At 37.9% G+C, this 72089-nt stretch overlaps 1 protein-coding gene across 4 annotated transcripts; it reads left to right on the top strand.

The window, feature by feature from the left end:
- Positions 1 to 17926: 17926 nt before the first annotated feature.
- Positions 17927 to 66948, top strand: CXXC4 (CXXC finger protein 4). Of its 4 annotated transcripts, XR_009616249.3 has the most exons (5): positions 37134 to 37461; positions 37584 to 37659; positions 40154 to 41490; positions 59687 to 64717; positions 66487 to 66948. XR_009616249.3 is itself a non-coding variant. In XM_060654512.3 (4 exons), the coding sequence occupies exons 3-4, from the start codon at positions 40411 to 40413 to the stop codon at positions 59729 to 59731; spliced, it is 1125 nt and encodes a 374-aa protein (XP_060510495.3). In that variant the 5' UTR covers positions 37134 to 37461; positions 37584 to 37659; positions 40154 to 40410; the 3' UTR covers positions 59732 to 66948. The 4 variants fall into 4 exon arrangements, 3 of the variants coding, with proteins under 3 accessions (XP_060510497.3, XP_060510495.3, XP_060510496.3); XM_060654512.3 differs by having other exon boundaries at positions 59687 to 66948; XM_060654514.3 differs by lacking the exons at positions 37134 to 37461; positions 37584 to 37659 and adding an exon at positions 17927 to 18078 and having other exon boundaries at positions 59687 to 66948.
- Positions 66949 to 72089: the final 5141 nt, after the last annotated feature.

Raw genomic sequence — 72089 nt, 5'->3', positions numbered from 1 at the left:
TTCTAGTCTTTGTCACTTTTGGTCTTTCTGTCTCACTCATAGAGTCCCCTTTAATATTTCTTGAAAGGCTGGTTTGATTGTCACATTTCCTTTGGTTTTTATTTGTTGGGGAAACTCTTTATCTCTCCTTCTGTTCTGAATGACAGCCTTGCTGGATAGAGTATTCTTGCCTGCATATTTTTCCCATGCATCATGTTGACTATATCATGCCACTCTCTTCTTGTTTTTCAAGTTTCTGTGGAAAGATCTGCTGCTGACCTCATTTGTCTTCCTTTGTAAATTAGGGACTTTTGTCTTGCTGCTTTTAGGATTTTTAATCTCTATATTTTACAAATTTAAATACAATGTGTCTTGATGTTGGCCTGGATTTGGATGTCTGTTTCCTCCTCCAGATAAAGGAAGTTGTCAGCTATAATTTCCTCAAATAAATCCTCTCCCCTTTTTTCCCTCTCTTCTTCTGGGACTCCTATGATACGAATATTATTATGCTTTTTGGAGTTGCTAAATTCTCTAAGTCTACATTCATGATACAATATTTTTCTTTTGCTCTTCTTTTCAGCCTCACTATTTTCCATAGTTTTATCTTCTATATCACTCATTTATTCCTCTGTTTCTTCCATACTGTGGTCATTACATCCTGTAGGTTGCCCATCTCAGGTGTACCATTTTTTAAATTTCAGCTTGACTAGTTTTTAGGTTTTTTATCTCTGTAGAGTGTGGGGTGGGGGGGGCAGGGCTTGATGAAAGCAACTTAGGTTGCCACTGTTGGCACTGTGCTGCTTACTTAAGTTTGTTTATGCTGGAGATAAATGACACCCTCAGGATACATTGTCCTTGGAGAGGCATTGCCACCTCTCCCAGATGCATTCCAAGAAGGGGGGGAACCATCTCTTCCAGTGTGTCCCAGGGAATCCTCAGATTGCACTGTCTGTTCCCGGGCTATTCATAGGATCACTGCAGTGTCCTCAAGGATCCACACCAGCCATGCTGCAGGCCTCTAAAGCTCCAGTCTTTGAGAGTCACTAGTTGTAAAACCTCACAAAAATCAGCCCCTCTCATTTTCCTAGTCAATGGCTTTGGGGAAGTGTTTTTCTTGTGCAATCCCCTGTGTGCTCCTATCTCTCTGTCTGTATGTCTGTCTGTCTGCGACCAGGGCTTCCACTCCTCCAAAGCATCCATGATCTGCTTCTCCCCCAAATCAATTCTCCATACCTTCTATCTTCCACGATGTGGCCTCTTCTCTTCCTTTAGTTGTACAGTTTGTTCTGTCAGTCCTCAGATCGATTTTTCGGGTGTTCAGGTGATTTGATAGTTATCTAGCTGAGTTTGAGGGAGTAGGCAAGCCTAGGATCCTCCTGCTATTCTATCATCTTAGCTCCTCTTCAAGCCCCTTCTAATTCTAGTTCTCTTGCTGTTTCCACCACATCTGCATTTACTGCCTCCACTGAAGTCTTGACCCCCACCCCCAAAACCACACATGAAGGTTGGAATCAACTTTTTCCAAATTCCTGTTTATTACGGTTTTTTGTCTACTTCCCATGAATTACAAAGTCTTAATGACCTCTTAATGGCATAGAATAGTGGATCCTTTCCAAAGGTTTTTAATTTGTTTTGCACAGATCCATCAGAGGAATCACCATCAATGGCACCTATGCCATTATGAACTGTATTTTTTCAATAAGAAGACTTGAAATTTGAAATTACTGTTTAATTCCTGGGCTATAGGATGGATATGTTAGCAGACAAAAACAACATGAATCTTGTACATCTCCATCAGAGCTCTTGGGTGAGCAGGTGCATTGTCAACGAACAGTAATATTTTGAAATGAGTCTTTTTGTCTAAACAGTAGTTCTCTCAAACGTGGGCTTTAAATAGCAAACCATATCGTAAACAGATGTGTTGTCATCCAGACATTGTTGTTCCATTTACAGAGCACAGAAAGAGTAGATTTAGCATAATTCTTACGGGTCCAAGAATTTTCATAATGGCAAATGAGCATAAATGAGCATAAATGTACATAAATTATCAATGAGCATAAAGTCACCAGCTGCATTAGCCACTAGCAAGACAGTCAAGCTGTCCTTTGAAGCTTTAAAGCCAGGGATTGACTTCTCCTCTCTAACTATGAAAGTCTTAGATGACATCTTCTTCTACTAGGAGTCGGTTTTGTCTGCATTGAAAATCTGTTATTTAATGTATCCGCCTCCGTTAATGATCTTGCTAGATCTTCTGGAGAACTTGCTGCAGCTTCTACATCAGCACTTGCTGCTTCACCTTGCACTTTTATGTTACGGAGACAACTTCTTTCCGTAAACCTCATGAACCAGCCTCTGCTAGCTTCTGACTTCTCGTCTGCAACCTCCTCACTTCTTTCAGCCTTCATAGAAGTGAAGAGAGTTAGTGTCTTGCTCAGGATTAGGCTTTGGTTTAAGGGAATGTCGTGACTGATTTGATCTTCTATTCAGACCACTGAAACTTTCTCCATATCCACAGTAACTCTTTCACTTTCTTATCCTTCTTGTGTTCATTGGCATAGCACTTTTAATTTCCTCCAAGAACTTTTCTTTGCCTTCTCTAACTTATTTGGTCGTTTGGTACAAGAGACCTAGCTTTCAACTTGTCTTAGCTTTGACATACCTTCCTCACTAAGCTTAATCATTTTTAGTTTTTGACTTAAGGTGAGAGACCTGTAACTCTTTCTTTCACTTGAGCACTTAGAGGCCATTGTATGGCCTAATTTTATTGGTTGGCCTAATTTTATTTGTTTATTTATTTATTTATTTGTGTGTGTGTGTGTGTGTGTGTGTGTGTGTGAGAGAGAGAGAGAGAGAGAGAGAGAGAGAGAAAGGGAAAGAGAGAGAGAGGGAGAGATTGTAAGCGGGGAAAGGGCAGAGAGAGGGGGACACAGAATCTGAAGCAGGCTCCAGGCGCCGAGCTGTCAGCACAGAGCCTAATGCAGGGCCCAAACCCATGAACCGTGAGATCATGACCTGAGCCGAAGTTGGATGCTTAACCCACTGAACCACTCAGTCGCCCCTGGCCTAATTTTAATGTTGTTGTGCCTCAGGAAATAGAGAGGCCCAAGGAGAGGAAAAGAGATGGGGGAATAGCTAGTCTGTGTAGCTGTCAGAATACACTCAACATTTTATTAAGTTTGCTGTCTATCTGGGTGCAATTTGTGGCACCCAAAAAGATGATAGCAACATTGAAGATCACTGAATACTGGTCACCAAAACAAATATAAATGATGGAAGAGTTTGAAATATTGTGAGAAGTGCAAAAATGTGACACGGAGACACAAAGTGAGCAAATGCTGTGGGAAAAAATTGCACCAATAGACTTGCTTGATGCAAGGTTGCCACAAACTTTCAATTTGTAAAATATGCAATATCTGTGAAGCACATTAAAGCAGAGCTAAGTAGGGGTGTATGGGTGGCTCAGTCAGTTAAGCGTCTGACAGCTCAGAGCCTGGAGCCTGTTTCAGACTGTGTCTCCCTCTCTGTTCCTCCCCCGCTTGCACTCTGTCTCTTTCTCTGTCTCTCTTTCAAAAATAAATAAACATTAAAATTTTTTTAAAAGATAAAGCAGAGCTCAATAAAACAAGGTATGTCTGTATAATTTGAGTAATAAATGTCTATGATGTGATACATTTAGGATAACAATTAACTATCATTTAAGGACAATAAAAGGAGAGTACCCAGGACGCTGAAACAGTAAGATCTGGTGCTTAAAGTTAGATCATTTCTGTGTTTACTACAGCGTGAATGGAATGTGCATATGCATGGCCTTTAACAAAGTAACAGGATGAAAGATCACTTCCAAAACAGGTTTGTTACAAATGATGCAATTTCAGTCAAAGTCCAAAATGTCTAAAAACTCCCTGCTGACACCTCGTGACTCCACACTCAAGTGCCATAGTACAGCCTGTAAGGCCATAAGCATCAGGCCATGCTGAGCAATGTTATAAGATTTGCTGGGAACACAGCTTTCTGAGAGAGGTCTGAAGATGTAAGCACAAAATCTCTGCTCCACTAGAGAGCACTAATGACCAAACTTATTGCTGAAACTTTGGCAGAGATAATTTCACTTTTTATAAGTCTCCACAGTGCAACTTAACCATTTCAACGAACTCTCCTGAAGGAACAGAAATTCTAACATATATGTGATTAAAATAACATCTTTAATAGAGAAGAGCTTCAGCGTTCTGCATCACATCATAGTATCTGACAAGAATATGGAAGTAGATTGCAAAAGCATTAATGTCATCCCTCCCTCTTTTTTTTTTATTTTTAAGCTCCAACAGAGGACCATAGGACTTCAAAATTGCAGTGTCAACACCGAGAGAGGGCAAGTGATAAATATACCTGTGTGGAATGTGGAGTCATTTCACTCTTGAAAACGCTGATGTGATATTGGCCAATTATGTTATGCTCTCCCCTTTACCAAATAGCAAATGTGTGTTTTCTGTGGTTCATAGTCAATCTTAAAGCACTCCCTTAGTTTTTAAATACAAAAAAAGAAAAGAAAAAAGAAAAAAGAAAAAAAATCCTGAAAGCAATACCCAGATTATTATGTCATTATAGAACTACAGACCACTGGGTACAAGTGATGCTGGTGGGCATTAAACATATTACATTTCAGCAACACAAAACTCAAATCGCAATTTAAAAATTTCTTTTTAACTAAAATGATGTTTTACCCTTATTTGCATTTATTTTATGCTAAATTTATTCACAGGATGTAAGTTTCTTTAGTTTCTTTAGTTTTTTTCAGGGATATCTTCTTCTGTGCAACCTGCTCCTGTGATTTGGAAACAATTTGTTCTTTTTCATAAGATCACCTCAATGTTTCAGGGCAAGATCATTTACGGGTTCATCTGCCAACGATGTCTGTAAGGAGCCAGTGCATCTTGGTAGTTTTGTTCACCTGCAAATGCTCAATGATCAGAGACTCTATAACCCATCAAGTTCAATATTACTCTAAATTTGTAAGCATGTGCAGCAAAATCACTCTTTTGGAGCCACTGACTCTGTGTCCACTCCCTGTTTTGTGTGGGCACACATACCAACTCCACCATTATAATGATGGACTAGCTTCTTTAAAGTGATATTTTTCAGACACTACGTGGCTTTTCAGATATGCGTACCCTCAGTGGCCTAGGCAGTTTCACAAATGTTCTTAAAGTGAACACAAGGATTTGAACCATGTGATTTGCATGCTTTTGGGGGGGGGTTCGGAGTCAAGTGAATAGCAAAGTATTATCAGAGATTACCTTAGGCCACTTGTAGGAAGAGCAAAATGAAGTATTTTTGAAGAATATACTTTTATTTCATCATGGGAAACCTTGAGAAAGAGTGTTCTGTTGAGAAGTCTTCTATAGAAATGTATTTGGTTGCTGCACAGAGTCAAAATCAACAGATAATAATTGGAGTTAAAACCTATAGATTGAATGAGTTTTGGATATAGAATTTCTCAGACTTGGTTGTATTTCTACTCAGGATCTCGGTTGTGTTCTTCTTCCCTCTCCTCCATGTCTCACACATATTTCATAGTTGGCTCCACACTTCCTCCTCAAATCTGTTCTCTCTTCTATATTTCCATTTTCATTGAGATGATGCATCAATCCATTCAATCTATTCAATCCATTCAGCTAAAAACTTGTGTCATCACGCTCTCCCCATCCAACTGGCCAAGTCCTAGTGATTCTGCTTCATAAACCCTCAAACCTTTCCTCTCATTTCTAGCCTCCCTATATTACCATTAGTTAGGTCCTCACTTCTCTCACTTGAATTTAGAAATTATTAGTCAATTTATCTCTCTGCTTCCAGTCTCTTCCTTTCCAAATTTACACTCCCTATTAGTATAAGTGTTTCTTCTCACAGCGGGGTGTAAGTCATTCTCTACTTAAATCGTCAAAATCTTGTGTGGCTCCTTGCTGCCTGTGAGAGTGCTCTTTATATTTTTTAACGTTATAATATGTTGTAATAAGCGCTAGAGCTGACGTATGGAAGCTATGTCAGTGTTGCAAAGATAGGTGAGATCAACTTCAATCTGTTATGATGCAAAATCTCCCGTGTCTGCTCTACTGCTTACAGGAGAAATCACGCCCTCAGAACAAGGGAGATTTTACAAAGGAGTGGGTACTTAATTAAGCTGAGAGTAGAACACAAGCTTTGGAGTCAAACAGTCATAAATTCAAATTTCTGACGTATCATGTACAAGATGTATATTTGGGCCAGTCATTATACCTGTCTAAGTCCAGCTTTTCACTTATAAAATGGAAATAATTATGCTAATATTACAGAGTTTCTGTGATGATTCATTAAAACAATTGATGTAATGCCCTGAATACAGTGCCTAATGCATAGTAGGTGTTCATAAATGTTTTGCTTGTCCCTCTAAGACATGAAGGAATGCAAGAGAATGCCTTACGATGAAAAGTGATTTCAAGCAGGAAAAAGCACACAAAATGGATTGTCCAAGTGAAAAAATATGGCCCATTTGAGAAATTTCAAGTGACTAAGGAGCTCAAAAGGGGAAAAAAAGCAGAAGATGGGAGTCAAGAAGAAAGCAATGGTTTGTTTATGGAGGGCCTTATGTTCTATTTTATCTTTTGTCCTTTTCCCTCTATTGATATCTTCAAGCCTTTTCAGCTTTCTTGTCATTTTCATTCCCTTCATAATTAAGCCTAGAAACTTAGGAGACCATATTCTCTGTTTCTACTTCCTCAAGCTAACTTCAATCTAGTGTCTAGCTCCAGGACCCACTGACATCATCATCATCAACACCACTGACAATTTAATAGCCACATCAAGTGGACCCTTGTCAGCCCACAGTCTCCCTGAACTCTGAAGGATTTTACTTTATTACTCACCTTCTAGAAGGTCACTTCTTTCTTAGTTTCAGTTACTTTTCTTGTTTTTATCTCTCTGGACCTTCTTTTCTTTTTTTTTCTTTTTGAATTTTTAAAAAATATTTGTTTGTTTGTTTTGAGAGAGGGAGAGAAAGAGCTCAAGCAGGGAAGGGGTGGGGGTGGGGGAAGAGAATTCTAAGCAGGTTCCACACACCAGTGCAGAGTCCAATATGGGGCTCAAATTCTTGAACTGTGAGATCACGGCCTGAGCTGAAGTCAAGAGTTGGATGCTTAACTGACTGAGCCACACAGGTGCCCCTGGACCTTCCTTTTTTATCTCTTTCAAAAGATCTTAATTCTCTGTTGTCTGCTAAACATGAGATTCTGTCCTTGGGTCTTTCCTTTTTTCTTTCTGGCTCTCTTTTATAAAACTCATCCTCAAAGTAATTTCAGGTATCCACTAAGTACTTAAGATTCTCAAATCTCATATGTACCTGCATCTCTCTACTTATAATTTCCATGTCCCCAGTAGGCAACTTTCTGTAAGAGCCCAGACTATGTCAATCTTGTTCATTTCTCTGAATTCTTTTCTAATTGTGGTAGATTGCGTTTCTATTCTAAATTCTTTGCTTCTTGATGTACTCACACCCTTCACCATGTGACTTTATAGTCCCTCCTTTAAAAACAGCATACTTTCCCCAACACATTTATATTAGACTTAGCAAAGTGACTTGTGTTGTTGGCCAATATGGGCAGAAGTAACAGTTTATCAGTTCAAATCTAGTCATAAGAGGTGTCATGTGTTCCTACGCTCCTCTTTCAGGAAGCTTTCAGACTCTGACAAGAAATGTTTCCGCTGAGAATCCAACGCCCCCCACCCAGTCTCAGACCCAGAATGAATCTGGTGAAGCAGAGCTATCCCAGCAACCGTACAGGCAAAGTGAGGCAGAACAGCTCCAGCCAACCAACAGTCTTGTGAATGAGATAACAAACGAGAACGAGCATTTTTTAAGCTGTTGAATTTCAGAGCGATTTGTTATGCAGTATCTTTGTAACTATAGCTAAGAGAGATACTAACTAAAGTTCAACCCTTGTGATTGGAAGCTAGACAAAGAATATAGGAACAAATGCAGTTACATTTATAGATTTGATGCTGTGATGTTGAGGGAGTTTTTGCCTGATTACTTCCAGTTCCTCCATGGAGACTGAAGAGACATAATTACTTGAGAAGTGGACCAGGTATAGGAGAAAGAGTAGGAAGAAATTGAAATTATAAAAGTCCTGGGGCACCTAGGTGGCTCAGTCAGTTGAGCATCTGACTCTTGATTTCAGCTCAGGTCACAATCCCAGGGTTGTGGGATCAAGCCCCGCATTGGGCTCTGCACTGAGCATGGAGTCTGCTTAAGATTCTCTCTCTCTCTCTCTCTCTCTCTCTCTCTCTCTCTCTCTCTCTCTCCCCCTATCTCCCCCACTCATCCTCTATATCCCCCCTCTCTCTTTTTCTCTAAAATAAAAAAAATAAATAAAAATAAAAGTCTTGAAACATGGGGAAGTGAGGTATGGAAAAATAGTTGGCTTTTCAGGCAGTCTAGAATATTTATTCATAAGTTTATTACCCATATGAATTTTTACTTTTTTGACCCATGTTTATGTTGTCTACTTACTTTTCTAAATGTGAATCTTATAATTTTCTTTTGTATTTGTATTTGTGTAAGTTTTTCATATGTAAACATACTATGCTTTGGCATGTTCCTTATAAGTATTTTTCCACTTGAGAGGTCACCTTATACTTTTGTTCATAACCTTTGGCATAGAAAACACTTTATTTATATAGCATAGAGAATATTTTATTTAAGCAGTTAATTCCATCCCTCTCTTCCTGTGTTTTACTTTCCATGCTTCCATGGGAGCTTCTATAGGAAGTTTGGGAAAGTAAAGATTTTTTTTTAGCACTAGAGAATTTTAGAACTAGAAGCCACCATTTTCACATGATGAATTTCATTGAGAAAGATGAGGTTTAGAAAGGTGAGAAGACTAAGTCAACAAGTGGTATAGCCTAGGGGAGAGAGCAGTACTCCCTGACTCTGGGGCAGTTTATGATATTAACTGATGGTCCCAGTTCCATCTCTTTTGATAATATCTGATATTCCAAATCTAGGGAGCCTCAAATTTCACTCATGATTTGTATAGCAAAGACATCGTGAGAACAGAAAGATACCTTTTCTTAATGGATGGTAGGAAGGATGAGATTTGGGGGGGCAATGCCATTCACCTGATGCTACTGCACTACAGTTCCTATCTATGACACCTGCCCCTTATTATTACTTTCTGTGTCTCTGCAACAGGGTCTCATGGATTCTTTTTAACTGAACCTCTAATTGTACCAAAGATATTAGGCATTTATTTAAACATGAGATAGCGTTCAAATATCATTAAATGTTTAAAGCATAGCAATAAGAGTGGGATTATCTACTGAGAACCTGATTGTGATATTGTTGGCTGGATTAATGAAATTCTATGCCATTTGTAGTTTTGGAAAGAGGCTCCCCTATATAATAGTACATCCCTTCAGTTGTTAGTACAGAGAGGGGGAAAAAAAGGGAAAATAATTTTTGATAGTTTAAGCATGAAGAAACTAACACAAAGAGATTAGAACATGGTCCTAGAAGAAAGGAGACACTTTTGTCTGTTTACGTGGATTTCAAAATAAGAGTTGCTCCTCAAAATCTTTCCTTGATGAAAATTATTCAGATATTAAGTAAACTTTCAAATATACTGGTCATTTTGCAATAAGATCTTTAAGAGAACTGCTGAATCAGATGTTACAAAGAAAACTTTTGCACTCTTACTCAAATATGCATGTCAAAAACAGGGGATCATCCTAACTGTCCTCCATTGTTACATTTCAAAAATTCACCCAATGCTAGTCAGAAAATTTACAGCTGTTAATCCAGGCAGATATAACTTTCTACACATGATGATATAAATGTCGAAACCTCTTTCCCACTAACAAGAGCACAATAGCACTTTTACAAATAGCTAAAAACATTTTCAGCTGGCGGAAGTTCTTACCAAGTTAGGAAATCTTCACTAGTCCTAATATTTACCCTGTGATAATGATTATGCATCTCTCAGCCATCCGTATCTGTATCTTAAGAATGCCCAATATCATTCCTGGGGATTCTCACTTACATTCTTATTAAAATTTTCCTTGTCAGAGAATTTTCCTTTCAGGAAATATAGCCTGTCTTGATCTTTGCTAATTAACACAATGACTTGTGTGTGGATACCTGTATGTTTGTATGCACATGTGGATCCATGTGTACTTAAACACCTTTGGCCGAGGTGAGCTTTGTTCTCTAAATCTGAGTAGCTTTTTTTCTTAGTTGTGTTTCGTTTTGTGAAAACAAGAGTCTTCAGCTAATGAGAAACGTATCTTAGAAAGGAGCAAGGAGACCCTACCTGAGAAGTTTTTTTTTCTTTTTTTCTGATTTTTCCTCACAAGCATCTATTTTTACTTTCTATCCCTGATACTGAATAGAGCAGCTTGAATGCTATACAGTGTAATTATGTAGCCAGAGTCAGAGGTGATGGGTACAGGAGTATAACTATATGCTATAGATTGAGTTCTACTAGGTAACGTGTCAAACAGTGAGGTTATGATTAGCTTAACAGCATATCTGTGTCTATGCGATATTTCTCAGTTGAAATATCAATGACATTTTGCATAAACCAATTTGTTATTGGGCTGGATTTACGGGAAAATCCACAGGACGTTTACATCCTTGATCACTGCCAACACTATGCAAGTAATACCCCTCAGTCAATGTGATAATCCAAAATGCCCCCACATATTTTTGGATGCTCAAAAGGGGTTCAAGTAACACCCAGGTTGTTAAAGATTTCATAAAGATGTTATAGATACATTTAATAAATTTTTCCTAAGTGAGTTCTTGTTTCATCATTAGATCTTCTAGTGACTCATCTCATAGTAAAATGTTATTTTAATACCTAAAGTGTAGGACAGCTTTTGTTGTAACATTTCAAAAAGCACTATATTAAAATGGGGTTTGGGGCCTTTTCTTAGTGCTGGCTCCACCTTGAATTTGCTCTCCGCTGCCACAAACTTTGGGTAAATATTTAGAGAGATTTCTTTGAAAGAGAATTCTTTGCCCCTCTTGTGTTTTTGCTTAGAGGTTCTCTGCTTCTTACATTCTGTCCACTGCTCTTCAACTCATGGTTTAAGTACCTAATCTCCAACAGGTGAGAGACTCTGGCTTCAGTTGAATCACCTTTTACCTCAAGAAGTGATGAAAGATTGTGAGCAATGTTCCTAAACACCTGGATTAGCAGACTTGCGAGACAGAATGGAAAATACAATCCAAGAATAAAGCTAGAAGGTCAAAGGAAATAAAAATAAAGAGAAAAATTTTGCCAATTAGAGAATATGTTATAAAATAGAGGGTAGAGGAGAATTTGAAATACTGGCACTATATAACAGAAAGATCATCTGGGAAAAAAAGTTTTTTGTACAGCACCAAGGAGGGCCCACAGGCATCCCCAGCTGAGGAAGTCAGCTCCTGATGCAGGAACAGGGGGGTGAAATGATACTGATTGACTCCATGCTGAGGCTTGTGCATTAGTTTAGATCTGACCTGGTTCCTTGAATACATCGTGGTTTCTGTTTTGTTTTGCTGCTGTCTTGACACTGAAAGTGTGGCTCAGTATATAAAGTACATAAACTTGCTCTATCCACTTCTGCTTTTTCATATGGACAATGGGCTACACTTTGATGACTTAAGAAATACAGTGAGCCTGGAATTTTACAAGGAGGTAAATTCATCTGATGAGATATCACATAGTCCACACGAGATAGTGTTCTTTAGTTACTTCAGCAGAACAAAGGTGGATTTCTTTCAAAAGAAATAACTTTTAGAAAAAATGTGAATATAGCATTTATATATGCATATGGGCACACAAATCCAAGAATATGAAGAAAATGATTAGAATGATTTATAGCCTATCTTCTCCATACCAAGCACTTTGCCAGAGATAGAATCTTCAGTTCTGTAAAGATTACAGCGCCCTAGAACACAGTCACACAAGCACACTTTACAAATGAGGGAAGTTGAGAGAGTTTGAGTGCTTGGATATCACATGGAGTATTTTGTATAGCCAGGATTCCAACTTAGTCTATGATTTCGAAGTTTATAGGTTTTAATATTTTCTTCAGTGCATGTGGATTAGATTAAGACAGGAGCAAAGTTGGCATTATTATTTTTATGGGAGCGATTTATCCCAGCTAAAGACAAATGTTGATAGTATTGTTTTTATGTATTTCACAAAATTAGGAAAAGAAGACTGGCTGAGAAATTGTGAAGACTTTAATTCTATAGATACCAGCCATGAACTCCTTAAATTAATGACCTGTGTTGATAATATTAGAACTCTCAGAAAGTAGATGAAGGCATAAGTGGACTACTGTGGACTTCATTAAAGAAATAAAGAAGTGATTAGTGAAGAAAAGTAATAGGAATTTCACAAGTAATCATGTAATTTTGAGTTTGAATTGGTCTGTGACAGGGACATTTATTTCAGTAACTTTACGTACGGTTAAAAATAAAATTTGGAAACCACTAGAATGTTCCCTTGTATGGAAAGTTGAACAAATTGTGATACATGAAAACCCTGGGAAATTACATAGTCATTCAAAAGAGAGCGTTTGATGTATGTCAATTGTCTGGGACAGAATCCATGATTATAGTGAGGGAGAAAAGCAAGATGCAGAGATGAATACATAATAGGATCTGTTACTCAGGTTGGATTCTCCAGGAAGCAGAATCTCAGATGGAATTTACACTTTAGGCTATTTATTAAGGAGTGGTTTAGAATCAACGCCTGTGGAAGGGAAGGGAAAAGGAAGATTGGGCAGAAGGTGAACCTGGACAGTGAAACAGGCCTCAAGAAAATCTAAGCTGACCTCGCAGGACGGTCTGAAATTAAAACGGGCCATCAGAATGTCCCTGCACTGGGACAGAATGGCCAGTAAGTTATACTCTGTCACTTGGGCTCAGGAAATGGTGTGACCTTGAGTGAGGCACCTCTCTGCCCCTGAGGTAATCCCTTAAGGAACTGAGGGCTGAGGCCATGGCTGACAGTACTCCCAGCTTCTAGCCCTTGGTTGAAGGGGGATCTGGGGGATGCCTCTATCTATCACAATACCTGAAACAAATCATGCCCAAACTCAAAAGGTGTAAGCATGTTTGTAAATGATTATACGTGCAAAGAGAAAAGTAGAATATAAACCTTGATAACAGGGAAAGGGATTGAACTGGGGGTAGTGCAAGTAATCAAACTAAAAAAAGGTAAAAACATTGATAACAAAAAAGAAGATACAATATCTTATTTAGGTAAATTAAAAATATATGTAGTGATGGGCACCTGGGTGGCTCAGTCAGTTAATTGTCTTACTTTTGATTTCAGCTCAGGTCATGATCTCACAGTTCATGAGATTGTGCCCCCACGCCGGGTTCTGTGTTAAGAGCTCTCTCTCTCTCAAAAATAAATAAACGTGTGTGTGTGTGTGTGTGTGTGTGTGTGTGTGTGTGTGTGTGTTTATGTGTAGTGCTTAGAGAGAAGTATTAAAGGATAGATATCTAATAGTATTTATCTCTGGGTTGTAACATTACCTTTCTATTATGCTTTTCTATGCTATTTAGGTAAAAATAAACAGTTGTGCAGATAATTTGAAAAATTATCAAGCTATTTGAAAACTAATAGCTAATTATGATCATTAGATATACTTAAAATAAAGCCTTTAGTTTTCAGAAAATATATTTCAAAAAAGTTAGGTCACCTAGCAAGATGCTCTAAAAGATAAAATGGTTTTGGAAGAATTGGAGTTACAAAACCAGTCACAGTTAAACTTAAAAAATTAAGTCTTTATGTACAACATGCATTTTTCAAATATTCCTTGAGTGCTTTCAACAAGTCAAGATCTGTTCTAGGATGTTGATTTACGTCTAAAAAGGAAGCCAACAAAAATTCCTGCCTTCATGGATCTCATGTTGTATAAAGAAAAGAGAAAAATAGCAATAAAAACAATAAATGAGTAAATTCTACGGTAGGTTAGAAGTTGTGGAAGACCAGTTCCCAGGGAAACAGAGACTATCAGTTTCTTCAATTTGCATTCAGGGGTGTTTTGGAGAGTGCTCTTGGGAAGAACAGCTAGGAGAGAAATTGACACAAGTAGCCGAAAGTAACCTACTGGCAACCATAGCTTAAAGATGAAGGAACACTCACTGAACCTTTTTTTTTTTTTTGGAAGCATTCTCCCTCTGGGAACATGCCCACTAAGCTGGTAAAATCTATAGTTGAGGTACCTTCAGACTATATCTTGATTTAGGGCAGGAGAATTAACACAGTGCTAATTTAAGACTGTGAAAGTATACTATTGTCCATTTGAAGCGAATACAAATGGTTTCTTGGCCTCTTTTCTGAAGATTTGGAAAAGAACATTCTTGCCAGATCACATACTATATACCATGTGCTTGACATGTTAACCAACTTGGGCAAAGATGCCACATCTAGCAAAGCGACTGCATTTGAGATTTCTTCTAGACAGGCTTTTCAATAAGAAGTCCACCATGAACCTAAGATCTATCTGGGTCTTGTAGAGACCCATTTTGTGAGATAAGTGGAGATATAATGTGGGTCACTAATCCTGAATCCATTATGTCTTTAGTAATGCCAATAATCTCTGCTTATTCTCCCCCGGTTTCAATATAAATACATCCAAGACCATTGTGAGAGCAAGTTTCAGACTTTGCCTTTCCCACTATGATGATTTTTAACCTTCAAGCCAAGCAGCCAGTGTGGGTTTTTTTTTTTTTTTCAAAAGCTAAGTATATCTATTTCAGTTAAGTATTCAGAGGCAAAATGAGTCTAAAAACCCAGTAGTCCTTGTGAACTCACTGTGAGCCACATTGGGACCTGACTCCATTGATTAAGTCCCCTCAATTTTGCCCCAAACAGGAGGACCACAATGGTGCTTTGGTCCTCTGGGTAGCTTAAGCAACTTGGACCCTCTATGAAGATATCTTGGAAGGTTTAGGCTCTTACCCCTTGCTCTAGTGTAAAATTACCCAAATAAGTGGCACTGACAATTGGGGATGGACTGGGGGGGTGGGGGGGTGGGGGGGGGTTGATACTGTGTACCCTTGCTGTGGTGTTGCAAGTTCTGTCCTTTGAGGTACAAGTCTCTCCTGTAACCAACAATTTCTAGATCTGAAAACTGGTTCATGTATGGAATCTGGGTAAAAGATTGACTTTTTTTTTTTAATTAGGGTAACCGCCTTCAGCCTCCTGATCATCCATCCTTTATTTTGGCTGTACATATTGAGCAGTACCTTTGTTGGCTGCCGGCATATCGTACTCGGAGAACCATGTCTGTAGATTTCTGCAGGTCCTCTCCTGGCCCCCAGTCTGATGTGGCCGTTCATTATAATAATCGTCCCGTTGAGTTTCTGACAGCTCAGCACTGCCACCTTGCCTCTATTAACTAGAGATCCCATGAGTTCCATCGCTGTCAGTGAGCCCAGTTATCAACAGCATCTCCTACTGTCATCCCTGGCCTCTAGAGGACAGCCACCACTGAACATCTATCTCAGCAGTGCCCACGCTTCTCTCACTAGCACATTCCTTGTTCTTTTGGTTAAGTGGAATTTTCTCCCATGAATCATAGTGATCTAGTAGGTTTTCTGACCTATTTAGTATAACCACTCAGGCATGCCTACTTCTGTAAACCCTTTGATCCCTCTACAGCTGTAAGCTACAGCAGTTCTAACACTCCTACCTGCACAGTGTAACCCATCACTTACTTTCTCCAAGCTTCTGGGAGCCCTCCCACCACCTTGTTTGCCCCTCTCCCAGGGACTTTGCATGTATTTTAAATCCTGTAACCTAGGAGAGTGCTGTCACATCAATAAACTCTTTTTTATCCAGCATCCTCTGAATGCAATCCCACATGGACCCTCCGGGATCCAGCCAGTAGATATTGGCTAGCTTTTCCTTCAGCACACCATCCTGTTGCTGTGTTAGCAGACTCAGCACTTCCTCGAATGGGTTAGGTTGTGATTTCCCCATAGTTATTGGCTTAGTGATGGGAGAGAGTCAGGGGAGAAGTAGGGGCATATCCTGAGAAGAGCACATTTGATCTGGCAAGGAAGACAGCTCAAACAAATTAGGCTAGACTGTTAGTTAATAGGAGCACTGTATCGTTTTAATAGTCTCAAAAGGTTTAGGGATTTCTGGAGATTAGAAAATTCTACATACCAGATATTCACATCCCAGGTTCCAGAGTTCTACTTCTTCTGAATCTGGGACCTGATCTTGGCATCATAGACCTCCTGGAGCTGAAGAATGTGCTTTCTAAGAAGCTTTACTCTTCTTTAATTAGATACTGAATCTTCAGCTTTCACTCACCTATGGCCACAGGAGACCCTCTGAGTTTTATACTGTTACTCATATAAGTGATAATCACCCTCAGATTTTCCTGGCCTCCAACGTATCAATGACCTCCAGAAATAACCATCAAATTCCAAAGTCCTTAAAATTATTATTTTCGAAATTCTGAAACTAATGAGAAATTTTACCTGCCAGTGAATTCCATTTAATATCTATCTTTTCCCAGTTATGTACCACTGAACATTTTAATAATTTCACCATAACCAGATGCCTGGACCTACAATGTTTAATCTACTTCTACCGAGGAAGTTTTTACTACAGCTCACTTGCTGGTGATCTAGTTCTAAACAGCTCACTTTAGACTTTGCCCCCTTGAATAATTCCAGTACAATTGTCATAGGTCAAATTTTATGAGACTCTGATATTTGTGTGCAGAGAAATATTGGGTAGAAGTCGCAGAAACAACCACTGTGAGGGATGAGGGAAGGACTGAGCAGAAGGGGAAGCAGAACTGTGATTCAGTTGCTGTAAAGGACTCAGCTGATCCTACAGGGAGTTGTAGAATTTGGCTGACCCTTCACAGTTATGCTATGTGATGCATGGGATACAGACCATTAGGTCTCTTGAACTAACCAGTCAAGTTCAGTGGGCTGACTCCCAGGAGGGACATAACCTTAACTGAAGCCATTCTCTTAGTGAAGAGTAATTGTTGGAGAGAAATTCAGCTTAGGATCACAGTCATCACTGCACTCACTAGGGGAATGAAGGTAAAAGGTAGGCAATGTAGCACATTTCAATAGAAAAGTTGATACATTTTATAGGGGAAAAATAGAGCAATTATGAAAAAAAATCAGTAACAGATAACTGGGAAATAACATGGAGATTAAATAGCATCTTTTCTAAAATTTTTTTTAACATTTTATTTGTTATTGAGAGACAGAGAGTGAGAAGGAAAGGGGCAGAAAGAGGGGGAGACACAAAATCCGAAGCAGTCTCCAGGCTCTGAGCTGTCTGTACAGAGCTAGACATGGGGCCCGAACTCACAAACCGTGAGATCATGACCTGAGCCATTGTCGGACGCTTAACTGACTGAGCCATCCAGACGCCTCTAAATAGCATCCTTCTAAATAACACATCAGTCAAAGAAATCTCAAGGGGACATTAAAAATATTTTGAACTAAATGAAAATGAAAACTAATTATCAAAATTTGTGGGATGTAGCAAAAGCAGTGCTTAGAGGGAAATTTGTAGCATTAAATGCATATATAAGAAAAGAAGAAATACTGAAAACTCATAACCTAAGTTTCCACCTCAGAAAACTGAGAAAATAAGAGGAAATTCATCCCACAGTAAAAGAAATACAGGTATGCCTCATTTTATTGTGCTTCACTTAATGGTGCTTCACAGATACTGCAGTTGTTTTACAAATTGAAGGTTTGTGGCAACTCTGAGTCAAGCAAGTTTATTGGTGCCATTTTTCCAACAGCACTAACTCACTTCATGTCTGTGTCACATTTTGGTATTTCTCACAATATTTCAGACTTACTATATTTGTTATGGTGATTTGTTTTAAATGTTTTATTTATCTTATGTTTTTGAGAAAGAACATGAGCAGGGGAGGAGCAGAGAGAGAGGGGGACGGAGGATTCCAAGCAGGCTCTGCACTGACAGCAGCAAGCCCGATGCAGGGCTCGAACTCAAGAACCATGAGATCATGACCTGAGCTGAAGTCAGATGCTCAACAGACTAAGCCACCCAGGTATGCCGAAGTGATTTTTGATCAGTGATATTTGGTGTTAACTATTGTCATTGTTTTGAGGCACCACAGACATCACCAATTTATGACAGCAAACTTAATAAATTTTAAGTATATTCTGACTGTTTTACAGACCAGCCTTTCCCTTGTCTCTTTCCTTCTTATCAGGTCTCCCTGTTACTTGAGGTATAGTAATATTAAAATTAGGCCAATTAAGGACCTACAATGGCCCCTACCTGTTCAACTTAAAGAGTCAATCAACACAGCAAACTTTGCTGTTGTCTTATTTTGAGGAACTGCCACAGCTACCCCAACCTTTAGCCACCATCACCCTGATCTGTCAGCAGCCAACAACATAGAAGCAAGACCCTCCACCAGCAAAAATATTATGACTTGCTGAAAGCTCAGATAATGGTTAGCATTTTTTAGCAATGAAATATTTTATAATTAAGGAATTATGTTGTTTTTTAGACAATGCTATTACACTCTTAATAGACTATAATGTAGTATAAACATAATCTTCATATTCAGTGGGAAACAAAAAATTCATTTGACTTGCTATATTTTAATATAATTCTATGTTAAAATGTAACTGGGGAACTATATTTAATAAAGCAATATTGGCTTTATTGTGGTGGTCTGGAATGACCCTCTATATTTCCAATGTATGCCGGTAATAAGAATTAATGCAAAAGTCAACAAAATTGAAAACAGGAGATCAATAGAGAAAATCAATAAAACCAAAATCTGGTTTTTTTTTGAAAAGATAAGTAAAATTGATATGCCTCCAGTTAGGCTGGGAGAAAAAGAAAGGACACAAAACTAATATCAGAAATGAAAGAGGGAGCATTACCACAGATCCTATGGACATTAAAAGGATAATAAAAAAACACTGTGAACAATTATATGCTTATTTCTAAATACTTGTTAAAATACAAAGGAGTTTCAAGTACATTTTTTTGCAGGATTCTTAATTCCATCATCTTCACCAAGTTTGGCCATGCTCACTATGCTAATCATCCTTTCTGTATCAATCTAAACACACATTCCCTCTATTCTGCTCCTGAGCAGCTAAAAATCCACTGCAAGTCACTCATTTTAGCCTCAAGTATCAATATTGCTATTAACAATTTACTCTTCTCTAGCTTACTTAATTGAAGTCAACGCATACTCACTGAGTTAATGTTTCAAAATATTTACCACTGATTGTATGCACTGCATCTGTCTTCACTCCCTCATTTTTAATAGATGGTTACTGCCTTAATGGAAAAATAGGAGTAGTCAGAATTGAAATCTCTTAAATCCGCACTATCCCACCTTAGAATTTGCTTTTATAGTCCCTCATTCCTTTTATTCTTCTTCTCTCTTTGCTCTTATTTTTCAGAAGAAGATTGTTTCTACTTATTCCCAAGGCTGGTTCCAGCATTTGGGCTCTTGATCCAATTCTTAAATTTCCATTGCTAACTTTATAATTATTCTCTCTCTTGTATATGTTATATTACTCTCATCTATTCATATTTTTAAAAATTCAGTTACTGTTGCATGCCCTGCATTATTCACAGCTTTGAACAAAACAATTTCCCTGTTCCCATGTAGCTTACCTTCTGTGAAGAGAAACAATTTTTGAATATATGTTGTTTCTAAACTGTTAAGGGGTGATAAATACTATCAGGGGAAATTAAGTATTATATTAGTCAGAATTCTCCAGAGAAATGGACAGGTAGACATACATAATATAGATATAATAAAAAACTGGCTCACACTATTATGGAGGCTGAGAAGTCCCACCATCTGCCATCTGCAAGCCAGGACAGCAGGTGGTATAGTTTTAGCCCAGGTCTGAAGATCTGTGAACCAGGAAAACTGATGATGTAAGTTGCAGTCTGAGCCTGAGGCTGATGTCCCTGCTTGAAAACAATCCAGCAGAGGGCCAATTTTCTATTCCCTGATTTCTTGTACTACACAGAACCTCAGTGGATTGAATGGGCCCCACTCATACTGGTTAGGGCAATATGCTTTCCTCAGCATAAAGAGTCAAATGCTAATCTCATACGGAAACACTCTCATAGACACACCCAAAAATGACATTTAGCCATGTATCTGGGCATATACCATAAAACTGTGGCCCTGTCAGGTTGACACATAAAATTAACCATCACAAGTAGGGAAGGGAAATAGGAGGTGCTGGGATGCAGGATGACATTTTTAAAAGCATGGACAGGTAAAGTCCTCACTGAGAAGGACTCATCTGAATAAAAGCAGGAGGAAAGGACATGAACAATCAATATGGATGGTGGAGAAGAGCAAATGAAGCAAAAGGAACAATGCTGCCCAGTCGCTAGGCAGGGGAAACCTCAGCTGATCCAGGAATAGCAAGGAGACTGCAGTAGTTGAACATGGAGTAAATGAGTTAAAAAGGTAAAAGGAAGCCAGATTATAGCCGTTTCTAGCCAGTATAGGGACTTTGGCTTTACTCTGAGGGAAGTAGGAAGCCTGTGAGATTTTCACAGAGTGGTATGAAAAATCTGACTTTGGTTTTAATATAACCACTGTAGCTGCAGGGTTGACAATAGATTGTAGAAGAGAATGGGGAAAGAAGATACCAGTCATGAGGGTCTCTAAGAGATACTAGTGGTATGAATGAGAGTGTTTGCAGTTGAGGTGGTAAGAAGTGGTATGGTGTTTGTTTGTTTGTTTGAGAGATAGAGGGCGCAAGTAAGCGAGGGGCAGAGAAGAAGAAAGAGAATCCCATGAGAGACAGAGGAGGGGAGAGAGAGAGAGAGAGAAGTGGGGCTCATTTGAAGCCGGGCTTGAGCTCACCCCATGTGGAGCTCAAACTCACAAACCATGACATCATGACCTGCACCAAAGTCAGGTGCTTAACTGGCTAAGCCACCCAGGTGCCCCTGTTTTTTTAAATATATTTTGATAGTAGAGAAACATGACAGATAAAGAAGAGTCAAGAATGACACCAAAATTTCTGATCTGAACAACTGGAGTAATGTAGTCACCATTAACTGAGGGTCAGTTTTGGTGGCATTAGAAAGAGAGCTACTCAATTTTAGAAAATTTAGGTGGACTTTTCAAATAGTTAGATATAAAAGTCCATATTGGAGATTTACATATTGGAGTCTTTGGGATATAGATAAAATTTAAAGCCAATAAATTGGATAGGATCAACAGGAGAATGAGTGTAGACAGATAAGAAAAAGCATTCTAAAGAGTAAATCTCGGGTCACTTAAGTGTTAAGAGGTTAGCAAGGCAGAAGGTAAAACAGGAGAGTGGTTTCCTAAAAGCCATGTGAAGAAAATACCAAATGATGTTGATGAGTCAAACAAGAGGAAGAATGAAAATGATTTTGGATTTAACAAAGTGGAAGTCATTGGAAATTTTGACAAAAGCTTGACTGGAGTCAGTTCAACAGGTAAAAGAAAGAGGGAAGTTGTGACATTGTATATATATATATATATATATATATATATATATATATATATATGGTTCTTTCAAGAAATTTTGCTGTCAAAGGATGGATGAGCTAGGTAAAGCAAGGAATGGGGTTAAAATGGGTATGTATATATATGTGTGTGTGTATATATATATATATATATATCATTATATATATTTGTTTACTAATGTTAATAGTACAATTGAAAGAAATAATTTGATGAAGGAGAGACAAAAAATTCAAGAGTGAGGCTTTTAGGTAGGGCCAGAGCAAATGGAATCTAGAGAAAATGTGGAAGGTTTGACTTTGAATAGGAACACTTGGAGTTTATTCCACTAAAAGGAAAGGAAAAAAAAATGTCTGTGTACTGTTTCTAGAAGATGAGTAGATGTGTTGGTGGGAGCTCATAGAATTTTTATTCTCATAGTTTCTATAAACTCAGTGAAAGCAGAGAACTAGAATAAACAATAGGGATGAAGTGTTAGGGATTTGAGAAGAATATGAAACAGAGAGGAAGAGTGAAAGTAACATAATTGCTCTACAACATAAAATGCCCACGTTAAGTAATTTCTATGAAGTTAAAATGAGAGAGATTTGTGCATTTTTTTCTGGTCTCTACTGACACCAACTTTTCCCAATTTCAGTTCCAATATTGAGGTCTTCCCTGCACCAGCCCCCCACCCCACCCCCCCCAACACAAACACACAGCAATTCCCAGACATCACCAGGGTGTTTGAGAATTGAATTCCACTCAATACTGACACTATCTGCTTGAAGATAACATCAGATTCCATAGGTTAAGGGTCCAGTCATAAAAATCTGTGCCCCTCCCTCTTGCCACCGCTTCACATGCCAGTTGCAAGCCCCAGGCTCTTACCAGTTCTTCTGAACACCTGGCCACAGACTGGAGGTTCCAGTGACCTCCTCCTTAGGTTCTTTTAATTTGCTAGAATGGCTCACAGAATTCAGGGAAACATTTGTGTTTACCAGTTTATTAAAGAATATGATAAAGAATACAAACAGCAACCAGATGATGAGATACATAGAGTGAGGTATGGAGAAGAAAGGGTTCAGAGCCTTCATGCCCCCTGCAGGCACACCACTCTCCCCAATCTCCATGTGTTTACCAACCCAGAAGCTTTCTGAACCCACTTTTAGGTTTTTATGAAAGCTTCATTGCATAGTCATGATTGCCTAAGTCACTGGCTATTGGCTGATTATTCAACCTCCAGCCCCTCTCGCCTGCCCAGAGGTCCATGTTGTGGGGGGAAGAGTGTGGAACTAAAAGTTCCAAACTTCTAAGCATGTGGTTGGTCCTCCGGGCAACCAGCCCCCACCCTTGGATGGGGTCCAAATGTCACCTTCATTTATATGACAAAAGACACATTTATCACTCTCAATACTTAGGACATTCCAAGGATTTTGGAAACTGTGAGCCAGGAACTGTAGCCAAAGACCAAATACCCATGAGAATATATTTTGGTCATTCAGATGAGAAATACAAATTTCTTGTAAATCACAATACCAAACAGCCACATTCAGCTATTCGGATACACAAATGAAGGAGTTACAGAGCTGTGTTTAACGAGGGTAAGGGTTTGCTTAGCAAGTTTAGTGAAGAGAAAGCAAGCAGATTAAGGTATATGAAAGAATATTCAAAATGATTGATCACAGAAAATTGAGAAAGTTTGCAAGGGAGGGCCTATAATGTTGACTAAGCTGAGGATATAGGGAAGCAAAGGCCATGATGGATGAGTGCAAAGGTGGTAGTAGGATCAATAGATTGGTGGTCTGGTGGGTGAGGGTTTGAAGGATATTTGAGAATCAAGGATCTGAAGATCTAGAAAGTTAGGAGGTGACAAGAAGACAGTGGGTCTAGAGTGGGTGTGTGACCACAGAGGTCAGTAATTGAGGTAAGGTGGAAGAAATCATCATGGAAGGGGGATGTCAAGGAGGAAAGGGTCCTGGGAGAATTACATACCCAAATAATACTGCAATCTCTCAAAATCAAGGAAAGACTTGTGGCAGAGTGAGCCAGGAGCTAAAGAGAAATTCGTGGAAGATTCAGACAAACCTCCGAGTCCTTTAGATGATTTTTCAAAAGAACCAGAAGTAGATGGTACAGTGTGATGACATTAATTTTAAAGCAGGGAAGGGGGGGGGTGGTTGGAGAGCATGGGGAAGTCTGTAAGTGGCAACAAAGAGCAGGGATGAACCCTTCCCAGTTTGCCAATTGTGAGACCTAAAGGGCAGGCAGTGCTGCTAAAGGAACCACATTTGAGCAAGAGCCAGATGAAAGGAGCCTCCAGAGAGGTTGCTGAGGACATGAAGGATTTTACTAATAGACCATCAGTCTCAGGAGACAGGGAGATGGGTACTGAAAGGTGGATGTGCAGAGCTATATGGAAATGAGAATGTGGAAAATGAACTCTGTCCTGGGAATCAGGGTTTCTCATGGTGACTGAACAAAATAGTGACAAAGTGCATCAGGAGATGAGTGAGTCCTGGGCGCTTGGGTGGCTCAGTCAGTTAAGGGTCTGACTTCGGCAGGTCATGATCTTGTGGTTCATGGATTCAAACCCTGTGTTGGGGTCTGTGCTGATATCTTAGAGCCTGCTTTAGATCCTCTCTCTCCTTCTCTCTCTCCCCCTACCCCCCCTTTCTCTCTCTCTCTCTCTCAAAAATAAATAAACATTAGAAAAAAAAAAAAAACCAAAGAGATAGAGAGAGAGATGAGTACTGACATTCCTGATGAGTTCTGATGAGGTGAGTATTGGGAAATACACAAAGGTTGGAATCTGTGAACCTCTCTTCATCATCTTGATAGAGGTATAGAGACTGGAAAAAGATGGTCTTTACTACATAGTTATCACGTAACCACAAAACCTTTGAAACCCTCTCTCAATTGCAAAAAGTTCTTATGGCCAAATGTGTTGGCTTCTTTATGGGGAAGCTCAAATGTACAGCAGGAGTGTCTAGTTTCTGTTTTACCATATAAAATAAATAATAGTTTCCCATAAAATTAATTATAAAATAACCGTGATTTTGGCACATGAGTGAGCAGATACCAATTGTGGGGTTGCACTAAGACCAGGAATAGTAATGGGAATCTGACATCTCTTCCCAAACCAATTAGTGGTAAAAATGAAACTGCTCTGAATACGACTCTAGGATTGCCCCTGGCAGCTTCTTTCAAGCCTTTTTTGGATTTTTCAGCATCATTATTTCTGTGGACCACTTAGCAATTTAGGAATACCCTTCCTTTTGGGATATTCTGTCACTATCTCCTTTCCTGATGACTCTTTCTGAGTCACCTTCCTTGTCTTCTGAAACTTATTGGTCCCTTAATTAAAATGTAGGCATTCCAAAAATTTTCGGCTTGGTCTCCTGCCTGTTCTATTCTGTAGCAGGAATCTGAATCTAAAATGCCCTCCAGGAACATGATGTCTCTCCTCCCTCCGAATCATCTTCTCCAGTGGAAGTCAGAGGGACCTTAAAAACAAACAAAAGTGCTGATAGTAAATGTCCTGTACTCAAAACATTCAATGGCTCCTTTTTACTACCAAACAAGGCTTTTTTCCTCAGGATAACGTTAAAGGTTTTATGCAATTTGACTCTGTTCTTCTTCCAGGGTTTCATTACCCATCACTTTTTCTCTTCTTGGGAGACCCTTTACAATAGTCACGTTCAACAACACACCGTTTGTGGGCTCTAATGTACTCTGCGTTCCCTCAGCTTTTGCTTACACTATTTCCTTTACACCAAATATTCTTTCTCCTCTTCTCCATTTGTTAGTCATTCCAATTCAAAGAGGACTTCTTTTGTGAGGTCTTTCTGAAGAGCATCCTAACCCTCAAATTATCCAATCATTCCTGTTTGCTATCTTTACCCTCTATTTACCCTTCCCATATATAGAAGTTTTCAGAGTCCACTTCATGTTACCCTTTACTTGTTCACTTAAATTCTTCTTGTTAAAAAATAACTGGGATAGTGGTGCCTGGGGGGGCTCAGTCGGTTAAGCGCCACCTTCGGCTCAGGTCACAGTCTCGCAGTTTGTGAGTTCAAGCCCCACGTAGGGCTCTGTGGTGACAGCTCAGAACCTGGAGCCTGCTTCAGATTCTGTGTCTCCCTGTCTTTATCGCCCCTCTCCTGCTTGCTCTCTGTCTCCGTCTCTCGGAAAGAAACATTAAAATTTTTTTATGGGATAATTTTTTTTAACGGGATAATTGTCATTAGATCTCTGCGTGTGTACATGTGTATGTATTTTCTCCTCATCTGAGTACTTTCTGTCAGATTATTAGTTTCTCCAGGGCAGTTTTTCCTTCTCTCAGTACTTCACACACTATGCTGTGCACATATCTGGTGTTTAAGGAATGTTTATTCAATTAAAATATGATAGGGAATAATTCAGGCTGGAAAGGAAGAGTGAATAGCCATCAGCTGAATAAAGAAATGGCAGTAGAGGTGAGTCCCACAGGGATAAGGATTTCAAACTGTTTTGTCTTTTAGGAGCATTGTAAAAATTCCTTGAATGAAAAAGACTAATATAGGAGACTTCATACTTATGTTTCAGTACTTAACCTTGAGCAACATTCAGGTGTTGTATGAAGGGTGGAGTTTGTCACATCCCAATTTATATGCACTTTTGAGAAATGGTGACTATCTTTCTCACAATCATCCTTTAAAAAAAATCTGAACAGACGTAAAGGAGAAAAATGTTTTCCCAAGTATAATATTACAAAAACTAGTCAATCTCCCTTTTCCAAACTTTTAGGTTTAAAGAATGCTTATAGTCCTTAATTCTATTCAATTTTTTAAATCAATCACTCTTGTGCTGAATATTTTTAAATGAATATGACACTTTGCATGGATCCCATAAATAAACAAAACGTGCACAGCTTTGTTTATGTTAGGAACCTTCTGCTAAGTGTTGCTTCTATTTATTTACTTTTAAATTATGCCAGATTTTTGCAAATTTGAGTCAGTTTGGGGATCAACTTGAAATTTTAAAGACTGGCTATTTATTTTGCTTCTCATACCTTGCAAATATGTTAAAGTAATGGTTGTAAGGGCCAGCAGAAGGTATAAGAGGAAATTATTCATGATAGACTTAATTATGGAAATAGATGTGCTATACCATGAAAATTTCACCACTTCTCTTAATTTAATTTCCTCATTCTCTCTGCTTTCTCCTAACATCCAGAGTTTTTAACCCTATCCCTTATTCTGGAGCTCAGATACCCTTTGACTTGTGTAGAAGAGCATACAAGTTCTGAGACAAATATGAGAGGATTCAGTAGTAATAAGTCGGTAAAGCTTTGCTCAGAAAGCCATGTGGCTAAAAATGAGCTCTTACTTACAGAGTCAAAACTGGAATTTTAATTTTTACTCACGATACAATGTTAGTATCCATAAACTGACTTCTCCTTATCATGTATAATCTGGCATGATTCATGAGATTTAGGACTGCTTACCTTTTCAAGAAGGAAAAAACAAAGTAATGGAATTATACAAGGCAACAACAGACACTGATACTTGTCTCACTAACAGCCATCCAGTCCCCCACCTCCTTCTTCCTCTTTCTCAATTGAATGATGATTAATGTTCAGATATTTCTTTCTTTCTGTTTTTTTTTTTTTTATGTTTATTTTTGAGAGAGAGAGAGACATGCATGAGTGGGGAAGGGTCAGAGAGAGAGACACACACACACACAGAATCTGAAGCAGGCTCCAGGCTCTGAGCTGTCAGCATAGAGCCTGTCATGGGGCTCCAACTCAGGGAACAGTGAGATCACAACCTAGGCCAAAGTTGGACGCTTAACCAACTGAGCCACTGAGGCACCCTGGATATTTCTTTTCTTTTTTTAAGTTTATTTATTTATTTTGAAAAAGAGAGAGAGATAATGCAAGTGGGGGAGGGGCAGAGAGAGAAGAGAGAGGATCCCAGGCAGGCTTCACACTGCCATCCCGGAGCCTGACACAGGGCTTGAACCCATGAAACTGGGAGATCATGACCTGAGCCGAAAACAAGAGTCAGACACTTAACTGACTGAACCAGCCAGGTGCTCTATGTTTAGATATTTCTTATCCTCCAGACTGTCATATGCTTCAGGATGATCTCATTGCTAGCTCCTGGTATAGTAGATACTCATAAGACCAAGTCAATCTCAGGGGCGCCTGGGTGGCTCAGTCGGTGAAGCATCTGACTTTGGCTCAGGTCATGATCTCGCGGTTTGTGAGTTCGAGCCCTGTGTCGGGCTCTGTGCTGACAGCTCGGAGCCTGGAGCCTGCCTTGGATTCTGTGTCTCCTTCTCTCTCTGCCCCTCCCCAACTTGCGCTCTGTCTCTCTATGTCTCTCAAAAAATACATAAATGTAAAAAAAATAAATAAAAAAATAAGACTAAGTCAATCTCATTCTCTTTGAGAGTGGTTGGTGTGGGTGTGGACATGTGACCTCATTTTGGCTAATGAGATCTTAGTGGAAATCAGCCTTAGTGCTTCTAGATTTTATTGCTCTAAAGACATAGACACAAAACAAGGCAGCCCTTTTCTTTCCTTGAGATGCCTGGAAATGATGATTGGAATTGCTGCAGCAGTAACTGTGAGGGAAATCTGCCTGAGGGAAGACCAAGGTGATGGGGATGATTGAGGAAAGAGATGGGGAGAACGTGTACCACCCATGACACCCTGAAACTACACATTGTTCTATGCCTGAAGCCTGCCTATCTGGGACCTCATCATTTAAGCCAGTTTGAGTAATTTTCTCTTACATGTAGTGAGTAGAAATCTGACAACTTTCCTTCCCACTATAGTGGAAGAGTAAAAGTTACATTATGTTTTGTATAAGGGAAAGATATAGTTATCCGGATTCTCTTGCAAATAGATTAGTGATCAGTAAAATATCTAGAGGTTAGCTTTCATGGGACCTTGTTCAAATTTTGGACTCGTGAAACTTGGGAAAGAAGTGTAAATCAATGAATGTTGCCGTTGGGTAACTTTCTTTTTCGCTTTTCACTTTCTTTTTTTGCTTATATAGCATAGCCAAAATGACAGGAAAAGAATAGTTCTAAAAGTAGAGACATTCAAAAGGAAAAGCCATCAAATCATCATCATTTTAAAAGCACCAAGTTACTGGGGTGCCTGGGTGGTTCAGTCGGTTAAGCATCTGACTCTTGGTTTAGGCTCAGGTCATGAGCTCCTGGTTTGTGAGTTTGAGCCCCACGTGGTCGTCAGGCTGTAAGTTGGCAGCACGGAGCCTGCTTGATATATTCTCTCTGCCCCTCCCCCATTCAGGCTGTCTCTCTCAAAATAAATAAATAAACTTAAAAAAAAAAAAGTCAAGTTCCTAATAGGTAAGAACAACTGGTCTTTCAAGCAGTGCTACCCTTGTAAAATGCTAGCAGTTAACAGAGAATAGGGTATAAATAGTGTCCCCTATTTCAAAGGTAGTTGTCCCCAAAGAAAGAAATATAACATTATTACAACGATCCAATACACATTATGCTTTTGGTCATTTTATTAATTTTTAATTAAATATAATTCTGTTTCAGCCGCAGTGAGTTAACACAACTAAAATTTTCATGCTATTTACATCGTATTTGAAAAGTAGCTCATGTTGGAATGCGTTTTAGGTACAAATGGGTCCACAAGATGAGAGGGTAAATACAAAAATGGAATACGATTTTAAGTTTGATATAGTCTTGTGGGGTATAATTTCAAAGACGGGATGCTAATTTTTTAATACTAATTAAGGTCACTGTGGCAGTCACTGTTCTATTTAATTGACTTATAGCTGGGATACTGACAAGGCCACTTCTGGTCCCTAGAATGCCTTTGTGCAAATTAGACCCACCAGAACATGGCTTGGCAAGCAGAGCAATGGGCTGGATTCCAGCCCCTACTTGTCCATTTGGCCAGGCATTGTTGTGCAGTGAACAGCTAGCTAGCACTAATGTTCTCAGAGGCCCTGAGTTGCAAATTCCAATGTTTAGGTGGACAAGTGTTAGATAATAGGGAGTGCTAAGAATGCCGGCAAACTAGAGACCCCATCTCTAATCACAGCTCCAGCTACTGTTTCCAGAAGGGAATGTAGACACAGGGCTTTCAGATCTCTCAATCTTTGAAAAAGACTGGAAATCTAACTCCAATAACACCCAAGCAGAAGGTGTTTGAGACCCAAATTCAGACTGTAGACTCTGACTTAAGAGAAGGGCACCGCCACTCAGATACTACATTTCTCCTGTTCCTATTGGGTTCCAGAATGTTTCAACTCCCGGGGGAAATGGTACACCTGAGAGAAGTGGGGCAGAGGCCATGTGCTTCATCCACGGCAAGTCTCAAGTAGGAAGGACCACGGATAGAGATCTGAAGGGGAGGGAAAAAGCAATAAATGTGATATTAAGGCTGAAGAGAAAAGTAGTGTAGAAAATTAAGTACTATGCGGGGAGGAAGCAGTTGTGATTTTCAGGTAGTTTGCCTTTTATAGTACTGTTCTACTAAATAGCTCCAGCACTTTGCTAACATTAATTAAACCTCACAAACCCTGTGAGATAGGTAATTACTATAATTAAACTGATATTCCAGATCAGTAAAATGAGGCTTAGAATGCCCAAGGTCATAGGAAGATTGTGTGGCCCAGTTTGGCAGACAACCTATATGTTCTCACAACACATCACTCCCCTAAGGAGGGCTTCCCTAGCTCTCTCTTTCAATCTCTCTCTCTCTCTCTTCGTGTTTAGATTAAGGATATAATGATAGGATAAATAAATTAGATCTTTGAGAAGTTAAACTGCAAGTTGATTAGGGAAGCTTAAAGACAATATGGAAAAATACCTAAATGAATGAGCCATATTCCACAAACACACATAATATGCAAATTCCATTTCAATTAATTTCATTTATTTAAAATATTTCCATTTAAATTGCTGGTTTCACTAAATACATCAATAAATCAAGAAACTGATGCACATAAAGCATTCGCCATATTACACAGCAGCATAGAAAAGACTGTCATTAGTTTGGAAAGAGAACACAACAGACAGACAGAAGGAACTCTTCTTGTTGCTATAACTACGGCATAACAAAGGTCAGCACTGGAAAAAACAAAAAAACAAAACAAAAAAAACCTTCCTGGACTGAACATTAACAACTCAGGGATATTATCCTGAATTCTTCATCTTAACAAAGAAAGATAATAATCTTTTATTCTGAAAAGGGTTAATTAAAGATAAACTAAATGGTGGAAACATACATTTTTAAAAAGCAAGCATAAAAAAAAAGGTTTTGATTCGAAATGTAATTGCAAATGGGGCTATCCAGGTTACATTGGACGTCAAAATCTCAAGCTCAGTAGAAAAAAAAATCACAAACATATTATAAAAAATGTCTTTATTGTATTTTAAAAATGTCAAATTCAAAAATGGTGATTTCAGTGAACATTGCTTAATAGAAAACGGTTTAAAATAAATTTAATTTCAAAATTTTATAGAGCTTAAAAAGTATGATGGTCGTAGCCTAATTTTATGTCTTTACAAAAGCAAATTTTAGAAATAACCTCATTATTAAAATTCTTGGAGGTTTTTTTTGTTTGCTTTGACTAACTGGGCAAGTCCTGTCTGGTGATTTGAAGGATCACAAGCCTATTTACAAAATGTCCAGTTTCTGCATATAAATTCATTTTAAACAAAAGCCTGCCTCTTGTCTTTGAGCAAAGGAGAACATTTGGGTTTGAGGCTTTGAGTGAGAATAAAGAGAGGGAGTGAGAGAGGGGACTCTGTTACTTGCGTGCCAGTGTTCTGTAAATCCTGTCAGGTAAGACTTGTGTGCAGAAGAGAATGGCTGAAAACAGAAGGAACAGAGGCTGCCACATTCTGGACTGTCGTCAGGAAGCACGGGCCACTGTGACACTGAGTGCTTGCTGACAGAGGTGCATGAAGTGTTTTCTGGTCAGCTCACACTTGCAAACTTCACAGGATTTCCAAACTTTATAGGATTTTATCATTACTTATCTATCTTAAGAAATACACTTTCAGGAAAGCACCCAGCTCCATGCCTGAAGCAAATTTTCCTGGGAGAAGGGCCAATGAAGGGTGCCTGGATACTGCCAAGCAGAGAAAAAGAGAGACCCTAAAGAGAAACTTGGGGCTCAAATTGCAAAACTATGCTTAGATTTGCTGGTGTCTGGAAGATACTTACCATGACTTGGTGTTTTGTACCAAAATTGACCATTATTTCCTTTATGAGTGAATACTTTGAAAAAATCTGTAAGGTTCTTGCCTGTGCTTTCTAATACTCCAATGAACAAAACATACCAAGTAGTTATGGTAAAGTACAAGGAAGCCCGTATCTCGTCAAAATCAAGCCGGTTAGGAAGTCTATGGAAGAAGTGTTCTTCTGGAGACTTCCCTTTCTGGCCTGTTTTTATTTCATTTGTATGGGATTCTGTGTTTGTGGACAACTGTTACACAGCTGAGTCTCAAAGTGGAGTCTCAAAGATGTAATTTTATAGAAATGAGAATTTATATAACAAGGAGTGCCGCAAAGAAATAAGAGTGGGCCTAGACCAAATTAGACCTTGTGAAGAACGATACTAAAAATCAATGCCCAGAAGAGTGTTTGGTACATTTCTGTCTAGTGCCCAGACTGTATGTAAAAATAGGTGAATGTGTGTACTTTATGAGGATAGTTGATTTGAATATGGTGCTAATGAGGCCAAGGTAATGGGTTTAACCCTGTGAACCCATTATTTTCATTACCCTCAATAGTCACAGATTTTATCCTTAACGGTGGCCAGCCATTTCATAAATTCTTCCTGTTAGTCATTAGAAAGACAAGGCCAGAGAGTGTAGATAGCTTAAGACAAATTTATTATTGCTGGAAAACAGCTCAAAGCACATGACCTACTGTTGGCGGGTTAAGAGTACCAGCTTTGAATATGAAGGTCAGCATTGTGATAATGATGTATCGATATTTAATTAAAAGTGAAAGAAAATAACAGGTGTGCAGAATATTGATTTTTAAGAACTAATTTGATCAAATTCCACTTCTTGAGTCACCAAGAAAATCTCTAAAAATTCTCTAAAATATATTCACTTAAGGGATTTAAAAATATTATTTCATTATAATAGAATAATTTGCCACAAGCAAAAAAGTCTCTTTTATCTAAATAGCAGTACTTCCTCTTAGTTTATGATTCTGTAAGTAAAGGGTTTTGTTGTTTTTGTTGTTGTTGTTGTTGTTTTCGTCTTTGTTTTTTTATAAGGTCATGGTAAAGTGAGGAATGTTGTCTGGAAGAAACGGATGTGCTGGGGTAGAGAGTTCTTGTAAGGTATAATAAGAGATGAGATTCAAAAGATGGGGCCAATCAGAGAAGAGCTTTGAATGCCATCTTATGAATTTTGCATTTTTATCCTACAGGCAACGGAGAGCTTATTTCCATGTTTTGTGTGTGCTACTTTCCTTCAACGTGCATGGCACAGAAGGTTAGGATCTTACCATGTGCCAAGCTTCTATGAGCTGGGACACAAAACTGAATAAGACACAATTCCTGATACCAAGGATCTCAAATTTGGTAAAGAAGACAGAGAAATAAAAATCTCAGGTAGCTCCAAAGAAGAGTTAAAAAAAATTATTCCCTATCCATTTTATAGGTATATTCCTTCTGTGAAGGATATAGTTATTGTATTATTATTCACAGTGTGGATTACGATGGAAAGAGGCAGTTCTCAGAGACTGTAAACACAAATTGGGAAGGTGGCTTCTACAATGTTAGGTGACACCTTTCCTAACCTGGATGGTGGATAGTTTTAGCGATTAATAGGGAGCACCTTACTGGTTGGAGGGTTAAATGGTACCTCTGGGTTTTGAAAACACCAGTGAGTAAGATTCTAATGACTACAATTTATCTTTAAGTTTATTTTATGTTTGTGGTATCTCCTCCGCTTCGGTTACTTATGCTTTCTTTGTTCTTTAGTAAATTCTTGTTTGAATATTCTAGCCATAGTTTGGATGTCCTACACGTATTTAAGAAACATAATTTGTTCCTGGTTGCCAAACTTTCCCCCAAAGTCATTGAGATTGCTCTTAATGGTAATCTCTCAGGGTGATAATCAGCAAAAATGCTCTTAGGGAAGGAGGAATCTTAAGGTCACTTCTGGGCTGTGTGGACTATTTAACCCCTCCAGCCGGTTATTCTCCTTTTAGTGTTACTCTGTGTGGGAAACTGCCAGCTGTCCACCAAAATCGTTTCTCTACTCCACAGTAATAGAGTTACATCTAGGAAGTGACTGTGCAGCAAACTTTGCAGCTAGTCGTGGCACGTCACAATTCTTGACAATTGCATGTGAGCTGCAGCACTGTGGATCACTTCAAGACCAAGGTCTTTAAGAAGGGATGGTGCCTTCTCCATGCCCTTCTGCTTGCTCCTTGTAGTTGGTGAGCAGTCCTTCGGGGACAGCAAAGTGCCAAGATAGAAGGAAACTGGAACCATGAATCACTCATAGAGGAGAATGGTTCTCCGATCTGAAATTCCCACCCTGGGCTGTTTCAGAAACAAAAAATATACTCCTATGGTTTTTGTGCTGATACATTTCAGAGTCTTTTTGTTAGGACAGATATGCTACCTTTTTAGAGATTCCGGGATAATGGTGATACTGATCATGATGAAAGGCAGCAATGCTTTAATGATATTTCATAGCACATTACAAAATGTTTTCAGAGGAGAAGATACTTTTTCAGGTGATACTCAAGTTGTAATTTTGCATTTTCCCATGAAGATATCAATGAAGCCCCTGTACTCCTGCTTCAGATCACAAAACACATAAAGCAGAGGAAAGGCCCACTTTCAGGTAATCAGAAGCTATAGCAGGCGTTTTGCAGAGGGAACAAACCTTAACTTTTAGTACTTGTAGAACTGTGGATTCCTAAGAAGAGTTAACAGAGGACTAAGTGTTCTCAGCAATTGTTACAAAACACTGACACATCACAACATAGGACAAGGACTGGTGTGAAACATGACAGATATGCAAGTGGCAAAACTAGTATAACAAATAATAATAATAAAGGATAAGAGGTAGACCAGAAAAGAGATATTTGTCTTTATCCCATTGGGCCAAGGATGTAATCAATTCCCTAATCGAAAGACGATGATGTAATATCAGAGCCATGAGGTATATTTTATCATTTGTTCTATATGTTCAATTAATGTCATATTAATTAGAGGCCTATGATCATAATTAAAACTAAGGTTCTAGTATGCAGAGAGGGTTTATTGATTAATTAATTCATTACTGATAGACTAGGATAAAGATTAGAAGCGTAAGGCTTTGGAGACAGGATTGGGTGCAGATTTTGCCTTGTTATACATTAAAATTTAAGACTCAATCTTGGTTATCTAATTTTTATGGGCCTCAATTTACTTATTTGTAAGAATGGAAATAATTACCTCATATGGTTAGTGCATAAATATATATTAAAATAAAGTATCTGCAAACCACTTAGCACAGATCTGATACGGATGGGTCATTAATAGCATCTCTTACCAATTAAGCCTAAATGGTCTGGAGTTTTTACTTTATAAGCTAGAAAATAAAATTCTTTGGAATTTGGTGCCTATTTTCTCTCATTTGTTTAGAGTTTCATTTTGGAAGTGAGCTTGGTGTATTCTGAAAATGAAAGCAAATATGGCATGAGAAAGCATAGTGTTTTGATTTTAAAAAACTATTTACGAACTTCAAAACTTTTATTATTGGACTGATATTATAAATATCTTGAAAAGATGGTTCAGAATCTATCAGCTTTGCAGTATGTTTTCATTCATTAAAAAGTGCCTACATTTTGCTGATCAATTTTCTACGATGCTAGGCTCAAAAAAGTAAAAAAAAAAAAAAAAAAAAAAAAAAAAAAAGAAAGAAAGAAAGAAAATGGCCTTCTTTGCTTTTACAAGAAATTAACAAAAGTATAAAAAATCTTATGAGTGAATTTAAGTAATTATTAACCATCCAGTTATTTTGTCTGTAAATGCCAGATAGCCAGTTTGTTTAATTTTATAACCAACTTATTTTATGTTTAAAAAACAGCAAAACATTCATATTAATCAATGAGTCATGAAAGAATCTTCCCCTCATTTCAGTAGTTACCCACTCTTGGGACATCAACTTCATTTATACACACCACAGTTCTTAACGTCTTATCAATAATCAATCCTGTATAGTTGGCAGAATCTTGATATGGTCAAGGTCAATCTTTTGAAAATTCAAATATAAAATGGTTTAAAATATCTTTTCAGTATTTTGTTATTATAAAAGAAACAACTCATTATGATACTTTTCTTCCTTTGCTGAAGATACACTATTGCCTTATTTCAGAATATTGTTTGAATTTTAATACAAAACTTTAGAACACCACGTTAAACAGTCTATTTTTTTTTCTTTTTTACTTTTGTAGCTTAATGTTAGCCGGTCTTAGGAAATTATTATCAAAAAAGATTCATGCTTTTATATATTATTTCATAACCATTTCCACTAGAGCATACTTCATTTCAATAGTAGGATAGCATGAATCCAGGAATATCTCATTTTGTTGAAGGCAGCAGTGAAAAAGTTAATTCATAGCTGCATTTATGAGTGAGTTTTATTTATACATGACCTGTGGTAAAAGATTTATCTGTCCATTATTAAGCTCTTTCTCTGAGTGTCAAGAAGTCATAGTAGTATTAAAATCAATTAATGCAGATATAAAAGTAGTTTTGTTTGAGCAAAGTTTGAAATTAAAAATAGGGCAGTAAGTTAAAAATCTGAGTTAATACTTGGAACCACCAAATGGAACAGAAAAGAAGGGGATTGGAGGAGAGAGGGAGAGTGAGAGGAGGAAAGGGGAGAGGAGAGGCGAGGAGGGGAGGGGAGAAAGAAGAGAGGGAGAGAAGGACTGAGATTGATTTGGAGATCGGTCAAGCGTCACATCACCAATTTTTTACATTCTGGTATACAAATATTTAAAAGATGTGGACAACAAGAAACCTGATCCGTTTTCCCTTACTTTAAAGCCCCAAGTGATAAGATCTTTGAAAAAGTCTTTCTAGGTACAGCAGAATTATTTAAAAGCCATGCGGCAGGGTGCGAACTAAGAGCATTCTTCAAACAAACGCGACCTTTTCTGTTTCTTGTACTCCTCTCCTCAACCCATCCAGAAAACCCAGACAAGTTTATTTACACACACACACCCGCACACGCTCCCCCCCCCCCGCGCACACACACACACACACACACGCACACGCCGAGAGAGAGCGGCGGAAACGCCCTCTTTCCATCCCTTCCAAGCAATTATCTCCGAGAGCAAAAGAAAATAATCAACGGCCCTCGGTGCTAGGCGTCTGAGCCGGAGAGCCGGGCGCCGGGAGGGAGGGCGAACGGCAGGCGAGCAGGGAAACGTGGCTCCTCCGCCGAGGAGAGGATTTGTGAAGGGGAGCGCCGGCCCGCGTGCGCCTCTTGTTCCCCGTGTAATTTGCAGCCAATCATCAGTAGGTGTCCACGTCCCTGCGTCCTCCTCACCTCGGCGCCAATCACCCCCCCGCCCCCGCCCCCGCCCCCAGCCTCCACACCTCCTCCCTCGCCTTTCTCTCGCGCTCCCCTCCCCCAGCAACCACACACACGCACACACACAAACAGAGAGGGAAGGGGGGAGGGTGAGAGAGAGGGAGAGAGAGAGAGAGAGGGGAGAGAGAGAGGCTCCCCGGCTCCCTCCCTCCCTCGCACACAGCGACTGGAGACGGACGGAGAGCAACGCGCTGGGAGAGGAGAGACCACCGAGAACAGCCCCGCGCTCTCACACATACACTCACACTCGGCTCTTTCCTCTCCCCCCACCTCCTCCTCCTTCCACCCCCACCACTAACACCATCTCCTCCTCCTTCTCTCTGCAACAAGAAAAAAAAAAGCCATTTACAGGTATTTTTTTTTTGATCCGCATATTTATTTATCCCCCCCCCCCCCAACAGTTTGTTTACAAGTATTAAAGTTGTAATTGGGAGCTGCCAAGACACATCTGGATTTGTGTTTCTTTGTGTTAGGGGGTGATGTGCAACTAATTAAAGGCAGACTAGCAGCGTCTGCAAATTCTAAGGCTCCCCAAATAAAAAGAGACTGGTAAGTGATTGTTCTTTCTCTTTCTCTGGCTTTTTTTCTCTTAAATGTTTGCTGTCCGTTGGGATTGTAAAAGTAGATTATTAATGCTGGAGTCCAGCAATAAAAGGCGTCGCTGTATTAATTTATTAATTAATCTGCACCCGCCCCTCCTCCTGAATGTTAAATATGACCTTTGATCTCTATGTCTCTGGTAGACCAGACATACAATATTAGGCATGGACAGTCACATTGTTTAAAGGCAAAACAGGATCATGAAGTACGGTTGTCTAATTTAGCTTTGGAATAGGACTATAGTTATTTGTGTGTGTTTTATTTTGTTTTTTAAAGAAAATCCAAACAATAGCTGTGGCTTAGGTACCTTTTTCATGCTCCAGAGATGCATTGATTAAACAATAATGACCTGGATACTGGGCACAATCATTTTCTACAGTTTCTGGTGGCATTAAACCTTGAGGGAGGGAGGGGGAGGTGATGGCAATAGGAAAAGCAAGGAAAGCTTGTGTTTGGAAACAGCCCTCTAATACTCTGGAAAAGGGACATTAAATTATTTCTTTATTTGGAACAAGGTCAAAAGACTAAAATACTGAATTTTTTCCCTCCACTCAATGTGATAGCTAATGCATGGTTGGCATAACTAGTTTTTACTGAGTAGCAGTTATTATGGTCTTGCAGTTACAATGTGATTCGCAGAAACTGAAGCTATATGCATCATCTTGCTGTGTCTTCCCCTACCCCCTTCCAAGCATCAAGAATATTTAGCCAGGAGCATTTGGGGGGCACCCTTTGTATTGCCATCAGACCTCTGAAGGGAGCAGTTTTCCCTAATGCGAAACCACAGAGGTGGTTCCTGAGTGATTAGGGGCTTTTGCTGTGATTGAAAGATGCCTGCTAGCTTCTAATCCAGCCTGGGGTGAGGTTCCTTATCTTGATTTACTTTGCCTAATAGGGATTTGTTTACGTAAACCCCTCTTTTTAGGGCACCTCATCAGCAGGTCTTGAAGTTTTTGCACTTGGAGTTTGGGCATAAATGGTTCATTAATCTAATTATAACCATAATTACTATAATTGATATCCATTTTGAACTGAATATTTGAGACTACTGGGCCCCCATTTAGAATTCCCTGAACTCCACATTCCAGGCCAATATGTGGGCTTCAGAAGATGTCACCAAAAGATATTCTGCTCCCCCCCCCAAAATCTGGAAACAAAGAAACTGGGTTTTTTAGGTTAATATACACTTTATGTCTTTGCATTACTTCTTAAAGGGCTGAGATGTACCTCTTCCTCTGTGATAAACAACTAAAATATCTCTTCCTAAAGCATAATAATGGCCTATAAGCAAAGAGATGAATGCAAATACCCAGTTAACATTAAACTTTCCTTTGAAAAAGAGCAAAAGAAAAAAAAATCTTTTTAAAGGTTATTTCTTCAGGTAAACAACACCTTAAGAGATCTCCCTTCCTCCCCCCCATCTTTTACTCAATGTAAAAAGCAGTGAGTATGAGAGATTCTTAAAAAAAAAAAAAAAAAAAAGTCCCATGCTTTCCTCTCGTCTTGGGAAGAGACAGGAGTCTCCATTTGGAATTATTGGGAATATTCTTACAGAGGCTGCAGGCACTTGGTTTAAAACCTGTGACATTGTTTGTATTATTTTTAAAAATTTGTATCTAGTCCATCTTTCTTTTCTTTCTTTCGTTCTTTCTTTCTTTTAAACAAGTAGAACACCACCCTCTTACCCCCACCAAGCCCCACCACCAAATGGCTTGTACAATTGAGACCTGTCCTTGGTCCATTGAATTAAGACCCTAACAGAGCCAGCTGTGCTGGGATTCAAACTAATGACCGCAGACACAGAAGGACACTGTGGCAGCTGGTAGTTCTTTTTTCCCTGCCTCTTTAGTTCGGATTGTATGTGGGCAGTCTCTCAGCTCTCAGTTGTATTGTGTTTGCTTACAGTTTATACTCGGATGTATTGTAGACTTTCTCAGTACTTCATTTGCTAATTTCCTGTTCATTTTCCTCATAGGGCCATTGCTGTTTTCTACTTTACAGCATTTGCATGCCCAGGCAGCACTTGTTCACACATTTCATAATGTTTAAATGCCCTCTGCTTATAGGTAGTATCGCCCTCCCACCCCTGATTTGCATGTCTTTAGCACTCCAATTGCCCTTTTCCCTCGGCATTTGTCACCCCCGTCTTTCCTCTTTCCCTGGGTATCCTGGCTATTAATACATTTTCTCTGGAGGGTTATGAGAATAGGGGGGAGGAGCTGCGGTGTGCTGTGGGGTGGGAGGGAGTAGGTTGGGAGCGTGTGTGTGGGGGGGGGGGGTGGGCGGGAATCGGGGGGTCACGTCTTGATGATTGTCATGCAAACGACCTGACGAAGAATGCGGGAGCTCTCAGTTGTCTGCGGTGGGGTGGTGAGGGAGGCTGTTTATTTATTTTTAATCTTTTTCCTCGTGCAGCTCGTTGGAATGACTTTCTTTATTTTAGTTGTAACAGTTGGAGGATAATGCTAAGGAAGACGCTGCCTGGGAATTCACCGTCTGTGGAAATGCGCCCCAGAGAGGAATAAAGCAGTCCTCACCTTGCTCTCCCCATCCGGACCCACTTTCCCCTCCCGCCTCGGCCCCCACCCCGACACCACCATCACCCCCTTCCCTCCCCCCCACCTCCCCCCCTTTCCCACCCAGGTGTCGGACCAGGCGGTCCCCACTTCCACCCTGCACCCCTTCTTCCCCCCCTGCACCATGAACACCAATGTCTGCGTGGAGCCCGGGCCGAGCCCGGAGGCCCCGGGCTTGCCCAAGGAAAGCCACCTGCCCGAGGGGGCCCTGAACAGCCTTGTGGATTACAACTCGGAGATGGAGCGCTACCGCTCCTTTGCCACCTCCTTCTACAAGACCAACGGGGGCGCCTTCCCGCAGGCGGCCAAGATCGCGCGCATCACCACCCCCATCTTCCCCAGCAGCGCCGCCGCCGCCGCGGCCGCCGCGCGCATCGGCATGTCCCCCTGGAACTGCGACAACGCGGCCACCGCCGCCGCCGCCACCGCCATGCTCTGGGGCAGCGGCGGGGGCGGGGGCGGCGGCGGGGGCGGCGGCGGCGGCGGGGGCGGCGGGGGCGGTGGCGGGGGCGGCGGGGGCGGCAGGAAATCCTCCTCCGCCGCCGCCTCCTCCTCCGCCTCCTCCTCGGCAATCCTCCCCGCCGGCGGTGGCGGCGGTGGCGGCGGCGGCGGCGGCGGTGGCGGCGGCGGCGGCGGCGGCAGCAGGACCAGCATGCACCACCGAAACGACTCCCAGAGGCTGGGGAAAGCTGGCTGCCCGCCAGAGCCGTCGTTGCAAATGGCAAATACTAATTTCCTCTCCACCTTATCCCCTGAACACTGCAGACCTTTGGCGGGGGAATGCATGAACAAGCTCAAATGCGGCGCTGCTGAAGCAGAGATAATGAATCTCCCCGAGCGCGTGGGGACTTTTTCCGCTATCCCGGCTTTAGGGGGCATCTCATTACCTCCAGGGGTCATCGTCATGACAGCCCTTCACTCCCCCGCAGCAGCCTCAGCAGCCGTCACAGACAGTGCGTTTCAAATTGCCAATCTGGCAGACTGCCCGCAGAATCATTCCTCCTCCTCCTCGTCCTCCTCAGGGGGAGCTAGCGGAGCCAACCCGGCCAAGAAGAAGAGGAAAAGGTGTGGGGTCTGCGTGCCCTGCAAGAGGCTCATCAACTGTGGCGTCTGCAGCAGTTGCAGGAACCGCAAAACGGGACACCAGATCTGCAAATTTAGAAAATGTGAAGAGCTAAAGAAAAAACCTGGCACTTCACTAGAGGTCAGAGGAGATGATTTCTTGTTTCCCAGTCTCCCCCCTTCCCTCCTCACTCCCCTCTCTTCTCCCCTTCAGGGCTTCTTGTCTGGCTTGAAGATGCAGTACCCCTTTCCTGAAGCTTCCTTCAGGTTGTAAGATACAGTCGCAGGTGGTTGCGAGGGCACGGCCTCTCCACCACCCTCCCCAGCTGCACTTCGCGTGGAACTGGCCTCCAGATGGGGGGGGGGTGCGCCCCTCCTTTTTATCTGTGGTGGTAAACTAATGTAATTGGTTTAAAAAACTCAGAAGTTTCACATTCAGTATGGTCAAAAATGCCCCCTTGGCGGTTTCAAATGCCCCCCTCCCTCTTAGTATTAGTTTTAAAAGCATCTCTGCCCAAAGGATTGGACACTTCGCGTTTTACATACTTTTATAGGCTAAGGGAGACTTCTTAGTGGCCCAGTTATAACAGTGAGGGCACAGTTTGTGGCACAAAAGCCTATAGTTCCATTAAAACACAATCGGAGTGATCATTGAAGCTGAAATACATGGTTTCAAAAGGGTGTTCTACCCCCTTCTAGAATAGTTTTTTTTTTTTTTTCCTCTCCACCGTGATAAAAAACGTTTCTATTTTCCATTTTCTGCATATCTGGTGTTTTTTTGAGAAAGCAGAAATAATACGGAAAGCTGAACACCACCTGCAATTTTTAAGAAGGATGTGTCTAAGAATAAAGGGACGAAATTAGTTCAGTTTGGGCAGGTGATGGTAATTCTATTTAAGAATTGTTTCAGGTAGTTTCAGAAACAAATGATTCCAAAAAAATTTGGTTACCAAAGTATATTTCCTTTGGGCTCTGCATCTGACAAAGTAACCATTTTTGTGGTCACAAAATTGTTCTATACACCAAGCACAGTTTTGATTGATACCCTAGATGGTCAATAATAGTTTCTTTTTCCTATATGACCTTACAACAGGCATGTACTGATTACCACTAAAGTAATTGTTAAATTAGGCTTTTAATTATGTTAAATACAAGGAGTGATGTGTCTGGTGGAAGTTTCATATGGTAACTTGATCAAAACAAAAAGGGAAAAAATGTACAATCATAGGTAAATGGTTTTAGTGGAATGTTTAACAAAGAAATATGGAAAAGTAATCGTATTTATTCCCTTGATAAAATTTGCAGAGTAGATGGCAGGATGTTCATATATACTTGAGAATGTAGATAGTGGATTTAGCATTTGGGAGTGTTCTATGGGTCAGATTATAGAGTGAGACTGGCTCTCACAAGTTATTATCAGAGGGCACTTGCACATTCTTTTTAAAAATTGCGAGCACTGCTTCAAGGAGTTTTCTCCATGAAGGAGAACCTCTTTAAAAGGTTAAAAGAGGAAAGTTAAAGAATTCTGTTGCAGGTTTGAACACATATAAGATACAGATTTTTTTTTAAGTTTTATTAATATACAAAGCAAATGGCACTTTGGGATTCCAGAAAAACCACAGTGTTGTATTGCTATCATTATTGATTGTGATCGGGTCCATCAAAATATTGCACTTACTCCTCTTTATAAGAGAATCCATCTCTTTGTCAAGAGTTTGACTTTACTTCAGAGTGGTTTACTACATTTCCTTTGGCAACGCTGCTTAAACAAAGATAATAGCAATTATAAAAATGCAGGTCTATCTATTTTCTTAGGTGGCAAAAACTAGTTTTTAGTTTTTGAATTGTGTTTTTCTGGATTAATTTATTGCAACTTACCTCTAGTCTCTAAGGCCTATGGGAATTAAAATTCAGTTCATGATAAAATTTCCTGTTAATGCCCAGTTGATAGGGACTAGATGGCTTTATTTTTCCTCTTTAACTATATAGTATGTAGCATAATAGATTTCATGTTGCAAGTAGGCTACACCTTCAGCTAGACCCATGGCCCAGCCTGCATCCCGATTTAGAGTATGCAGTGGGAAGGGCCACTGAATAATTCTGATTTACTTAGTAAATAACCGCTCTGAAGGAGCTTAATGTGGCTATCAATAGGTTTTCTGCACAAGTTTCTATGCTGATTTATCAGTCTAGACAAATTTCATAAATGTCCATTTTTTTTCTCATTTGGGTAGTTTTCCCACAGACTTGTTGTGATGTTTAAATTCCTTAGACATTTTGATCACAGATGATCCCATAGTACTACCTTTTCTTTTAAATCCACGTGCACAAAAGTTCTGTTGATCTTCAGAAAATGGGGTGTGGGTGAGAAGGGAAACAAATTTCAGTCTTCATAGAGCTCTCTGAAGATGTTTTCCTAACTACATACTCCTTCCTACAAGAAGGTCATGGTTCAAGGTTAAGATTGTTAGTGGAATGCTATTTGGCAGAAAGAAAAAGTTTGGGGGAGGGGTTTTGTTTTGTTTTTTAATTGGCTAAGACTCTATCTAGCTTATTTTAAAAAGGCAATGGCAGCCTTAAGCACATGTGTAACCACACAGTTATGGTTGTAGGAAACCAGCTGGATGCATGTCAGAGTGACAGGGTTTACATGACTGAACCAAAGCTGGAGCAGTGTTTGCTGGTGGGTGAAAAGTCCCCTGCTGACCTGCTTCCCTCTCTAATTTGGTTCCTGTAAGTTATCATCATCTGTGGAGATGTTTTAGAGATTGGATAGACTCCCTGGCTGAGGATAATGATTTGGGGTTTCATTATGGGTATTACCTGTGGACTTCAGGTTTAAGTTCAGTAGCTAATATTTGTTGGCTTTAAATTATGGACACCAATTAATAATTGCATCATAATCATTAGTTTTATTCTTATTTATCATTTCAAACCTCATGAGTCCTTCTTTCCATTGACTTATTCTCCTCCCAAAGACTGGAGGCTTAATCAGATTTTCAGGGTGAGTAAATTGAAATTAAGACAGATTCACATGGATGTTTTGGGATTCTTGCCCACATTTTTTAAAGCCCCCTCTCTGGCATTCCTTTTAGAACAACCTAACTTATTTTCACATTTTCCTGCTTCATCTCATGTTAAGAGCATCTTAATGCCTTGGAAATATGTTTATAAAATCACCCTCTTGATAATATTCCATAAGATAACAATGCACATAAAACAAATTTAGTTTTTCTGTGATACTGTGTATTTGCATAGAACACTGTTCATTTAGTCAATTCTGTATTAAAAAATTGTCACTAATTATTCAAAGCAGTTATTACAAATACTATATGCCCTTTTTGCAACAAAACTTACCTTTAAAACTTGCATCCTAAATGATCAATATTAAATTGAGAGATTTTAATAAACATGTGATTATGCATTATGATAATAAGTTACATAATAGCACTTTGTCTCATGGAAAGGTAATCAATCCTTCAGTTTTCAGATTCACAGTAGTTACATTTCTGATATGAAGATCTAACTTTTTAAAATATCTCAGCCTCATATGACTCAAGGGATAGAATCATCCCTTGGGCAACACCAGCCTCTTAGTCCCTGAACATTGTTCAGGTGACATGATTGATCTCTGTGGGACAGCATTAGAGACCACACAGATCTGGTTTCTCTCCCATTAGCTGATTTATGGAATTACATTAGTAAGCAGCACCTCAGGAGATTTCCCTGCCCCCACCCTTGGCTCTCAGCTCTAAGTTACACACTGGCATCACAAGCTGGAGAAGGGACTTGAAAAGAGTACCTTAGAGGGAAGAGACTGAGAAACTAGAAACTCAAGAAAAAGAACAATTTCAATCACTTTCTTCTCTTTTCTCTCATTAAAAAATTTATCTGCTGAATATACATGCCAACAGTTTTGGTTGTGCTTCTCAGTAGTTTGGTGGAAAACATCCAAATATTGCCCCAAACTTGATAACTTGATTTTTTTGAGGAGTGTTTTAGGGGAGGAGGGACACGTTTCTTTATATATGCTATTAAGTTCTGAGAGCCCCAGCCACCCAAATGACAATTGTAGAATTCTGGACAAAGCATTGTCTGCAAGGGAGATGGTTCCTGTTTCCCAAAGAAATTCATTTGTAGACCATGTATAAAATAGGGTGTTCTTCACACTCAGCATCTGTCTAGTTAAATAATTGACCATGTTAATAAGTTTTTGAAGTTTGGTGACTTTTAAATAAAAAATTTATAGGTAAATATGGATGTTTCCTATCTTAAAGTGAAACATCCACCAGTTTGTCATTTTATATCATAATTTAAAAATGAGTTCTCAATTTTTAGTTTCAAAAATCAAAAACATGCCAGTTTATAAAAGCATAAATTTTTGTTTTACTCTCAAAATGCGAATATATAACTATCAAGGGAAAGAGGAAAGTTTTCAATCAACTTAAACAAAATGATAGGATATTAACAGGTGTATAATATAGAAATAATGTAGGAAAACAATCCTGAATTTCATAAGTGATAAGAAAAAAGTTCAGAAAAGTTTAACTTTGACTAAAGTCAACTAGATTTGTGGTCAAGGCATCATACTATAATACAAGTCCAGTGCAATTTTCCTTCTATCACTAGATTTAGTGCAAGGTGGTCCAAAGTTGTTTTTAAAAGGACCATACATTTTCAATAATTCCTAAATGAAAATAATACCCCCACCCATCCAAATATCATGAAACTTCTAAGCAATCTTTGGCATGGCAATTAGGAATAGTAAAATAAAAATAATTAAAATTCATATTTAAGGTATCCTGTAGGAATGTTTGGGTGAAATTCAACTGTCCTCAAACAAAATACAAACCAATAAGCAACCAGAAAGCCAATCAGAATAAATCAATAAAAACGACAACAAATTTTAGACTAACCCGATAAAAATATGGGACATTTTAAATAAGAATGAAGAGTGTATCTATTGATTAGGAAAATAAAAGTTACTTGATTCCTAAACTTTTTGATGAGCTGATTACAGAAACAGTGCTGTATATTTTGGTTAGCCTTAGTCAGCTGTTTTCCTGGGTGAATAGTTAGGAGTTTTGTATAGTCAGACTTACAGAATGATATTAACAGAGTAAATTAAAAAAAAATTGTCTGTCCACTAAAAATGGAAAGGAGTGCAAACAGGTGGGCATTTCATCCATATTTGCTCTAGTTTGCCAGGTTGGAGACTGATGATCTATATGGGAGTGACCCTGGAAACCCTGTAGGATATTCCTTCTGGATTCACAAGTAATATAAACTACTTGCGTAGGTCGAAATGTGTTTTTAAAAACTCTTTTGAAATAGTTGGTACTTAGAACTGTTCAAACTGTTCAGACTCAGTTGGTTAGATTGTCTGAATGCATAGTTCGTTTTTACCTGAAAACAATTCACCTTTTAATCTTGCTTTGAGAAAGCATAACAAAATGTCCTACTGTTCAATAAATTTCACAAGAGTGTATATGCTTCCATTTTTTACATGTTTTCTTAAATTATGCAAAACATTAAACTAATACATTCATTATGTAAAAATATCTAATCAAATTAGTAGGTTAAATTCAAGATTTAGTGAATGGCCCAAGTATATATCTACATTGGATAAAGGACTCACATCTCTTTTAGTTTTCCTTTATTTTTAGATTAGTCATTAAAAGGCAAAAATGCACCCAAAATAATGGTAAACTCTTCCATTTTTATGTGGGATTTTCAGTCACCGATTAGAATGTAGATGATCTTGGTTGGGAACGTGGAACACTCGAGAAAATACCATCTTTTACAAACATTTGTTTTCAAGAATACTTTTTATTGTAATCAGTGTAAATTTTGAAGATTTTGCGTATGTGTAATTTTATTCCTTCACTTGCTTTGTGGTGCTTCTGTTCATTCTTGACATAGTTTTTCATCTGGCATTATGCTCTTGTCCTTATGAGTTTCAAAATATTTGGGGGAGCGGCACAAGGGTGGTCTATCTTTCAGTCGTATCTCGTTCCATCACATACAAACACCTGTCCTAAGATTGAATTATTCTGCACGTTAATCGACAAGCCTCCCTCCATTCAGCATCATATGTTTTCTGTTGTTTATTGAGTTATGTTGCACCATACCTCAGATGCGACAGCCATTTAATAATGTTGAAGACTTAGCTCTGCAGGGGCTAAAAGGATCCCAGCAGGCTTGTTAACTTCTACTCTAAAACATTATGAGAATTTTTTTTTTTTTCCTCTGTGAAACTTCGGAGCTTTCCCTTAATTTGTTTTAACAGCCTAAGAATCTGAAGCCAGGTATGAGAGCGAGCCTGTTAAATTTGTCCTGTTTTTCCTTTTCTTAATATTTAATGCATTTATTTCACATTACATTACTTACTCTAAAGCAAATGGCAAAGCAAAAATTACTTTTTTAAGGAAGTAATATTCAAGATGTATTTCTTTGATATAAAACCAAATATAGATTATATTAGGAAAGTATACTACTAGTTTCTTGGCTTTTCATTTCTTTTATAATTAAAAATTATATTCGGGCCATGTGGCCACATTTAGATGATGTGTTATGGGAAGAGCCCATAGTATTGGGTAACTTACAGTTGAAATGTCAGGTACATCAGCATAACTTATCTGAACTTTATTTCCTCATCTATAGAATGGGGATAATAATACCCACTAAGTTACAACTTTTTGATATTATATGTAGGTTTGTATACTCTGCATACTGAAAGATGCTATGCAATTTCTCATTCCTATTTTAAAGTCGTCAATGAAAAGTAGAGAATAAGACAATTATGTTTACAGATAATTCAGTACACAGGCAGGCTACTTATAGTTTTCAGAAATTAAAGCCCAGATAAACTCTGTTGTAGCTTGTGTTTTCTGGATTTTTGCTTTAATCGTCCAGTTCTCCAAATAACTGGCTTGATTTCACTTGGAAAGAGATAAACCTGATAAACAAGTTTTCCTTGTTCTTGTATTGTCAAATGCCCAGGAAAACTGCACAACTCACCCAGTCAAGTCGGTCAATGTGATGAGCCAAATTAAACACATTAGTGTGCTTCCTCCTTCCTCACCAAAGGCACACCATTGCCATTAATTTCTCTAACTTTTAATGGGGGCGGAGGGTGGGGGAGAGTGTATGTGTGTTTCCCTTTAACTCAATACCTTCGTTTGGTTACTCTTTTCTTTATTTGACAGACATGGGGAGTTATTCTAAATGTGAATTAGTTTAAGAAAATCATTGTGAAAAGAAATGGTTAAATGCTTGTGAATTCTAGTTGGAGAACATATTTAATAAATATTGGAAAATTTTACTTACTTTTGTTTTGAAAGATAGGTGTGTGGGGGGGAGTAAAACAGGTAGATATACATTCTGAGATAAAAAGTAACTATGAAGAACTTTCCTTTTTCTTCTTAATAAGGAGAGACTATTTGTGAGGTAAAGAAAGTTAGTGAGCGATAATAGAGAAGGCTGATGGTTTTCTGGGAGAAAATAGTGATAAACCCTAAGACAGGTGAGATACTAACCCAGAAAGCACTAAAAACCAAGTAGAAAGGAATATTCAAGTCAGGATGCAATGCAGTATCTAGAAGGAACTTTGTCAAGGCAGGATATGGATGTCTGCTTTGCTTCAGCAGTTACAGAAGTTTTGCAAAGAATGGAAACTATAAAATGAGGGAATATAATATTTTTATGACTTCACTCAATACATTTGGTTTGGGAGTCAGAGCTAAAGCTCAAGTTCAGTGGAGTGGCAGCTGAATCAGAGACAAGGAAAACAGATTGTGTTATAGCTGATGTTATTATTTTTACTTATGTCTTTGAAACATTTGGTAGAATAATTCCAAAGTGTAGCTAAAAGAGAATGCTTCCAAGATGGGTGGAAAATGGTGTCCCATTTGGATCTCCTCTGCATCTAAATTCATACTTTAGAGGACATTCTTGAGAACATGAAGAAGTGTCAAATTGGTGAAAACTCTGCTGAAAGTGCAGTTTCCTGGTCAGAAATTAAACACACACACACCTGGATGACTGATAGAATCAAAAGGATAATGATCTAAGAGGATGAGAGGGGAAAAGGGTATATGTTTATACACCACCAAGACTTATGGCATTTCTGTATATTTCAGCAATTCTGGCAAATTCCAGAGAAGGTATATTTTCTTCAAAACCTTACAGAGTGAAAAAAAGTGGAATACATTTTAAAAGAAAGATAGACTCTGTACATTTAATTCATTTAATTGTGCAGAAAGGATGATTGCGAGTGTTGGTGAATTGGTGGTAGAAAAATAACTGTGCTGGTGAAAGATTTGTCTATGGGAAATGTTCTTGTGTGTAGGTAAGATGAGACCAGTGATGGTTTTGGTGGAGTCAAGAATAAGGGAAAGAGCTAAAATTCTCAGTTGTATATAGATGGATGAAAATTGAAAAGATCTGCTAGTAAGCATTAAATATTTCGTGTGCTCTAATTTTCATCCATGAAAAACAAAATAGAGAACATTGGCCTTTTCCGTCCCCAAAGAAATATAGATCTTTTGTGTAAGTCTGCTGTGGAGAATTAAATTCTTTATGAAGTGGGGTGGTTTTTGGATTTTCCTCATGTGATTCTCTTCACATGAATATGTTATTTGTGTGGCGTAGAGCTGTGTTTTTCAAACTGCAGGTGACAGAACATTAGTGGTCCATGTGTTGGCTTACCACAAGGATTTTTAGAAAGTAGAACAGAACAGAGTGGAACATAAAATATATGAGTGCAGCACATATAGTAAGAGTACATATTGTTAAACTTCTGTTTCAGTTTGTATGTATACATAAATGTATGTGTATGCATGTACTAGGCTGCTATGTAAAATGTATCTCTAAGTGTTGGTTGCAGTCAAAAAAATTTGAAAAACACTAGTTTAGTGGCAGCAACAACACTATTGAACAAGTCTGTAGTGAGGAAAGAAATTATATTTGTAAATGGAACAATGTTAACAAGATAAAGAGTAAAATTTAAATGTCTTTCTTAAATAGTGTGTCTTTACTTCTCCTAGGCAGGTCTGTACCTATGCTGTATAATCCTGAATACATGGTATGTTACTGAGCACATAGAAAACCCCTGATAAATTCAATTCAATTTAACAAATCTTCAGGTAGGAACTCTTATTTTCTAAGGTTTGTGGTAAGTGCTGTGGATGTATACATACATATATGTTCATACACACACACACACACACACACACACACACACACACAGTTGCTTAAGGACCTTAAATTTTCTTTATTTCTACCTTTTACAATACCCATCGAAATCCCTAACTCTACATCTTAGTCAGCCCTCCATCTAAGATACTTAATTTCCTACTTCATTCTCAACTCTCAATCCAAGAAATGGACACATTTAAAATGATATAATTGAATTAAGATGATATAATTGCTCTGGAAGCAATCTCGTACCTATTTATAAGCCTTGGGATTCCTTGATTCATCCTTGGCTTAGTTCTTCCCCAGATTTAAATAAGAAATACAAATTGCTGTTTATGATCTCTGCTTGGTTACCTCACGTGATTATGTGATGAAGTATTAAGTTTTCTTTAGTATTCTAGAATTTGTCAAGGAATAAGAAAACAAAAAGAATACTTGCCTTGAACATTTGAACATACTGAGAATCTACAGTATGACTTGTTATTTCAAGTATATTTAACAGAGTACTGGAAACTCTTGTTTGACCTGAATAAAAAAGAAGTAAAGGAAGAAAAGGAGGGAGGGAGGGAGGAAGGGCAGGGAGAGTGTAGTGTTACAGATTAAAGGGAAATCAGAAAGGAGCATATTGGTAGAAAGGATTGTCATGCTCAAGGTCATCTTCTTGAGTCTGGTTTAAAGAAGAGATTGGTAGAAATAGTTAATGTCTCAAAATTTCTGGAAAGATGCCGTAAGTCTGAGCTTAGACCCTCTAGAACCCCTCAGCATTGTTTCTTTTCATTTACCATAATGAAAAAAGTAGTTTCACAGAAACTAGGTTTTGTTTAGTGTTGTGTTTTTTTTTTTCCTTTTAATTTCTCTTTAAGATTAATTAACTCAGGTCTACTGTTAGAAATGTAGCAAAGCCAAGGTGAAAAAACTAATGCTCAAAATGAAAAATAGTGTTTCGGGAGACAGAGGCCATCCTCTATCTATAAACAACTAATTTTTCAAAAATAACTGTAGTTTTTTGTGGCTATACAGAGAACTTCCTGGAAAATACAGAATATACATGTAAAATAGACTCCAGAAAAGTGGCAGAAAGAATATTAATCACTACATCTTATAAATTCTATGCTTAAAAAAAGAGTTAGGCTTATTAATATACTCTGCTGGTTAGTTACCTTTGTGAAGGTGGCTATGTTTGCACAAAGATGGGGCAAAAGATATTCATAGAAAAAGAAGTAATATATGGAAACTCTCTGAGGAGAAATTTCAATCTAAACATTTGAGGACTTGCTCTAGCCCAAGATTTGCTGATATTATGGTAGTGTAGAATGCTTAAGACTATATATCCTCTTAATGAGGGAAATTAACCAAAATGTATTTCTAAAGAGCTAGATAAACATGTAATAACTTGAATAAGTTAAATTATAATAGTTACTGACTATATGGCATTTAATTTTGTTATTTAAAAAGAAAAAAGGAGAGAGACCAAAAACTGCATGTTATTCTCAGAAATATGGTTTTAACCAAGTACATTATTTTGATGATAACATCTTTATGACCAAAACATTTGGAACTGACTCTAAATTCCTCTAAGTAATTCATGGACCTTAAAACATTCTCTGTTTTTGGGCTGGGTCTATAGAAGTGGTTGGTATTTTGTCATAGAGGATTCCAAACCAGATGCAGTCCAGTGACCACATCCAAGATGCTAAGGAATTTAGCCTAGTGAGAAAAAATTTTATTAAAGTTATTTTCACTTTTTATATAATACAGAAAAAAAAAATATTTCTCAAATTCTCAGATCTATAATAATTCAAAGATAAGCACTGTAATTATAGAGGTTTGGTGTTTGGTGTAACTATTGTGTTTCATTTGAATACATGTTAGAGACTATCCAAATCATAGCTTTGGTAGTTTTGAAAAGTCACCTCTTCATATTTTTTAATGTGGCTTCCTATTTCCTCCCATTTTACAAGAATATTTCCACAGTTCACTGTCTACTTTAAAATTAATCAACATCTTCAAAATGGTCCAACAACTTGATCAAGAAAAGAATGATGGTCGTTTTTCAATAGCTGATCAGCAATGATCTTACCTAAAGGTATCATTGCATGAAACAGGATTAGTAGAGTGACTCTGAGGGGACATAGAATTATCTAACTTTTGTCTCTGCCAGATAGGTAGGTAGGTAGATAGATTAAGATTCATTTATCATATAACCACATGTATTTGTATATATATTCATAAGTGAAATCTAAGCATATGGAACATATAAGTAGAATTAATTCTAATCATTTTTATAGTATTGATGTTATTAATCTAATTTTTGCTTTTTACTCTGTTTTACATTTAGTTTCCTTTCACACTCCCTCTAAGAACTTTTAACATAGGGTTAAAAATACTGTATATAATTGTTTTTCAGAAACACCTTTTTAATTTGTGGACTGTTGAAATTTTTTTTTCTTTCTGCGTACCATCCCATTACAGTTTATTTTTATATGTCCAAGAACATTTTCATCACTAAACAACTCATTTATAACACAATAAACTTACTTATTTTTTAGAAAGATGTGACTTGAAGTGTTTTTACCAAAATCAGTTGAAATATAATCCTACATAGCATTATCAAGAGACTTGCTTAAATACAGTAGTTGCATTAAATACTAGGACCAAAAGTGGGCGCCTTTTTTGTCACTTTGGGATCCATGTCCAAGTCATGGCGTTCAGCTGTTACTTTCCTTCCTACCAACCCACTCCTATTCTTTAGACACACATTCTCCTTTAGGCAGTTATTTTCCTAACGGGCTCTACCACCACATTGATGTGACTTTAGCATCTGTACTACATACTATAACAACTCAGCTTTCCATCTACAAAGGTTAGCTAGGTTTGTCTTGTAAAACGTCATGCTGTCATAGTCTAAAACCATCACAGTGGTGATGGTGAGGGTGGTGGTGTTCGTGTAGGAGGAGGCGGAAGAGGAAGAACTGTCAATATTGGCAAAGCAGGAGGAGTGGTAGGAGCAATGGCCCGCAGAGAATGGATACTAATGAAAAAACCATTGCGAGTTCTCCACCATTAATCAGAGAAATCCTGGCCATAAACGTCAATTTGAAAACCAAAAAAGTTGAGTTCTCCTTATAATCATATTTAAGGCCTCCAAAAAAGTGGGTCATAAAACATATCCAGTTACTCATTTGGTTCTCTCTTTCATTTAGAAAGGGGTCTAATATTCCAGTTAATGGTAATACTGATAAATATTTTTAGTTGACATCTGGATAATGGCCAAAATAAAATGTGAGTATAATATATATATTATACAGTTATATGATAAATGAATCTGAATTATGAGGAAAGTTAGTCTGATGCATATCACATATGTGATATATATATATACACACACATATATATATATATATATATCATGCATATATCACAAATAGATATCGTACATATATCATATCACACATATGATATATATCACATAGTATATAAGGCATATATATTACAATAGAACAGAAAAAGAAAGGTGTAATCTAAAAAGTAGAAGCTATACTTATGTTAATTTATATATTTTAATTGAAGTATTGTTAACAAATAAAGTTGTTTATGATTGCAATAACAGTAAGTTGTTAGACTGTGAGATTATCATATATCACAAAATAATTGTTCTCTCAGATTTACTGACCTATGCTATACTTGTGCTTGCTAAAAGTTCTAGCAAAGCTAGTGGGTTACTGGTCTATGATTTCTACAATATATTAATTATAAATAGGATATAGGAAAATATTTCTGCTAAAAAATTTTTGGTATGTCTCTAACATTTTCTAGGTATCATTTTAGATCATAATTATTAATTTTATCGATGTACTATGTGTATTCCCATCCACAATATTGTATATAGAATAAAATTTTCCCTTCTCCAAGTAGGTTTTGAAATTTTGTCAGTAAAAGAAATTGAGAACCTATATAACTTGATGTTTTAGCATTCTTTGTGAACCAAATCAGAAAAAAAAAATGTAGTTTTCTTCACCATCAGGAATGCTTTTCCTTTTCTTAACGCAAAATACTCTAAAGTTTTGAAGTTTCATATGAAGCCGAAACAAAATATAATCAAATATCTAAAGGCAAACATTGGTAGCTACTATTATCTTTTGTCATACTTGCATACTTTCTATTGCAAAATTTCAGTGATTCATTAAGGTGTCAAGTTCTTATGTGACAAGGTGAGCCAAATGCTGTGAGGTGTTCCCAGTTTCAAGGTCTTAGATGCTTGGAGTCTAAGAAACTTATAGGGGATTCTTCACAGGAAAACTATTTCAGCAGAGTTTAAAAGAGGCTGTATTGGCTAACTGCAGTTCTAAATTGCTTTGCTTTTGGTTGGAAAAAGTATACTTCACATCATTATATGAGAATCGAAAAATGGATGATTTCCATTTCTTTAATTAATAATAAATGGGAAAACTAGAAATAATTTTCTGATTAGTAGAAGAATAACAGTCGCCCAAAACACTCCAGGTTGGAAATCATTGTATTAGAAGCATCCTGTTGTTTCACAGTAGAATTCCGAAGACCCAGGTGAATCACTGAGATTTTTGGATTCAAAAGTATATGAATAAATATTAGAAAGATATATTTAACTTTAGTTACAGAATTTTCAAATGTCGTAAGTATTATCTCAATTTATAGCCTTATGCATTCTGAAGTAAATTTCAACATCAAGTTGCCTTTAATTTGCCCTTTGAAAGTTCATGTCTAGCTTTATTAAAATGATGAGTATTGTTTAGTGCTGTACTTTATATATTGTAAAAAAGGTATAGATATCCCATTTTCAGCTTTCAGGAGGTGAATTTTTTTAGACTTGCCATATTTTATTTTTTTTCATTTTAAACTTTTATTTTAGAGAGAGAGAGAGGGAGAGCAAATGGAGAGGGGCAGAGAGAGGGAGAGAGAGAGAGAGAGAGACAGAGAGAGAGAGAGAGAGAGAGGGAGAGAGAGAGGGAATCTTAAGCAGGCTCTGTGCTCAGAGGGGGGCCCGCAGTGGGGCTCAATCCCATGACCCTGGAATCACAGCCCTTGGATCATAACCTGAGCTGAAATCAAGTCAGACGCTCAACCGACTGAGCCACCCAGCCACCTCTGGACTTGCCATATTTTAAACAAAAGTGTGTAGATGCAGGCTCAACCTGAAGATGTCACAGTTCACGTGACTGCTCAACAGGCACAAAAAAAGAAAAAAATACTCAAATTCTAAGGTGGCGGCTTTTGGTAGTTTTGTGTATTTTAGGTTGTTTAATTTATGTCTTCATTGCTGATTTAACAGAACTTAAATAATACCATTGCCGGAGACAGATTGATAATTTTTTGTATTCATTTTTTAATGTCAGTGTAAACTGTACTTGGGTTTGGGTTATATCATTCTTTTATTCAAGAAAGTATCATTGCTTTTTAAAGTTATTTAGGAGGGAAACAGAAGCCAGCCCTTTAAGCTCATTAGTTTAAGTTCTTTGGTATGTGGCTCTGGCTTTCATAGGGATGAATTCTCTGGAACACCATGCTTTACAGCAATACCGGAAGGAGAACTGAGGGCTGCAGGTTTCTCCACAGTCCTCCTGGGAGCAGGCTGTTTTTTGTCAGTGTTTGCACCTGCAGGAGCAGCGAAGGCTGTCTTAAACAATGCTGATCAACTCAATTCTATTCTTTACCTCTCCACCCCCTTCTCTTCCTGGGGAATCTGGCTTTCCTGTCACTCAGGATAATGATTTCCTGCAAGCATCACTGAGATCCAGAAAGTCACTGTAATCTCATCAAGAGTGTGATTCCCCAGCTGGGACTCTTGAATTTATATAACCCCGAAGGTAGCTAGGCAGGGTGCTTAGTCCCTCATTGGTGTGTTGAATCCACACAACATTTGAAATAAAAGTCCTCTTACAAAGATGACCTCATTCATTGACAGGATTAGAGAAGACATGTCCCCAAATTAGTACAGACTTAATCAAAAATATATAATTTAAACAATATTTTATGTATGAAAACAAACAGTGTTGCCTTACCCATCTTGGCAGAAGAGAACTCAGTCCAGATATAAAGTAAGTTTCCACTGAACCAATACAAATCAGGCAGGAGATTGGGCATACATTTTCTGCTTTGTGTGACCTATGGGGGACACTAAGGAGTTTTATTACTTTTTTAATCCTGAAATAACATTTAGAGGAACCTCACTTCAAGCTTCTGGTGAATGCCTTGATAATTTGTTCTAATTAACGCACCATTGGTTTTCCTGTTTTCTCACACATTTTAGGTGATTTCCCAACAAATCATTTTAGGCTTCATGACCTCATAAATCTTCATATAAGGGAGAAATCGTTTTTAAAAGATGCCACCCTGCTAATCTTCACCTTTACCCTACAGCGGTGGATGGTCTGTACCTTAGGTGTGGAGATATGTACTGGTCTCAATGTATGCATAATAATACACACACATCCCAGTGCTATTATTCTGTGACAAGATGCATTAGTAAAGAAAACCAGCTCTCTGTTTTTCTCATATTTGCATTATCTAATTAATTTTTAGTGGTAAAAAGCATTGAGAAATGATTATCTTTCTCCTCACAATAATGACCTTTGATCTCAGGTGGCATTTTATAAAGCTTGCCTTTTCTAAATATTGCAAATAAAACTGAGTAATGGAAAAGGGCACAGGAAGAGCAAAGAGCTGGAAAAGAGACTTCAAAATATATCTAAGACATAAGGAGTTCACCTCATTTAAAAAATGTACTCCATACATTTTTCTGTTTATCTTCATAAACATATATGTTTATCAAGATACAAGATTATCTAAGTATATACTTACAGTCTTGTTTCCAGTTGGCATCTGAGAGTAAATTGGCATCTCTATGTCATATTCTATACATGTAAATGTGAATATATATGAATATATATGCACATGTTTATTTTTCATATGTGAATCTGTAATTGCATGGATATGTTTGGATCTAACTTATCTTGTTAAAAATGACTACATTTATATAAGTATGCATACTTATATAAAATTTATTCTTAGTTGGCATCAGGCAGCAAGCTTAGCATCTGGTATAAACGTCTAAGTTTTCATTTACTGCTTGTGTGTGTGTGTGTGTGTGTGTGTAAAGCATGAATATTAGAATGAATATGTTGTTTTTTATGAGTTCATATAGTTCCTTTAACAGTGATTAAATTAATGTAATGAGCATATATAATTATATTTATCATTCAAAAGTTAATTTTGGAAAGTAGGAAAGGAGTTTTTCTTATCAACCAAATCAAATGATGGAGATTCCTGTATGCATAGTGAGCTGGAGAGAAGAAAACATTACACCATGAGGAGTAAGGATTAAAATATTAATAAGTACTAGTTATGTGGGAATAATAGACTTCCTTATTTGCATTTTTAAAGAATACTTCACAAGTTAAATACTTTTGTATACAAACTTGTACTTTGGGTACAAACTTGCATTAGAATCAGTTTGGGGCACCTGTCTGGTAGAGCACGGGACTCTTAATCTCAGGGTCGTGAGTTTGAGCCTCACATTGAGAGTAGAGTTTATTTTAAAAAATAATCAGGGTGCCTGGATGGCTTAGTTGGTTAAGCCTCCAACTCTTGATTTTAGGGCATGATCTCTTGGTTCGTGAGATCGAGCCCCACTTTGGACTCTGTGTTGACAACGCGGAGCCTGCACAGGATTTTCTGTCTCCCTCTTTCTCTGACCCTCCCCTGCTCACTCTCTATCTCTCTCTCTTTCAAAATAAATAAACATTTAAAAAATAAAAATAATAACTAAAGAATCATTAGTTTGTTCTTACATATTCATCTTCAAATTTATTGTGTTGACTGCAGGGACAAGTTTTTCAAAACTCTTTCTAGTACAAATAGTGAAAAGTGGCTTTGCTTTCCAAAATGGTTATTCTTTTCATTTACATTTCAGTGGACATCTTAATTAATACACTCGTATTTTTAGATGACATTAACACAATAGGACTGTGTCAACCAAATAAGTGAAATGTGAGACAGTAAATCAAAGCTAGTTTCAATTATTAAGGAGTACTTACAGTAGAATTTTTCATGTATACTCTGAAACATGAAGTTCAAGTGCTATTAACACTGTCTTAAGATGTGTTTACAAGAAGTGCGTGTGTGTGTGTGTGTGCGTTCTGTACCTACTCAATAATTTGGTAACATTCAACATGTCAATTTATATACTTAATTATCCTAGCAGCTACCTTATATTCTACACAGGCTTGTTGGACTGGTCTAAGGAATAGTACCAGCTCTCTTTCATTAGCCCCTATAGGAAAATTTACTCTTAGCTTGTTGTTTCTTATGTACTTTCAATATGTTCTCATGTGATTCTGTTTTTTAAAGAAGAGTATAGTATAATGAATTACTGTAATGTTAATATATGGAAGAAAATTCAATCCTATACCGTTTTTCTGACAAAAAAAAAAAAATCCCACAGTGACTTTAACCTTTTTGTTAAAAGAATTGCTCATACTTTTGGTGCTAACTTATTACTCCTTTGAAAAACGATAGTATTTTTATGGTATAAAAGTTATGCTCCATTGAGTATCATTGGCTAGTGTAAGTTTGTTTCATACATATGACCTTAATTTGTTGAAAATGCAGACTTTAAAATAGTGGTACATAGTTGTTAAATGATAGAAGTAACATCGATGTAATATTTGTTGTTGTCCTGTTATAAAAGAAATTCCCCAGAATAAAGAAACTACTTCACTGAATTCTCTAAGCAGCAACCTTACATAGAGGTGCATAGGTACACAGCAGATACAGACTTTCTGGCTGGACTTCCTGCTATTGATTAACAGCTTCAACCTTCCCATTTATTCTGATGGTTATCCATGTTCTAGGCTGTGTTTCTGGTATTTTTTAGACTAATGTGTTTTAATCATTATATTCAGTAAATTATCATTAATTTCAATATTCTAATTTTTGTAATGTTCTAAGATTGAGCATTTCTTTTTTATTAAATGTTGAAATATACAAGTCATTATGTTGTGTATTGCTGACTAAAAATATTGCTGAAGTGTAAAGGAGAAAAATCTAATTTTATATTGGCATAGAAAAAAAGCTTAACTTGTTTTCTTGCTCTTTTTTTATAGAGAACACCTGTTCCCAGCGCTGAAGCATTCCGATGGTTCTTTTAAAGCAGTAGTATATCTTATTTTCAAGGCATTTGGAAGTGAAGGGCAAACTAATGTCTTGTTTTAAGAAACTGCTTAGTCCACCACTGAAGAAAATATCCAGATATTATTTTCATTTTATGTATAGGGGTTTCTTCAAAACAAAACAAAACAAAGGAAAAGAAAAAAGACATATAAAAATAATCTGGGAGTTTGGGGAATTGGCCAGTCTATTTACTTTCAATACACTGATTCTTTCTTTGATGTAATTTAGCTATACTAGTGAAGTTGTTGTCTATTTTGAAAGTGGCTGTAAAAAAATAAGTTTGGGTAAACCCCTGCTGTAAAATCATGTATCTTTGCAAAGTACATATCTATACTTCATTTTCAAATATATGTGTTTCGGTACTGTAAACTGTACAGATAGCAGCTTGTATTTTGTGTGTTTAGACACAAGGAGACAATCATGTCTGAGCATCTATGGAGATTAACAGTTTGTACACAACAGTATGGTTCTGCGAGTTAAATCTGGAGCAATAAATTTTAGCTTTAACTATTTTTTGCCAGTTGTTTCTAGAAGCAGCAACAGCAGTGGCATGTTTTGCCATGCATCTTTCCGTAGAGACTTGATGCCAAGTTTTGCAAGACTAAAAGATGATGATGCATCCAGCAATGACCTTCAGTTGTATTGTTATAAGAGGGGGAAGATGTTATGAAAGTTTCAATTAATCTTTTGAGCACTATATTAGAGTAGTGGTTATGCACTTGCATTGCTTACAAACGAGCTGTACAGAAGGGTATACCTCCCAAATACTTAGTGTAGTTGACTTGTCTTGGGTTGCACTGTAAGGCGGAGTACTCACAGTAGTTGGAACATGCAGCATCAGTTGTATAACTTTTTTTTTAAATCAGTGTTTTCTAGGATACAGAGAAAAGTATCATATCTTAGGGGAGAAATTCATGATTGATTTTTTTTCTCAGCCCAGCATGGGGTATATGTATTTTTTGTTTGTTTAAATTTTGCTCTCTCTCTCTCTCTCTCTCTCTCTTTTTCTTTTGGTAGGAAAAAGAAACTTTTGATAAAATGTATCCAAATGTTTTAATTCCATGTATGAAGTGAAATGGGTAGTTTGTTTTAAAACTTGACTACGTAAAGACCTCCTGCATTGAGACATGGCTAGGTATATTTTTAAGTTAAAAAAATTAAACACATTTATAGAAGTGAGGCTTTTAAATCTCTTTTTATCTCCTTTTCTCATAGCCTCCCATTTGGACCACTGGCCTTCCCCTAGGCCCTCAGTGGAATGTTCCATTGCTCCTATTCCCGTTTTTTGTCACTTGATGCTTTCATTCCTGAGAAGGCAGGGCCACATTCTGTGGAGTTCCATAAATGCAAACAGCCCCAAACACAAAGAAGCTAATGTTTCATAGGATCTGTGCTACCTTTTCACGTAGGATTCGGTTTTCTTAAGGCAGTCAAGGTTCCTAAGTCTGTCCCAGGAGGACAGATACGTTACTTGTGATGACATGATACCTAGGGAGTTTATTTCATTTCTGTTTGTTGCCAGATTATAAAGTCTATTCTCATCTTTAGGAATAAAATAGAGTTTAGTGAAAACACATGGAGGATCGAAGTTGCCATGTTACTGTAACTTTTGTTCTTTATCCACTAGCCAGCTACTTCAGCCTATAACATCCACTAGCCTGCTGAAAAATGTTAGCAAGATGGATCACACAGAGGAAAATAACCTGAGAAGAGAAAGGGTGATGAAAAGGACTGTAAAGTTTTAGAAAGACTAGCAGATTAATAATTTTAAGAGGCTAGTTGTAGTTGTGAATGGGAAATAATATCACAGGAGATTTTAAAAAACACAGAAGGAGCACTTCCTCATCAGAGCATGGGTGGGAGGGGTGGAGAAGTCACCTGCAAATGCCAGTGTGAAAAACAAGTGACTAAACCTGCCTAGAATATGAACGCAAGGTCTCCACTTATGGTTGAATGGCCTTTTTAAGGAAATTTTATTATATATTACACCTATCCATGTTTAAAGAAGAAAACTAAATAATCACAAGCTAAAATGTGCTTAAAATGTATGTTAATTTTGAGATAGCTTTCTGCTTGATGTATATTCCTTTGAGGGTTTCTAGTTAGAATTTCTGTTTCTGCTGTGGGACCAATGAGAACTATAGGAGTTCTTTCTTGTCCACTTTTATTTGATTTTACTTACTTTTAAACCAATTTGCTAATTAATTACAAGTAAGTGAAAACTTACTTCCACACTTGAATGGTAAGTTTGCCTTGCTATTTGGAAAACGACGATTATTACTATAGGATTGAAGCAAACGTCCGTTCGGGCTGTATCAGGCATACAATAACGGATAAAGATCGCACAGCAATGTACTGAGAGTCTAAAATACATGCTAGTATTGCATGTCTCGATGTGTTTTTGTTTGTTTTCTTAAAGAACTAATGAATCTGTATATTGTAAAATGTGGTGTTTTACATGTCAAATCAATTTTTTAATGAAAAAATGTTGATTATGGAAATGGAGAAGTGCAGCTTTTCTTTAATTCTCTTACATGTTTTTGTTCTCGATATTGTTCTTTTACGTCACCCATTTTTTTATGATTTTGGTAAAACTCTATTTATATAATGTAGGGTGCATAAACGTTCTCGTTGGTGATGTCGAAGAAAGATGTTACTCTTCCAGCCTCCCTCTGGTTCTCTTCCCTGTAAGTCCATATACTGAGAACTTGTAAAGGATGTCATTATAACCCTAAGGGAACTATTTAAAGGTTTACATTTTTCATGATTCTAAAATACCCAATGACATGTAACTTTTGAAAATTCCTTGCTGTATGCTTCATATTCAGTACCAAGAAAATTCAGAACATGGCAATCAGAATATAGATCATGGCGGACTATACAACTTAAAAATTACATATCAGATAAGTCCAATTAAAATTTTGTAAGAGAGATCTACATACACAGATGTCTTACCTTCCCTACGAAGTAAGGAGATAAGAAGACGCACATACCGTAAGCATTTGGGGAGAGCTGGAAAATACGTAGGATGTTGGTACATAGTACAGTGAAGTGTTTTCCTTGTCAGCTGTCACTTGGCACCCTAAACATCCCAAGAGCATCATCATGCAAACTTCCCTCTTTCCAGGCCTTCAGACCAAAGTGGCTTTCTGATGGATTTTGCCTGTCTGTTCCCAAGTGGAGGCATAGTTACAAATCAGAAATGTGTCCATCTTTAGGAGAGAAAACAGTGATAGTCTTCCTCCAGTGTAAGAGTATTTAAGAGCATCTCGTGGTTGCTTAATCCCCAGTAGCCAACTTCCTTCTATACACATTCACAGGGAACAAGACATGGTGGGCTTCCTATAAATTCCTATTAAGCAATCACTACAGAAAGGAATATCCCCTTCCTTTCATTTAGAACCCCTGGCATGTAAGTTGTACAATTAATACTAAAGCTTACAAAGTCTTTAGGCCGATAGTATCTGTAATCAAATAATGAACAAGGGAAAGCAGTTAAATGAACACACTATTCAGGGTCAAATATGTTCAGCAAAAAGCCGTGGTGGGTCTTTGATCATGGTTAGATTCACAGTGATATCAAACAGTTGGTTCTCATGTAACAGCTAAATGTTTCACATTTTGTTTTTATTAAATTTGGCAGTTTCACACTGAGATCTGTATTCCTAGTGAATAAAAGACAGCTACTATGTTCAGAGGGATTCCATTTTCACAATGGCAAGGAAGTCTGAGATTTCAGGAACGTGGGCCACAAAATGTACTCCTTTCAGTGTTCCCCTCTTCTGAACTGTGCAGTCATCTATTAAATTTTCTAATAGATATTTGTGTAAGGTGTATGTATGCTTGTGCAATTATAAAAAAAAAGCAGTTTTGGAAAACAGTGTATTTATTAAAGAAAATTACTTATGGGGCATGTACAAAACTGTAAAAAAAAAAAAGCTACAAAAAAAAAAAAAACACATTCGATTTGCCCAGTAAAGTTGTTTTTGTGAAATTTCTGTGTTGTTGAATAAAGGACTTTAGTATTCAAAATATCTCTATTTTTCCATGAACAAATTTTTATTTGTGGGAATTTAAGTCATGGACATGTGATCCTGATAATCTAATTTTGTTTATGATAAAACAAGTGTATAATTCTACACTTGCCCTTATGTCAGCAGAATGAATACTGTATATAAATCTTTCATAAAATACGGCAGTTTTGTTCATTTTGTTTTTCCTCATAGATTTTTGTCTTTCTCAGAGAGTTAAAGAAAAGGAAAAAGAAGAACATGGTTCTTTTCACATTTCTAGAGGATATTTTTTGTTGTTGTTGAAAGCTTTAAAAGGTCACCTAAATAGAGGAAGAAATGAATGTATCCAAACTTTTCTCCTTCCTTCTCCATCCTAAGTGTGCCAGGAGAAAGCATCCCATGAATCCCTTGTGCCATGAATGGAAAGTCCTGGTGGTAACACTTGAAAGCATTAAAGTTCATGAAGAAATGTGCAACACTGGAATTCTATCTTCAACCATTCCCAGCAATACTCTGAGATTAAATTTTTTATTGTCGTACTTTTTAAAAAATTTTTTATGGAATATGATGGTCTGCCCACGCTGCTTATTGTTTTGGTGGTGAATGTGCTTAACCCCTACTTACCTCACTGTTTCTCAGAACAAAGCTCTAATTTTTTTGATGCCTCATAAACTACAAGAAATGTAGAACACAATTTTATATCTTGGAAATCCTTAATATGATGGCAAACACCGAACTTCAAACAATTGAAAGAGTCCATGTCCACAGAAAATAATACCACATTAGAAGATGTTTGTCGATTTTATAAATTTCAGGGTGTGTTCTTTTAGTATAATACCGCAAATGTAAAATACCTTGGCCCTGGCAACAGAATTAGATCGCACAGTGTGCGAAAGAAGAATTAGGTAACTTGAATTACGAGAGTTTCTGGATACTCAGCAATATTTTCAGGTGAGTTGTTGTGCTTGTTTATTACATTTTGGAGTAAGCAACAATAGGGCAAAAATATAAAACTGGGTTTTCATAGAAAATACTTTCCTTACTTGAAATCTTCAAGTAAGGTTTATTTGTAGTGATAAGAGAATAATGCTCCAAAATAGTTTGAATTAACCATGAAGGGAGAGGGGAGGAGTTCTATACCTTATTTAGACGTTGAGCCAGATAACAGTTTCATATGGTTTCTGCAAAATCATGTATTTTTTAAAGAGTGTTTATTGGTAAAAGTTATCTTTATTTGCATGTTTTATGCAGAAGCTATTCTCCATTTTATTTCTACTCTTGTCTTTATTCTGTCTCTTTTTAATGGTGAAAATTGTTATTTAAGGTAAACAGGCTGAACACAAATTTGTTTTATCTGCATGCCCTACATAAGTAGAGTAGTTATGAAAAAAATGTATTCTTATTTGGCAATTTTATTTCTAATCTTCTAGTATCTTGGCTTAAGATCTGTCTTTGTGTCCTTTGCAATTCACATATTTTGGCCAATTTTTAAAGCAATATTTCTTATTTTTAATGTACTTATATAAAATTAAATGTCAACCAAATTATCTTTAGTCTAAGTCAATGCTTTGTTTATCATATGTTACTTAAGACAAAAATCATTCTGGTACCAGGTGTTATAATTTCACAAGTTGGAAGCAGTGTAGAGATCTCTTTCCAAGAACAGTACTTTTAAAAGCTATTCTTATCCTGTATAAATCCTGCATGTAAAGCATTTTTAATATAAGACTGAATTACATGACTTGTCCAGTATTTAGACGGTAGGAGAATCTGACTGCCTGGTTTGAATTATGACCTTCTGCTTATGACTTTTCTGAAAAGTGATCTTCTATCTAAATTATATGGCTTCAGGAAACCTGCACAATTTGGAAGGGAAGTTAGAAAAGAACACAGTTAAATGATACTTTTTTTACTTTTGGTACCATCATAAGACAGGTAGCTGAAAATTCGTATTCATTGTATCCTTCAAGAACTTTTCTCATGTTTGCATGAATGGCCTTATGATTTTGTTTATAACTTTTATTGGTACATGTTTATAATTTGTAATTTTATTTATTAATGTTGAATTAATATGTGTGTGTGGGTGGATATGGAAAGATCAATCTGTGTGTGCATATGTGTGTGTGGTTTTTTCAGGCAGCAGAGTTGAAGTAGTTAAGGATCAGTGTAGGTCTCATTAAACATGTTTTATGGCTAAGAGTGTCAGTGTTGTGCCATTGCAATTGAATTTGATGACTCAGCATCTTAAAATACTTAATCTGTTCTCTGGGAATCAGAAAGTGTGGGGAACCTACCTGGAATCTTTTGGTCTTAAGTGCTTTTACTTCAGTTCACTATGTCCTACTTTCAGTTATTTAAGGGACTGTACTCAAAATTATGTATACAATTTGTTCCCCAAATACATTACTTCCCTTTATATAATTTTTACATTTTAGGTATATTTATATACTATTCGGTTATTTATCTGTATGTATATTTGAGTGTCAAGTGCACATCCAACCACTAATAGATGACTTAATCCATAGCTTATATATTTTGACCATATGGAAAAAGCCTGCATTCCCCCCCAAATTCGTGATATCTACCGAGCAGCAATAAGAAGAACGTTGTGAATATTGTGTGTGTGTGTGTGTGTGTGTGTGTGTGTGTGTTGGCAAACCAGCAATTGATTTAATTCCTCATTATTCAACAAGTTTTATTGTGTATCTTCAATGTGCCAGCTACTGGGAATATCAAGATGAATAAAACATGATTCCTGACACATTTACCATCACCATGGAACTCAATCAAATGGTTGAAATAAATACACAAATAAATAAAAACAGTGGAAAGTGTTGTGAATGGAGCAGGCATCATGTGAAGGAGTGGCAAGAAGAGATAGGGTGAAGCTCTTGAATTTCACATTCTTCACGGTTGAAAGAAGAGGGCAAGGCTTGAGCACTCCTGGGATATCAAACCTGAGAGTAAAGTAGTGAGCCAAAGAGATGGGAATTGCAGGAAAGAAAAAGACAAAGTTCAAAAGACCTGAGAGATACTACCTTCCTAGTCTAAGTTGCAATAATTTCTCATGGGGATTGCAGGAATACCTTGAAGATATCGTGGGTTTAGTTCCAGACCACCATAAAGCAAATATTGCAATACAGCGAGCCAAACTAATTTGGTGTCTCAGTGCATTTAAAAGATGTTTATACTGTACTGTGGTCTATTAAGTGTGTGACAGCATTCCTTCTTTAAAAAAAAAAAACAATGTTCATTCCTTAATTAAAAAATACTTTATTGCTAAAGTATGCTAATCATCATCTGAGATTTCAGAGAGTTGTAATCTTTTTGCTGGCCGGAGGGTCTTGCCTTGATGTTGGTGCCTGCTAACTGATCAGGGTGGTGATTGCCAAGGGTTGGGGTGGCTGTGGCAATTTCTTACGTTAAGACAACAAAGAAGTTTGCCAAGTGATTGATTCTCCTTTTATGAATGATGATGTTTGAAACATTGTAACTACAGTAGACCTCTTTCAAAATTGGAAACAGTTCTTTCAAACCCACTTGCTGCTTTATCAGCTAAGTTTATGTAATATTCTAAATCCTTTGTTGTCATTTCAACAATCTTCACAGCATTTTCACCAGGAATGGATTTTATCTCAAGAAACCACTTTCTTTGCTCATCCATAAAAAGCAACTCTTCATCCATTTGTACCGTGAGATTGCAGCAGTTCAGTCCCATCTTCAGACTCTACTTCTAATATCAATTCTCTTGCTATTTCTGTCATATCTGCAGTTATTTCCTCTGCTGAAGTTTTGAACCCCTCAAAGTCTTCTATGGGGGTTAGAATCAACTTCTTCCAAACTCCCATTCATATTAATATCTAACTTCTTCCCATAAATCCCAGATGTTCTTAATGGCATCCAGAATGGCATTCCAGAGATTTTCAATTTGCTTTGCCCAGTTCCACCAAAGGAATCACTATCTGTGGCAGCTATGCCCTTATAAACTGTATTTCTTCAATAAAAAGACTTGAAAGTTGAAATTACTCCTTGATAGCTTGTCTGTGGAATGAATGTTGTGTTAACAGGCATGAAAACAACACGAATCTCATTGTACATCTCTGTCAGAGCCCTTGGGTGACCAGGTGCATTGTCAATAAGCAGTACTATTTTGAAAGGAAACTTTTTTTTTTTTCCCCTAACCGTAGGCTTAAAATACCTTATGTTGTAAACAGATATGTTGTCATCCAGGCTTTGTTGTTTCACTTATAGAGCACAGATGGAGTAGATTTAGCATAATTTTTAAGGGGCCAAGGATTTGGGAGATGGTAAATGAGCACTGGCTTTAATGGGTAGTCACCAGCTGCATTAGCCCCTAATAGGAGAGTTAGTCTGTCCTTTGAAACTTTGAAGCCAGGTATTGACTTCTCTCTAGCTACTGAAGTCCTAGATGGTATCTTCTTCCAGTAAAAGACTGTTTCATCTACCTTGAAAATCTGTTGTGTAGCGTAACCACCTTCATTCACAATGTTCTCTACATCTTCTGGAGCACTTGCTGCGGCTTCCACATCAGCACTTGCTGCTTCACCTTGCATTTTGATGTTACGGAGATGGCTTCTTTCCTTGGACCTCATGAACCAATCTCTGATAGCTTCTGACTTCTCTTCTGCAGCTACCTCACTTCTCTCAGCCTTTGTAGAATTGAAGAGAGTGAGACCCTTGCTCTGGATTAGGTTTAGGCTTAAGAGAATGCTGTAGCTAGTTTGATCTTCTATCCAGACCACTCAAACGTTTTTCCATATCAACAATAAGCCTGATTCACTTTCTTATCATTCATGTGTTCACTGTAACAGCATCTTTAATTTTCTTCGAGAGCATTTCCTTTTCCTTCACTAATTTATTTGGTTCTTTGGTGCAAGAGTCCTAGCTTTCAGCCTACCTCAGCTTTAGGGCAGGCCTTTCTCACTAAGCTTAATCATTTTTAGTTTTTTTTTATTTAAAGTGAGAGATGTGTGACTCTTCCTTTCAGTTGAACACTCAGAGGCCATAGTAGGGTTATTGATTGGTGTAATTTTTTTTAAATTTTTTTTTCAACGTTTTTTATTTATTTTTGGGACAGAGAGAGACAGAGCATGAACGGGGGAGGGGTAGAGAGAGAGGGAGACACAGAATCGGAAACAGGCTCCAGGCTCCGAGCCATCAGCCCAGAGCCTGACGCAGGGCTCGAACTCACGGACCGCGAGATCGTGACCTGGCTGAAGTCGGACGCTTAACCGACTGCGCCACCCAGGCGCCCCTGATTGGTGTAATTTTAATATTGTTGTGTCCCAGGGACTAGGGGAGCCCAAGGAGAGGTAGAGAGATGGGTAAATGGAGCAGTCAAAACACACTCAACATGCATCTGTTTAGTTCACTGTCTTATATGGGTGTGGCCTGTGGTACCCAAAACAATTACAATAGTAACATCAAAGATCACTGATCGTCATAACAAATTAATAATAATGAATTTGAAATATCCTGAAAATCACCAAAATATGACACAGAAACATGAAGTGGGCAAATGCTTTTGGAAAAATGGCACCAAGAGTCTTGCTTTGATGCAGTGTTGCCATAAAACTTCAATTTGTAAAACAACAACAGTAACCCCCCCCTCAAAAAAAAAAAAAAATCGGTCAAGCGCAGTAAATCAAGTGCAGGAAAATGAGGTATGCCTGTACTTCAGTAGCTACCACAACATTCTCCTTCATTCTTGCCTGTCTTCAGTACATTTTCTATGCAGTAGCCTGAGTATGCACACACACACACACGGAGTTCGTGTGATTCTATGCTTATTGTCAGTGGTTTCCCATTGCTCGTAGAATAAACACCTAAATGTCATCTGTGAGGATCTTGTGATCTGGCTCTGCAATCTCATCACGTATCATGTCGTCCTTTTTTCTCTTTCTGTTCCAGCTGCTTCAACTTTTTTCTAATCCTTACACTTACGGGGATTACACTTACACTTCTCTTCCCACCTCAGGACATTTTGTTAACATTGTTTTTAATGTTTTCCATCTTCTTTCCCACTTTCTTCCTCTGGATAATGGCTCTTCATTCTTCAGAACTTCACGAAAGCTTTACTCTTTAAAAGGAAGTTCTCTCTAACTTTTGTGACTCTGTCAAATTCACCTGTTACAGGCCCTTAAAGTATCCTGTATCTCTTCACAGGAATTATTTATGAATTAATTCATCCAATAAATAGATATTATACATTTACTATGTGCCCTTCACTCATTCAAGCAACTACAATATATGCATAAGCAAATAAGACAAAAAAAAACCCTCTCCTCTATAGAACTTACTTATATTCTAGCGCAAAGAAAGAGGTCAAAACAAAGAAGTAAACAAATATCAATGCCACAAGGTAATATGTACCATGGGTACAAATAAGGAGTGGGAATGAGAGTAGGAATGTGTGAGAGGACGAGTTGGAATTTTAAATGGATAGTCACAGAAAGTCGAACTGAGAAGGCAACATTTGAGGTAAGACTTGAAGGAGGCAAGTAAATAAATACCCCATATGGATATCTTAGAAACAGCCAACCCAGCAAAGAGAATGGGAAGTACAAAGACCTTGTAGCAAGAGTGGGACTGGAGTTTTCAAGGGCCAGCAAGAAACCTATTGTGTCTTGAGTGCAATGGGTAAGAGAGAGAATAGTAGGAACTATGGTTCGAGAAGTAAGAGTGACGAGATTGTATGGAATCATGTTAAGAACTTTGGCTTTTACTCAGAAGCAGAAAGGAAATCTTTGGAGTGTTTGATGGGAGGGATACATGATCCAACGTATAATATAAAAGGACAGCTTTGGCTACTGTGTTGAGAGTAGGCCATAGGCCATAAACGGAGGAAGGGAGACCAGTTTGTGGTGCAGACATTTCCATGACCTAAGTGAAAGAAGATGGTGAAACTAGAATGTTAGCAGTGGAGGTTGTAAAAAGAGGTTGAACTCAGCATATAGTTTGAAATATAGGAAATAGCATTTGTAGACAAGGCAGGGCTTTACATATGTAAGACAAAAATTAATAATGCCAGGGTTTATTTTAATTTTTTAATGTTTATTTATTTTTGAGACAGAGAGAGACAGAGCATGAACGGAGAAGGGGCAGAGAGAGAGGGAGACACAGAATCTGAAGCAGGCACCAGGCTGTGAACTGTCAGCATAGAGCCCGACGCGGGGCTCGAACTCACGGACCATGAGATCATGACCTGAGCCGAAGTCGGAGGCTCAACCAACTGATCCACCCAGGAGCCCCAATGCCCATGGTTTTGATGTGAATAACATCAAAATAACATTGAAACATCAAAAATAATTATTTAAAAATAATGAGCCTGGATGAGCTTATCAAAGGAGTGAGTGTGGATAGGGGAGAGGAAGGACAAGGACTGAGATCTTGGACTCACCTACCACAGTCATACTTCCATTTTCATTGTAATCATTATTGGATCAGTGACTATCTTCCACACTGACCATGGTAGAGAAGATATAGAAACCCAAGGAAAATTCTGCAGGTGTACTCTCCCATTTCCCCCATCCCAGTAACCTGTATTCTTTTAACCTTTATTTGTTTTAGAGGTTATTTTTCAAAAAATGTATTTGAGAGAGAGAGAGTGCACAGGGGAGGGGCAAAGGAAGACAGAGGGAGAGAATCTTAAGCAGTCTCCATCCTGTGCATGGAGCTCACTCCCAGGACCACAGGATCATGAACTGGGCTGAAATCAAGAGTCAGACGCTCAACCAACTGAACTGCGCAGGCACCACTCTTTGAACCTTTAGTTAGCCCAATCCTTACCCTTCATTCACAGGTGACCATCCCCCTCAATTTTTCCTGTTTCCATTGCACACAAAAGCTTGCACTTACTATTTATGTTTATCCATACATTCTAATGCATTGATTGCACATGACTTTTCTCTTAACATAAATAGAAATACATCAAGTTCAGAGTTTGATGAAGACCAGGATTAGTACCATTAAAAATAAGCGTAATTTTACTGTACTTGATATCACATAATTTATCTTTCTGTTCTTAAATTTTTGTTAGCAATTCCATTAAAGGAGATGAAATTATTATCTCTTATTTAACATCTCAGGGACCAAAATGTTTGAACAGAAAGTGGATAGACGTTAAAACTACAAATTGAGAATTGGAATTAAGTTGTTTGACTCCTAGTCAAGAGATAGGAATAAGATTTTAATTTGCCTAAACTTTCCTTCACAAGGGAAGAAGTTAGCTCATTAGTATAACAATATTAGAGTTGAAATTTCAAATACTTATTGTTTTTGTTATTTACCATTGATACTTCAC

This window comes from Panthera onca, chromosome B1 (genome assembly GCF_046562875.1).
Source record: "Panthera onca isolate mPanOnc1 chromosome B1, mPanOnc1 haplotype 2, whole genome shotgun sequence".
Classification (NCBI taxonomy): Eukaryota; Metazoa; Chordata; class Mammalia; order Carnivora; family Felidae; genus Panthera; species Panthera onca.
Note: the sequence above shows the minus strand (reverse complement) of the source record. Positions and strands in the feature narration are given on the sequence as shown.

What these genes read in the sequence shown, in the direction of transcription:
- CXXC4 (XM_060654514.3), top strand. Translation starts at nt 40,411, where the DNA reads ATGAACACCAATGTCTGCGTGGAGCCCGGGCCGAGCCCGGAGGCCCCG. An exon ending in AACCTGGCACTTCACTAGAG is followed by an intron (nt 41,491 to 59,686) that starts GTCAGAGGAGAT and finishes CTTTTTTTATAG; the next exon opens with AGAACACCTGTTCCCAGCGC.